This window comes from Choloepus didactylus, chromosome 12 (genome assembly GCF_015220235.1).
Source record: "Choloepus didactylus isolate mChoDid1 chromosome 12, mChoDid1.pri, whole genome shotgun sequence".
NCBI lineage: Eukaryota > Metazoa > Chordata > Mammalia > Pilosa > Megalonychidae > Choloepus > Choloepus didactylus.
Window position 1 is genome coordinate 24724843 of NC_051318.1, and position 72089 is coordinate 24796931.

The following is a 72089-nucleotide window of genomic DNA, read 5'->3' on the forward strand; positions in this document are numbered from 1 at the left end:
ACTTGCCTATCCTTGAGGTTGCATGAGCCAATTCCTATAATAAATCTCTTAATATTTACATACACACACACATATATATCCTGTCAGTTCTGCTTCTTTGGAGAATCCTGACTAATAACACTTTCTTCCCTTCTATCTCCACAAATACTGCCTTAATCTGGGCTTTTATTATCTCTTTTTGGAGTATAGTGAGCTCATTTCAACACTGACTTCCACAACATTGACAGAGTTCTCTCTACAACCCAAGTCTGCTGTAATAGTAAAGAAATTAAGACCCTTTAATGAAGAACTGGACCCAGATCCCCTTGTGAAGCTGAGGGGATATGTTTGCCTGAGTCCTGTCCCATTCCCTGGTAGAAGGGGAGAGAGAGCATGTAGAAGGAAGGGACTTTGGAGCTGCCTAGACAGGTTGTGTCTGGTGGGCAGGTGGGAGAGCACAGAGGTGAAGAGTACAGGCTCTGGAAAGCCACACTGCATGGGCTCAAACCTCAATCTTTCTCTTATCTTGGTTTCCCCGCCTGTAAAATGGAGGGAACATTATCTGCTTCATAGACTGGTGTAAGAATTAAATTAGTTCTTGTATAGAACATCTTTAAACAGCACTTAGTGCATAGAAAGCCCAATAAAACAACTAGCTCTCACTTCCTAAAATAGCTAGAGCTCTGCTCTCTAAGAATTCATACTAGAGGCCAATGAAATAAATAGATGTACACAGATTATATTAAGACACAATAGGCCTTTCACATTCTTGGAGCTATTGAGCACAATTTTGCCTATTCTTTTATAATTTGGCTAAGACATAAGTTTTAAGTTCAGTGCTCTGAAAGTGGGTGTGTGGACCTCTTTTGATGAATTTGTCAATTAGGATGATTTTGCTTGGAAGTTTCAGAAGCCCCAACTGGTTGGATTAAGCCCTCATGGATTTATCATTACATGAAGTCCAGAGACGGGCTCCAGGATGGGCTCATCCATCAGCACATGGTTGCCCTGAAGGATGCAGAGCTCCGGTGTCACAGGCAGGCACGATGACATCCAGCAGATGCAGAGAGGTGTTTCCTTCCATGCAAATCTTTTTAGAATGAAGGAAAACCTTTTCTAGAAGCCCCAAGCAGACTTCTTCTCATATTTTATTAGTAAGCAAAAGAGGTAAGGGGAAACACAGTGATTTTAGTTAAAACAATTCTAACTGCTAAAACCAATAAAAATCCTGAAATTTTGGTGACATAACACTTAATTTATTTCTTGCACATATAACTCACCAATACTGGTGTCTCTGGTCAAGAGGCTCTCCTGAAAGCAATGGTTCAGTGACTTGGGCTTCCTCTGTCTTGCAATCTCTGCCACCTTTAACCCAGGGCCCTCAAAGTCACCTTGAAGGTAAGCTGCATTTCTGCCAGCATAAATGGAAAGAGATTGGGTATGGGAAGATTCTGTGGGCCAGGTCTGGAAGTGGTTTATATCACTTCTGCTACAACTCAGACATGTGGCTGGGAAGTAAAGCCAGTTTGGCTGTGCCCAAGAAGAAAAGAGTCTTTGCCTTATTTTTCCTAGAGTATGGTGCCATAAAAATTAAAGGATTCCCTAGCTATATGCTATTCTGGAAAAGGCAAAACTATAGAGACAGTAAAACGATTAGTGGTGGCCAGGGGTTGAGGGGAGGGGAAGGGATATATGACTAGGTGGAGCACAGGGCACTTTCAGGGCAGTGAAACTCTTCTACATGATACTGCCATGATGGATCCATGACATTACGCATTTGGCAAAGCCCATAGAACTGCAGAGCACAAAGAGTGAACCCCAAAGCAAACAGTGGACTTCAGTGAAACAATAACATCAATTGTAATTAATGTACCACGCTAATGCAAGATGTTAGTAATAGAAACGGGGGTGCGAGTGGGGAGATGGAGGTATACGGGAACTCTGTACTCTACACAATTTTTCTGTAAATCTAAAATTGCCCTAAAATATTAAGTCTATTAAAAATCATGGTCAAAAAAGAAGAAATCAAAGACTATAAAAAAGATTGTGGGGGAAAAAGTTGTGTAGAGGTGTGCCAGGCAGCTAATTCATATTAGGTTCTTTTTCTTATTAGGTTCACGTTAGGCTCTTTTTCCTGAATTTTGTCATGTTTGTAGTTTTTGTCAGATTTTTTCTGTATTTTGTTATGATTACTTTTATGATTCCAAATAAATCACTTTTGTACTGCCTTCCCCCAAAAAATTAAAGGAGTAGAATTCTAGGAAAAAATAGTCATTGAAATCCAAGAAGCCCTGTAAGGACCAAAGGGTCTACTGAATTTTGTAATGTGTAAATTATTGATGGCAAGAGAATATTTTTGTAAAAATGGTGAGGCCTGAAGATTTCAGTTGGGTTAGAAGATAATGAGAAAACAGAATTTACTTTCAAGAAGTTTGACTACAGCGGAAAATAACTGGTCCAAAGATATATATATACACAAGGATGCGCAAATATAGCCCTAATTATAGTAGCGAAATTTGGAAATAAATTAAACATCCATAAGTAAGTAGAGAGTAGTAAATAAATTAGCAGTATATCCATGAATCAGTCCCTATTCTGAGAATGGTAACATCTGGGATACGTTTTAAGGGTAAACAACAATTTAGGCACAATTTGATAGTTTCATCCTTTAAATTTAACAGCTATCAACTAATTAATTTAACCCTGATTTTCAACTCACCCTGAATCCTTTCAGCCTGGACAGCACATATTGCTACGACTCCTAATGTAGCCACAGCCCTTCTCAGCAGATGTATGGTCTGAGGCCTTTCTCTGTGAGTTTCTACAGCCTTTCTGAAGTCTTCAGCCGTCTGCACTCAGCTTCTCAGAAAGGAAATGTGACGTTGCTACCTCCAGAATGTGCTGCTTCTGCCACTCTAGGCCAATTGTGTGTCTCCTTCTTGTGAGATTACAGTCACCCATCTCTATCCACATATCTGCACCGACGCAACTCCATTCTCCACCCTTCTGGGATTTTTTCCAACCAGAGGAAAAAACACCTCTACTGACCATTCTCCCTCCTCACCTCTTGGTCAATGTACCTCAGAGCTGAAGTAAAGGTAATTTGAATAAAAAAATGGACTACCCTCTCATGCCTTCTTAACAAGGACTATGCTTCCCTCCACCCCCAGAATCTACTAATTACAACACATTTAAATAAAGCAGAACATTTTAAAGAAGAAGACACATTGTAATTTCTGTTGCAATATCACACTGATGGGTGATGATAGCCCTGAACCAATGGTTTAACTCTGACATCCTCTACTTAACTGCCTAAAGTCCACATTCTAAGATTTCTTTCATTCGCTTTTTTGATGCTGGATATTGCCTCATTTGTACCTCCTGAGTGCATAGAAACTTTATTTAAGTGCAATACAAAGTAGTTCAGGTGTTAGAATCAGAAAGTCTGCATCTAAACCTCTGCACTGCTGTATAACTATGAGTCACTTCACCTTCCTGAACCTCTGTCTTTTCATCTATAGGACAGAAATCATAATATAGTTGCCTCACAGGCTGTCATGAGGGTTCCATCAACAGGAATAGGTGGAGGTGCTTGGCAACTACCACCACGACGTTTCCTGCTGGGTCCCATGCCACTTATATGTGTGATTTTCTTCTGCCTAGCACCCTGTGGTGGTTTGGAGCTGTATGTACCCCAGAAAGACAAGTTCTTAAACTTGGTCCATTCCTATAGGTGTGAACCCACCGTAAGCAGGAACTTTTGATGAGGTTACTTCAGTTAAGGTGTGGCTCACCTCAGTCCAGATGGGTCTTATTCCTATTCCTGGAGTCTTTTACAAGCAGAATAAAATGCAGACACACACAAAGAGAGAGCCACAGGAAACAAGAAGCTGAAATTCAACAGACCCCATATGAAAAGGGAGAGACCAGGAGATGCCACCGTATGCATTGCCATTGACAGAGGAGACAAGGACCAAGGATTGCCAGCAGCCAGTTCCAGAATGCCACAGTCTTCAGGGAGAAAGCATTGCCTTGGTGACACCTTGATTTGGGCTTTTTCCTAGCCTTAAAACCGTGAGCCGTTAAATTCCCATTGTTTAAGCCATCGCTTTGCATGGCATCTGCTCAAGCAGCCTAGGAAACTAAACCACAGCCCTTCCTTCTTTGTTTTGGTAATTGCAGCCCCTTTCCTTTAGGAGGTAACCACCACCACCACTACCCACACACACATGCAGAATTATATCATTATTGTCAGGCATAGCGCTCAGCTTCCCTGCAGATAGGGTTGGATGTATGACCCAGTTTGAGGCATTCTTCCCTGAGGTTTTTAAACTGGAGCTGCCCAAGAAGAACCTGCTGTCCTCTCTGGTCAGAAAAGGTGATGACGTAATCCCAGGACTGCCAGTGCTCACAGATCCTGCCTCACAGGACAACTGGTCTCAGAGAATAAAGGTGAATATAGAGAGGGGCAGGGTAGAGAGAGAGGCCTGGTGTTGGTCAAGGCCCTGGATTCCATCAACCCTTTCTGCAGTTTGGGTATCTGAACTTAAGCTGGTTGGATTTGAGTTTCTGTTGCTTGCAACCAAGAGTCTCAACTGAAACTCTACCCAGGTCTGTCTTCCCAAACAGAACTCCAGGAACCAAACTCCCTCTATCTGTTGCCAGATAGAGATCTCTCTTCTTTGTTTTCTAATGTTCATATTAATAGCTAAATTAATAATGAGATCATGCTAATATGAGGTAGATTATTGTGACTGCTAGTAGCAAATGAAATTTTTTCTAATTATAAAATTAATATATACTTGTGTAGAGAATTTGGATAATACAAAAAGAAATTGCCTCTGTAGCCTGACTACCCAGAGAGAACCATTGTTAATATTTTAGTGTATTTTCCTATAGTTTTTAATCTTTCTATATTAACATAATTGAGAGCATAATAAATGAAAAATTTTATATCCTGCTTTTGTAACATAACACTATAGTGTAGGTATTTTTCCTTGCCACTCATTAGTTTCAAGAGCAAGTTTTTAAATTTTTTTTGGATAACTGATATTTCATTGTCTGACTTGTCCTTGATTTAATTAGTTATTTTACTTGGTGTGTTTGCAAGGTTTTATCATTATATAAATGCTGCAATAATATTTCTTTAAGCAATAAATAATAACTGAATGCTGCCATGCACAAGCTCCTGAGGACACATGATAAAAGGCATAGTATTTGCCTTTAAGGATGCTACTGTCCAGTGTGGGAGACAGATGAATACAAGGCAACCACATGGAGTGTGATTAGTGTTCTGATACAGTATCAGCAGGTGTGATAGGAATACATAGGGTGAACAATACTGGGACTGGAGGTTTTGGAAGAGGTATATATAGGAGGGATGTATAAATGAGTACTGAAGGGTAGGTGAGAGTTAGGTAGGGGGTGAGAGAGTTAGTTAGAGGGATGAGAGTGGAAGATTTAAGGGATTCTGGACTGAGGAAATAGCACAGAAAAGGGTCAGGGGCAAATGTGAACATGTTAGGCTTGTGAGCAAGTAGTTTATCCTGGCAGGAGGAGAGCATGGAAGGGGTAAGGCTACAGGACCTGGGCCTGGAAGGATAAACAGGGGTGGAAGTCCATGCTAAGGAGTTGGACAGCTTGTTTTAAGCAGGTGGTATAATGAATAATCAGGTTGACAAAGATCACTCTAGTTCAAGGGTAGAGAATGAGGGGACTTCCACTGAGATGGTGACAGTGAGGATGGAGAGAACTGGAGATTGATATCTATCTACATCTATCTATCTATATCATTTATCTATCTATGCCTATGTTATCACCTATCTATCCTATCTATCCTATCCTACCCTATCCTATGATAGGCAGAATGTGGTAATAGACTGAATGGAGGTGCAGGAGAGGGGAAAAGGGAAAGCAGAAGCCCAGGTTGAGCCATGGAGGGAACTGTGGTGCATTGACTCAAACAGGGAAAACTGTAGGAGGAACAAATGGAGGGAATGGAAGTGTGTGATTGACGGCGTGTTCATGATGAGACATCTTGAGTTTGAGCCTGTGGGTATGGAAATGAATATTTTAGATAGGACTCAAAAAGGGATTGAGAAAGATATATAGATCCAGAAGATATTTCAAAATTGTTATATTATTGATGATATGGCAGTGGAGGGGAACAATGAGGGAGATTCGGAAAAATGAAAAAGAGAGAGAGAGAGAGAGAGAGAGAATAGGAATGCTGTCAAGACAAGGAGGAGCCTGATAAGAAGGCTGAGATGCTGGGTGAAAACCAAGAGAGTGGGGTGGCTTTGAAATGTGGCAGCGGGTAGTTCAAGAAGGAGGGTGTGCTCAGCAGTGCCCAAAGCTGCTGAAAGATACAATAAGAACTGGAAAAGTGTCTGTTGACCTGGCATGCCAAGAGCCCATGTGGCAGGATAGGTTTTGTGGAATGATGGGGACAAAATTTAGATAGCAAGTTTGATGAACAAATGAGAGGTAAAGAGAAGCTATGCGTATAGGCAGCTCTCAATAATATTAATTCTAAAAGGAGGTGAATGGGACAGTAGCCAGAAAAGATCACATCATGGTGAGGTGAGGGTGGGGAAAGGGAGTGTTCTGGGTGGGAGGGACTTGGGCATGTTTATATCTTGAGGGGAGAAGTAACAGGGAGGAATAACTCTAACCTCACAGAAGGCAGAAGGAACAATTGATAGACCAAGGTCCGTGAAAAATTAGGAGAATCAAACTCAAAGATCACTGTGTTTGAATAATGGACCCAATATTTTCATGCAAAGAAACAGACCTAATAGAAATTGAAATTTAGGAGCTGTGGTGCTTTGATGCTGTATGTACCCCAGAAAAACATGTTCTTAAATCTAATACTTTTCTGTGCGTGTGAACCCATTGTAAGTACAATCTTTCGTTGAGGCTGTTTCAGTTATGGTGTGACCTGCCTCTTTCACGGTGGGACTTAATCTTAATACTGGAGTCCTTTATAAGTGGAAGCAAGACAAAGAGGAGAAAGCCACAGAAGCAAGAAGTCATAAGGAACAAAACCCAGGAGAGAAGGGAGAGACCAGCAGACACCACCATGTGCCTTACTGTGTAGCAGAGGAGCCAAAGAATGCCGGCAGCTGGTCTTTGGAAAGAAAGCATCATCTTGATGATGCCTTGATTTGGACATTGGCACGGCCTCAGACTGTAAGCTAATAAATTCCCACTGTTTAAATCCAGCCCATTTCATGGTATCTGCCTTAGGCAGCCTAGGAAACAGAAGTCATGTAGTTACAGGTACTTATGGTCAAGAGGCTCCTTTGGCAGTTCTCAAATCACTGCCTAGTCAGACTGTAGCCAAGTTCAGCTATTTTTAAAATTTTTGAAATTTAGACCTTTGGTCATAATAAACTCAAAATGATCTTATGGGTTGCATAACCCATTAAAGGTGTTTTGTTAGAGATGGGGGTTAGGAATGAGGATGGTGGGGCCATATCGCCAGTGCTTGGTATACAGTAGCCATGAAATAAATAACAGCTCCTAGATAGTTCTTTTAAAAAGCTCACTGTGATTTGGTGTGTAGTAGGACCAAATTTACATACCACCATCAAATGTGACCCCCAAATATAACTTCCTTTATATTCTATAACGATATTTCATCTTGTTCTTGATGTCCCATTCTCCACTGAAGCAAAAGAAAAAAAAAATTAAATATGTCCATCCAAAGCTGTCTCAGTCATTCATTTGCTATTAAAAAAAAAACAGTTGTTTTAAGTTTAACTCAGTCTTTTCAGTAAATTCTTGGTCTTTCCAGGAATTAAGTTCTGCCAGATCTGGATTCTCTTCTCTCCTGTCTTGGATACAGGATAATTTGTTAGGGAAAGATAAGTATATTTTTGTGGTCAAAGGGAGATAGACACCTCTGACCTTTGGGCTGGACCTTGGACCCCTGCTGGCCTAAGTGGAGAAGTACCTTGCTGTATTAGGATTCCCTAGGGAAACAGAACCAACAGGAGACATTGGTAAATATGAGATTTTATAAAAGTATCTCATGCAACTGTGGGGATGCACAAGTCCAAATTCTGTAGGGCAGGCAGCGAGCTGGCAATACCAATGAAGGTCTTCCATGAACTCCCCAGGAGAGGCTGGCTGGCTGTAAGTTGTCTCTCTTCTCCCTTAAACGTCTTCAACTGATCAGATTAAACCCAGCTGATTGAATTCTCTTATTGTGGAAGCCATGCTCTTTGTTGATGTAATCAGCCACAGATGCAATTGATTGACTGATGATTTAATAAACCAGACTTCTGGTTTATTAACCAGCCACAAATGTCCTTGCAGTAACAGGCCAGTGCTTGCTTGACTGGACACCTGGGCGCCATCACCTGGTCAAGTTGACATATTAAGCCAACCATCACACTTGCCCTGACCAGTGACTGGACATCCCATGCTGAGGTGAACCTAGTCCCACTCACTGATGCAGTCCATGATCCCAGCTGTAGCCACTGGTCTCAAGGTCTCCGTGCTCTGAGGACTAATTGTCTCAAATCAAAGCCTTTATTTGATCATGGAGTCCTCAGTGTCGGCTGTTCTCTCTGCACCATATTGGCCTTTGTTGGACTTAGGGTCTACCTGCCTAAGCCTTCTTAGGATGTTTCTCTTCTCCCATCTTGCTCTGGTAGTATGTTTACAGGCTTGAAATTCCAGCCACATCAAGCACCTCTGCTTGTTTCTATTGTTTCTAACTGACCTGCCTCCTCCAAGGTTGGGATTCTGAGGGAAGAGCTAGGACACACAGGGTTTCTTTTCTTACCCGTTCCTTCTTTCTCCATCTAAGTTCCTCTTCCCTTCCTCTCTGACAGGAATCATGGCTTTATCATTGCCTCCTCCTTTCCCAGGAGATTTTGCTAATCCTACCCGAGAAGGGGCAGGGAAGCAGGAAATGGTGGAGGGGCTATGGGGAAATAAATCATTACGAAGAAGAGAAAATAATTCAGCAGGCATTTCTAAAGAATTATTCCTGTACCCTGGGTTCTCAGAGAGGGGAAGGAAGGATTTTCAACAGCTTCTTTTGGTCAAAGGACTCAGAAAGAATATTTATGTCTCCACAGATCTTTTATGGAAAGTTCTTGGATCCTGTGTAGTGCATGTCAACTACCCCAGCACAGAGACTTTTAGAACATTTCCAGAGCTGACCACTGGGGGATGCACGTGTGCTAGTGAGGATTCATTAGCTGCACTGTAAGGATGAGGCCCACAGCGACAAACCCCAAGATTGTGTGTGTGTGTTTTTGTATGTGTAAAACCTGTTAGTCACAGTTTGGAAAACTATAATGTTTCTCTAATCCTTTCCCTTTTTTTTTCACCACTTACTCATTTTCAAATGAATTCATCAAATTTAAAGTTTGGTTAAAGTAAAAAAATTATAAATCAAAATATACATAAAAAATGTTAACATTTAAGAGTAAAATTACTTTGAATACAAAAAGATTTTTTTTTAATGAAAACATACTTATGTTAGAATATTTCACCTTTTCATTAACCCTTTTTGGACAAAATATCTGAGCTTTGTTTTATTGTTTTTTTTGTAGAATCATACTTACAACATTTGTGATTGTTGTATTTTGTGTTGTAGAAATATAGAAGGAATTTTGATAAATCTAATGTTGAAATTATTTTCATCATCAGTGAAATTTTTGTTGGCCTGGAGAATAGATATATTTGAGAGTTTTGGAAGAGCCATAGTCATGTACTTTATACCAGTTTATCATATGACATTTCTACTATTGTGCACACATGTATTAAATGCTTAATTCAGAGGCATGTCAATAAGTGTTAATTTGCAAAAGAAGATAAAGTAACTTTGCTGATTCTAAATTTCTATTAGCACAAAAGTAGAACTCAGGACTTCTGTTTCCAGTAACAGTGAATTAGGTAATTTGGGCCAATTTTATTCCTGAAAACAACTAGAAAATCTAAGCAAATATTTTAAATAGCTGCTTAAAAACATATGGAGCTAGCAATGTAGTAAAAATTAGTTGGTTGAGAATCTGGAGAACACATAAATCTATAGAGGTAAGCCAAACACTTGGGGCCACCTTTCCTGAACTAAAAGAAGGACAAATGCAGAAAAATGACTTTGACAGTTTTATAAGGCTAAGGGGAACAAAAGTTGAAGCCAGAGATTCACCAAGAATGAGTATTCTGATTACCACCTGCCTCATTCCACACTTTGGGTGGGACAGCAAAGGGCTACATCTTAGCACTATGGGTTAACAAGATGTAAAGCAGCACTAAATGGACTTCAGCCAAGCTTTGAGTAACTGGGTGCTCCCAAAATCTCAATCTTTGAAAATGTTTTAGAGTAAAACCTTGGAGTGCCAGTGCAAACATGTATCTAGTGGAAGCAAACAAAAATCTTCTCTGTAGGAAGATAACATTATCATAGGCTTCAAATTATTTCTACAAACAATGTAGCAACTATAATTTCTGCGGCACATTTAAAAATACACAGGCACACAAGGAGACAGGACAACATGAATAAGAAGTAGTACAAAGAACATAAAATAGACAAAACCCACAGAAGCTCTAGAGCCTGGACATCTCAAACACAGAGTTTAAAATAAATAAACATCCTGTATTAAAGGTGAAAACAGACAAACTCAAATCATTGGTAAGAGAATTGGAAAGTATAAATGTCAAATTTCATATTTGAAAAGTAACCTAATATAAATTCTGGAACTGTTAAATGAAAAGAAATTAAGAATCCAGCAGATGAGCTTAAGAGCTAGTTGGACACAGCTGAAAAGAGAATTAATAAATTGGAGTATAGAACCAAAGGAAATATCCAGAATGCAGCAGACACAAAAGTTTGGGAGGAAAAATAAACAGAGTGGATAAAGGCCATGGAAGATACATTGAAAATGTATAACAAGCATTTCATTGGATTCCCAGAAGAAGAAAAGAGAGATAATGGAAGAGAAGTAATATTTGAAGAGATGAATGACTAAGAGTTTTTCAAAACTGCTGAAAGGCATCAATCCTCAAGACATACAAAGAATCCCAAGAATGATAAATAATAAGAAATCCATACCCAATCACAGGATACTAAATTGCATCACAACAGATTCAGACAAAGCATTTGACGAAATCCAACACCCTTTCATGATAAAAGCACTCAAAAAACTAGAAATAAAAGACAACTTCCTCAGCATCTATGAAAGACCCAGAGCTAACATCTTTCCCTGAAGATCAAGAACAAGGCAAGTATGTCCACTCTCATTGCTTCCATTACACATTAGACTGTAGGTTCTAACCAGATCATTTAGGCAAGAAAAAGAATATATGGGATCCAGACTGGAAAGGAAGAAGTAAAACTATGACTATTTTCAAATGACATATCTCATATACAGAAAAAACTAAGGAATCCACTAATATAATAATTCACTTGCATATTATTTGAGCCAATACACAAGTTCAGCAAGATTCTGGCAATATGCCAGAATTAATTTTATTTCTATAAACTAGCAATGAACAACCTGAAAAATGAAATTAAGAAAACAATTCTATTTACAATAGCATCAAAAAGAATAAAATACTTGGAGGAGTAAATTTTACAAAAGCGATGCAAGACTTGTACAATGAAAACTACAAAACACCAATGAAAAAAATTAAAGAAGACCTACATAAATTGAAAGACATCTTGTGCTTATGGATCAGACAAGTTAATCTTACTAAAATTGTAATAATCCCCAAATTAATCTAGAGATTTAATGCAATCTCATTCAAAATTCAAGCTGCTTTTTTCTTACAGCCATTGATAAGCTGATCCTAAACCCATGTAGAAATGCAGGGGACCCAGAATAGCTAAAACAACAATCTTGTAAAAGAAAAACAAAGTTGAAGGACTCACGCTTCTTACAACTTACCACAGAGATACAGAAATCAAGACAGTGTGGTACTGTCATAAAGATAGACATAAAGAACAATGGAATAAAATAGGAAGTCCAGAAATAAACCCATACAGCTATGGCCAAATGATTTTTGACAAGGATGCCAAGACAATTCAACAAGGAAAGAATAGTCTTTTCAACAAATGGGGCTGAGATAACTGGATAGCATGAATGAATTTGGACCCCCTACCTCACACCATATACAAACATGAACTCAAAACAGATCTAAGACCTACATGTAAGGGATAAAACTAAAAAGCACTTAGAAGAAAACATAGGGGTAAATCTTCATGACCTTGGATTAGGCAATGGAATTTTAGATACAACATCAAAAACACAAGTAACCAAAGAAACATAGAAAATTTGACTTCATCAAAATTAAAATTTTTTGTCCTTTAAAGGATACTATCAAGAAAGAAAAAGACAGACCACAGAAAAGAAGAGAATTTTGCAAATCAAATATCTGAAAGGGTCTAGTATATGGAATATATAAAGAACTTTTACAAATCAGGCATAAATAGACAAATATCCCAACTAACAATTAAGCAACAGGTTTGAATAGAAATTTCTCCTAAGAAGATATAAAAATGGCCAATTTTGGGGGGTAGATTCGTATTCTCCATGAAAGGCATGTTCAGGTCCCAAACCTTGGTCCTGTGGGTATGAGCTTATTTGTAAATAGGACCTTTGAAGATCTTCTTAGTTGAGGTGTGTCCAGATTGAATGAGAGTGGGCCATAGTCCAATATGGCTGAAGTCCTTATAAGCAAAGGAAATTAGAAACAAAAAGAGAGAAGTCATGGGGAGCAGCCAGAAGTGGGAAGTCAATGGAACCTGGAAGAGAAAGGGGAAGATGCTGCCGTGTGCATTGGCACATGACAGAAATTCCAAGGAGCTCCAAAGACTGCCAGCTTGTCAAAAGATATCCACCCTGGAAGGAAGCTAGCTGTGCTGGCTTGAAGCTGTTATGTACCCCAGAAAAGACCATGTTCTTTTTATCCATTCCTATGTTGCAGACCTATTGTAGGTGGGACCTTTTGATTAGGTTGTTTCAATTGAGATGTGACCCACCCAATTCAAGGTAGGTCTTAATCCTTTACTGGAATCCTTTATGAGAGGATAAAGGACAGAAAAAAAGCCATAAAGCTGAGGAGGAGGAACACCCAGAGAGCTTGGAGAGAAAAGCCCCAGGAGAAGCAAGCAAGGACCCACAGAAACTGAAAGAACCAGAACCTGACAGCAATGAAATCCAGAAAAGGCTCAGAAGTAGCCATCCATGTGCCTTCCCATGTGACAGAGGAAAACTGGATGCCATCAGCCTGTCTTCAGAGAAGGTATTGTACTGTTGTTGCCTTAATTGGGACATTTTCATGGGCTTAGAACTATAAATTTGAATAATAATAAATCCCCACTGTAAAAGCCAACCCATTTCTTGTATTTTGCATTCCAGCAGCTTTAGCAAACTGTTAGACTAGCCTTCTAGCCTCTGAAACCATGAGCCAATAAATTCCTGTTGTTAAGTCAACCCATTGTATGGCATTTGTTTTAGCAGCTGGAAAACTAAAACACAAAAACATATAAAAAGATGTGCAACATCATTAATCAATAGGGACATGTAAAGCAAAACTACAATGAGATACTACTTCACACCCACAAGAATAATTGTAACTAAAGTGATGGACAATAACAAGTGTTGACAAGAATGTGGAGATATTGAAACCCTCCTACATTGCTAGCGGGAATATAAAATGGTACAGCTGCATTTGAAACCAGTTTGGCAGTTCAGTATGTTAACCATAGCATTACTATATGATACAGTAATTTCACTCCTAGGTATATACCCAAGAAAATTGAAAATATATATTCACAAAATACTTGTGCATAAATAACCGTGGCATTTGCCATAAATGAAAATGACACAAATATCTATCAACTGATTGATGGAGAAACAGAATGTGCTATAATCATACAATGGAATATATTCAGCCATAAAAAATGAATGAAGTACTAATATGTGCTATAACATGGATGAATCTGGGAAGCATTATGCTAAGTGAAAGAAGTCAGATACAAAAAGCCACCTAAGATATCATTCCATTTATATGAAATGTCCAGAATATCCTTGAAGGAGAAGAATGAAGGGAAATCCTCCTAGTGAGCAGAACTTCAAGTAGTGCACCTGGTTATTCATTTGCTTGGAAGTTGAAATGGCCAGAAGTGCATTTGTATACTGATTCTTGGGTTGTAGCCAATGGTTTGGCTGGATGGTCAGGCACTCAGAAAGAACATGATTGGAAAATTGGTGACAAAGTCTAGGGGAGTGATATGTGGATAGAACTTTTGGAATAGGCAAAACATGAAGATATTTGTGTCCTTTGTGAATGGTCACCAGAGGGTGACTTCAGCAGAGGAGGATTTTAATAATCGGGTGGATAGGGTGACCCATTCTGTGGATACCAATAAGCCTCTTTCTCCTAGCCACTCCTGTCATTGTCACTGGACTCATGAATATGGTGGCCCTGGTGGTAGGATAGAGGTCATGCATGGGCTCAGCAACATAGACTTTTACTCACCAAGGCTACAGTCACTGCCAAGTGCCTGGTCTGCCAGCAGCAAATCCAACACTCAGTCCAATATGGCACCATTCCCAGAGGTGATAAACCTGCCACCTGGTGGCAGATTGATTACATTGGACCACTTCCATCATGTAAATGGAAATTTTTGTTCTTACTGGAATAGACACTTACCATGGACACATATTTGCCTTTCCTACATGCAGTGCTTCTGCCAAAACTACAATCTGTGGACTTACAGAATTGCTTATCCACCATCATGGTATTCCACATAGCATTGCTTCTAATCAAGGAACCAACTGCAAAGCAAATGAAATGCAGGAATGGGCACATCCTCATGGAATTCACTGGTCTGACCATATTTCCCATCATCTTGAAGCAGCTGGATTAATAGAATGATGGAATGGCCTTTTGAACACTCAATTATGGCACCATCTGGTGGCAATACCTTGCAGTGCTGGGGCAATGTTCATCAGAAGACTGTAAATGTTCTAAATTAGTGTCCACCCTATGATGCTGTTTCTCTCATAGCAGGATTCACAGGTCTCGGAATCAAAGGGTGAAAAATGGAAGTGGCACAATTACCCCTAATGATCCACTAGAAAAAATTTTGCTTCCTGCCCTGAGACATTAGGTTCTGCTGGTATCCAGGTCTTAGTTCCAAAAGGAGTGCTTCCACCAGGAGATACAACAATGATTCCACTCAAATGCAAGTTAAGACTGCTGCCAGCTGCTTTGGGCTCCTCATGGCTCTGAATCAATAGGCAAAGAAGGGGTTTACTATACTGGCTGGGGTAATTGATACTGATTTTCAAGGGGGAAATAGTACTGCTACTACACAATGAAGTTAAAAAAAAAAAAAAAGAATTTGGCTGGAATACTGGATATCCCTTAGGATTTCTCAGTACTAGGACACCCTGTGTTTAATGTCAATGGAAATCTACAACAACCCAATCGAGGCAGGACTACTAATGATTCAGTACCTTCAGGAATGAAGATATGGATCATCCCACCAGGAAAAGAATTGTGACCAGGTGAGGTGATTGCTGAGGTTAAAAGGAATTTGGAATGAGTAGTTAAAGAAGGTAGTTATAAATACAAGCTACAACCACATGACCAGTTGCAGAGATGACTTTAATGGTTATGAGTATTTCTTTTTTGTTTTGTAGTGAATATGTTTGTATATATACATAATGAAAATATCTTTGTTTTCTTCCATATCATATCCCCTTACCATGTAACATAAATTGCATTAACTTACATCATAGTATTTAAATTACAGGATATTATCTAAGGATGTGCACCCTCTTCTGGGGAAAGTTTAATGCATTTTTCAGTTGTATGCAGGACAGTTGAATTCTCTTAGGTAAAATTATGACTGTTATTTTTTTTAATTTTTATTTTGAAATAATTTCAAAAATATAGGACAGTTGCAAATACAATACAAACCCCATACAGAGAACTTCAACACCCCCCCACTCCCAGATATCCGTATCTACCAATTTTATATTTTGCTGCCTTTGCAGTACCTTTCTTTCTCCTTCCTTCCTTCCTTCCTTCCTCTCTCCCTCCCTTCCTCTCTCCCTCCCTACACCCCTCTCTGTTTCTTTCAACTATATCTATTATCTTTCTATCATCTATCTACCCATTTATCATTTTCTGAACATTTGAGAGCAGGTTGCATATATCATACTCCTTGAACTCATAACACTTCCATGTACATTTCCTATGAACAAGGATATTCACTTATGTCTTTAACTTAACTGCAGTTAATTCAAGAAAATTAATATGGATATAAAGCTTAAATTCTATATTCCAATTTTTCTTTATGCCCCCTTTGAGCTTTTCTTCTCCATTCTTAGATCCACTCCAGTATCATATATTGCATTGATTGTCATTAACTCTTAATTAACTTTTTTTTAAAATTACCTATAGCAAAAAAACACTTTTTTTTAAAAGAAAGATATACAATAAAAAAACATTTCAAACAAACCATAACAAGGGAGTAAGAAAAAGACAACCAACCTAAAATAACTACTTTACTTCCAACATGTTCCTACTCTACCCCAAGAAAATAACCTAATATAGCAACATTTCTGTGAACTGCTCCTACCATACCCATTAGAAATTAACAAACCATAGTCATTCCTGAGCATTCCCAGAACATTAAATTTACCCATGATAGCTTATCTGTTCTTAATTGGGTTATCGTTCCCCCTTCATTAATTGCTCTCTATTGCTAGTTCCCCTACATTCTACAATATAAACCATTTATTTTAGGAGTGTATTGTTTAACCTCCAGGTGTTTGTGAATTTTCTAAGTCTCTGATGGTTATTGACTTCTAATTATATTCCATTGTGGTCAGAGAATGTCCTTTGAATAATTTCAATTTTTAAAAAACTATTGAGGCTTATTTTATGTCTCAGCATATGGTCTATTCTGGAGAAAGTTCTGTGAGCACTAGAGAAGAATGTGTACCCTGGTGATTTGGGATGTGATGTTCTATATATGTCTGTTAAATCCAATTCATTTATCAGATTGTTTAGGTTTTCAATTTCCTTATTGGTCTTCTGTCTGGTTGGTCTATCTATAGGAGAGAGTGATGTGTTGAAATCTCCCACAATTATTGTGGAAACATCCATCTCTTCCTTTAGTTTTGCCAGTGTTTGCCTCATGTATTTTGTGACCCCATGATTGGGTGCATAAACATTTCTGGCTGTTATTTCTTCTTGTTGAATTGCCCCTTTTATTAGTATGTAGTGGCCTTCTTTGTCTCTCCTAACATCCTTGCATTTAAAGTCTATTTCATCTGAGATTAATATTGCTACTCCTGCTTTCTTTTGGCTGTAGCTTGCATGAAATATTTTTTCCATCCTTCACTTTCAGTTTCTTTGTGTCCCTGTGTCTAAGATGAGTCTCTTGTATGCAACATATTGATGATTCATATTTTTTTGATCCATTCTGCCAATCTATATCTTTTAATTGGGGAGTTTAATCCATTTACATTCAATGTTATTACCATGAAGGCATTTCTTGAATCAGCCATCCTATCCTTTGGCTTATGTTTGTCAGATATATTTTTTCCCTCTCTCTCTTAATGTCCTTTAATGAACCAACATGGAATCTCTTTAGTACTGAACAGTTCTCCATCTCTCTCTCTCCTTTCTTTGTTTCTCTGTCGGTAGGGCTCCCTTTAGCATCTGAAGTAGGGCAGGACTTTTATTAGCAAAATCTCTCAGCATTTGTTTGTCTGTGAAAAATTTAAGCTCTCCCTCAAATTTGAAGGGGAGTTTTGCTGGATAAAGTATTCTTGGTTGGAAATTTTTCTCTCTCAGAATTTTAAATATGTCATGCCACTGCCTTCTCACCTCCATAGTGGCCACTGAGTAGTCACTACTTAGTCTTAAGTTGTTTCCTTTGTATGTGGTGAAGTGCTTTTCTTTTGCTGCTTTCAGAACTTGCTCCTCCTCTTCAGTATTTGACAGTCTGATCAGAATATGTCTTGGAGTGGGTTTATTTGGATTTAATCTATTTGGAGTTTGCTGGGCATTTATCCTTTGTGTATTTATATTGTGTAGAAGGTTTGGGAAGTTTTCCCCAACAATTTCTTTGAATATACTTCTAGACCTTTACTCTTCTCTTCCCCTTCTGGGACACCAATGAGTCTTATATTTGGACATTTTATTTTATCTGTTATATCCCTGAGGTCCATTTCAATTTTTTCAATTTTTTCCCCCATTCTTTCTTTTGTTGTTTCATTTTTCCATTCTGTGGTCCTTGAGGTTGCTGATTTGTTGTTCAGCTTCCACTAGTCTTGTGCTATGAGTATCCAGAATCTTTTTAAATTGGTCAACCATTTCTTTTATTTACTAAGAACATCTATTTTTAAATTTACTCTTGCAATTTCTTATTTTTGCTCTTCTAGGGTCTTCTTCATGTCCTTTATATCCTATGCCATGCTCTCATTGTTTGTCTTTAGTTCTTTGATTAATTGCTCCAAGTACTGTGTCTTCTCTGATCTTTTGATTTGGGTGTTTGGGTTTGGGTTATCCATATTATCTGGTTTTATAATATGCTTTAAAATTTTCTGTTGTTTTTGGCCTCTTGGCATTTGCTTAACTTGATAGGGTTCTTTTAGGATATGTAGGATTATTCAAAGACGAATCTCTAATTTGTCAGATCTACAGCTTGGTGGCATATACTTTCTCTAATTAACCAGCAGATGGTGTGCGTGAGTCACCTATTCCCCTCAAGTCAGTTCCCCCCAACTTTGTCTTTGTGGTGTGTGGGGGTCTGATTCTTGTGGGGTCCAATTGGTGCATGAAGTTTGGGTGTGTTGTTGGTGCTGTCCTCCCTGAATGTGGGGCTTGTGTCTGAGTGGTTAGGGAGGCAGGGCAGCTTTGATAATCAAACCTCCCAGGTGTTTCTGTATATTTAAGGCTGTTGTAAGAGTCTAAACCTTCATTTCAGTCTCACCACAGATTGTCTCTGCCACTGATCCACAAGTCTTTGGTATTGGCATATGGTCCCTGGGATTTCCAAGTGGGTCCCTCTTCCAAGCTATGCCCTCCTAGGGCCACTGCTGAGGGAAGACTGTGCTATGTCATAGGTGAGCATTGTCCCCCAAGGGAAGTTCTGGGCCACTGGGCCGTGTAGGGGGCATTCCCAGCCTTCTGAAAGGATGGCTGAATGGGGCGTGTTGATCTCCCCCTTTTTGCACAGCTCTGCCTTCCCAGCTCCTGGACAATTAGCTGCAGGTGCACGAAAGGCTATCGTCCATGCCCGATATTGTGGCATGTGCATGTGTTGCTGGAAACACTTCCTGTCACACTGGGTTTTTTGGTGCAGCTCTGGGCTGTGGCTCCAGCGCCAGGCAGGAGTGTTCCCACCCTGCCAGGAAGATGGCTGCAAGGGGTGTGTTTTTTTCCCCTTTTAGCTAACCTCTGCCTTCCTCGCTCTGAGACAATTAGCAGTGAGTATGTGAAAGGCTATCTTCCATGCCAGATATTGAGGCGTTCACACAGCCCGTTCCTGCCGCACTTCACTGTGCGGTTCTCGCTGCCGTATCTGCAGCCGCTTTTGGGTTTTTTTAAAAAAGAACATTCCAAATGCCAACACTTGGTTTCCCCACACTGCAGCATGGCTGCTGGATATTCAGCAGCTTACTCGTTTCCGAATGCAGACTCCCGGTTTCACCAAGTGCATGGTCCCTGTGGATTTAGCAGACCTTGTCCAGCTGGTGTATTGCTGGAACTGGTGTTCTGGGTCACTTTCTGGCTTTTATCTAGTATTTTTCATGGAGGTGTTTTTTGCCCTGTCTCTCCTAGCCGCCATCTTAGGTTCTCCTCCTTTTATTATTTTATTTAGAGATTAAGTGTGTTTAAGATGTGTATGGTTGCCAAATTGACAAGGGGTGGACTATGATGGTTAAATTCATCTGCCAATTCGGTTAGGTTATGGTTTCTAGTTACTTTTCAAGCAAGCATTGGCCTGATTGTTGCTGTGAGGGTATTTCATGAATTTAAATCGTTAGTCAGTTGATTTCATCTATGGCTGATTACATCTACAATTGACAATGATAAAAATACATATAGGTTGAGTATCTTGGAATTAATTCTCCTAAAGCTCTCCAGGTCTGTGAACCCTTTGGAAAACATTATGTACAGAAGTACTTCAGGTGCCCAGTTAAAAGACACATGGATCTGCAGATAAGGGAGTGGTCAGTAACTCCGAGCCAATGTTTAGAGGGTTTTCTTCAACACTGTATGAGATTGACCTGTTAATAAGGGATTTAGTCCACACATTTGACCTCCTGAGTGCTATGTAAGCAGTCTCAAAGAAAAGAGTCTGACAGCTCTGCTCAATCTTCAAGGCACATACCAATCACTTAGGTATTTTGTTAAAATGCAGATTTCTGATTCAGAGGGTCTGGGGCAGTCTGATAGTACATTCTAATAAGCCCCCAAGTGATACCATATTGCTGCTCCTTGTACCACAATTCAAGTAGTAAGACAGAACACTGGCTCTCAAAATTGGCTGCATGTTGGAAACACCTGGAAGCTTTAAAAACCGCTTATGCTTGGCTTCCATGCCCAGAGATTCTGATTCAATTGGTATGGGGTACCATCTGAACATCAGGAATTTTAAAGGCTTTCCAGGTGATCTTAATGTGCAGCCAAGTTAAGAACCACTTAACTCCAAAAGCCACAGTTGTAATTTGAAGAAGAGTATGGAACTGCGATTCTATTTGTTTTTTGGAATTACTTTGTCATGTGTAACTTTCCAGCAAATGTTGACTCTTGGTGAAGGGAGATAATGTGTCAACAATTTCTATGCAACCACATTGCTCCGTGAAACTGCTTCCTTCCACCAGTATGAGGCTGTAGTTGGAAATGAAATTCTAAATGGAGAACATGAATTGTAATAAAGGAACATGTTTGGGCTCATTTTGACACATTTTGCAGCATATTGCTATTAGGATACATTTAATGCCTCATTTGCCATAGCTAACACTTTTTTTAATGATGATTACAAATATTAAGTTACCGCCTTTTGCTCAACACTGAGTAAATTAAACAACATCTCTATAAGGAGGAATGGCAGGTGTTCAATGAAAACTTTGACATTGTTTGTGGAAATGATTCTTAGCTGATCTGACCTTTTTCAAGGTACTGTCTACCCAGGCAGCTTTTGCGCCTGAATAACCAAGGTTGACACACACACACACACACACACACACACCAACAGCAGTTGTTACCTGACCTGATGCCACAACACCTCTCTGCCAGAGAGCCCAAAATCATGAGAATGATTATTGAAATGGCACCACTGTTATCTTGAATTACCTTGTCCTTAAAAGAAAATGTCTTAATAATCTTTTCATCTACCACGGAGGAACTGTAATTTGGAATAAGTAAATTTATCTGCCCTTTTCTCCAAATCACTATTTCACTTTCTTCATTGTGAGGCTAACAACATAATTGGGCTCTCATGGTCCATCTTAGGTTATTGATATTTCTGGCAAAATGTTTAAAACTTATTATGCAATAGAAGGTAACCTTGAGGCATATTTACCATATGGTATGTGGACCTGAAAAGGGATGTTGCTGGAGCTATTTTATCTGTACTTAAGCCTGAGATGAAAATATGTGTTTAAATAAATGTTCTTAACTTTTGTGCATCATTTCTGCTCTTTGCTCCTTCATCAAAAGCAATACAAGAACCTTACTCCAAAGCATAGTAAGAGTGTATATTCATTAAATAAGAGCACTTTTGCATTTATTACACATAATTTTGGCCATATGATCTACTTTATGCTAGAATGAGTCTCCAGACATTGTGCAGCATTATTTTAAATTTATATAGCATTACCAGGTGGAATGTCTTTGAAATGCTTTTGTAGTCTAAGCCAACAAAATGCCCTGTGGTAGATATGTAGCCTAACTTGCTTGTTTCAGAAGATTATTTGATATTGAGCTGGGCATCCAGAGGGTGGTGAATTTTTTTTTCTTGCATGGGGATATTTGGAGAATATCCATTTTAAGTGCTCTTCCCCTGTCTACCCCAGCATATTGACAATAACTGATACAAGAGAGCATTTATCTGATTTCACTTCAGTGGAAATCCACTCTCTGAAACTTCTCCCAAATAGTTCTGGGAGATCCAGAAGGTGTCTTGTGTATGCTCCGAGAGCTTGTTCTCTTGCAGACTGCACAGACCCTTCCAATCTCTGTCCTAAGTTTTGGTAAACTCTGCAGTTCCTGCTGACATGAGTCACTTCTAGGCCCTGGTGCCTCAACTGCTGCTGCCGTGGTCAGTGTCTGCTCCAAGGTTTCTAAAGTCCACCACTGAGGACTTTCATCATCACCAACCCTGCTGTCGCCATTGCCAAAGCATTGCCACCAAGAACCCTGCAAACCTGTTCAAGCCAGCAGGTGCTCTGCTGATTCATGCACTCTCGTGCCCACAGAGATTGAAAAGGAAAAATGCTCTCATTTCTTTCTTTTTCTCACCTTTGATTATCAGCACTTGGTTGTCCCGGGCCTCTGATATGTGTCCATAGAGACTGGGCCCAATGACCGCCAGAGGGAAAATCACCGTGTTGAATTCAGTCACCCTTTCCACTCAACCCTGGCCTACTGACTTGGAACCATGCCTCCAGGCTCTCTCTGCTGGTCAGCATGCCGTCCCAAAGGGGTCCCTGAACCCTCCTAGCAACAGACCAACCACATGGGTTAAGGTCAAGCTGAACCTCAGCCACACCGTATTGCCCTGTATTCCAGGAAAGCGTGTCTTAACGCAGTTCATCTCTGGCTAGACTTTCGGCAGAACAGGTAGTTAGCTGCTTACAGGGGTTATGGCTTGTGCCTGAAAAGTGGAAGGCTGGCAGATATGAACTATAGCTTCTCCAAGAAGCTGGGGCCTAGGACCTATAAACTTCACTTGATACGTGAAAACAACAAGCATGGGAAATGAGTCCTGACCTTGGAGTCATAAGGCTAGGGTTCAAATCCCAACTCTGTTTCTAGCCAGTATTTAATCTCTTTGAGTTTTTCTGTAAAATGGAGATAATACATATTTCACTTCATATAGCTGTGAGGCTTAAGTGGGAGTGGCAGGACAGTATTCTTAAGTATTAATTGATGTATTTTCCCCCTCCCACATCCTTTTATTCTGTGACTTTCCTCCCCATATTTACACCACAATAAAAGAGGCCTCCGTTGTCACCAGGAGGGAGTTGTCACAACTAAACAAGAGACAAAAATATCAAAATATTGGCTTTTGAGTTCCCAAGCAAAACAAAAGAACTATTTTATGTATAAGATAAGAATAATTTGAAGAATTTATCTGTAGGCAGAACTAGAGCCTCCAAGTTCCTGCCTCCAACCAACCACCAGATTGAGATACCATGAGCTGGAGAAAGAAAGAGTCAGGAAGCAATAGAGAATCACATGGGAAGATCTCAGCCTTAGTCCCATCAGGGAGAAAGAACTTCCTGAAAGGTTTGGGAACAGGGGCAAAAAGTACTTGTGCCTGACTTCCTGTCTGGAGCCTGGGAGATGACAAGTCTCTTAATTTGCTGTGCCATCTTGGTACCACAGTGTAAAGATGGCCACCAACCAGTCTTCCCACTTCCTGTCCTGGTCTAGTAAGGTGATTCTTACTGGCTATAACCCAGCTGAAGTACCAGTTTCTCATGTTTCCTTTGTAGGGCTCTTCCTGCAACTCCAGGCTTTTTCAAGTTTTACGTGTAACCCATGAAACCACATAAAACCTGATGACTCATGGTCTAGTTTTACATAGAGCTATTTCATAACGACCATAGTCCAGCAGCCAAAAAGTAGTATCTTTATGGCAGTCTCACAAAAGAATGCCAGAATGGATTTCTTTCTTAATCAGAACAAACTTAAAATTCCATTTTCCCTATTTTCCCTGCATTTCAAGATATTCCTTCTGAAAGAAAACCTCTTTTTCTGTTCCGCATAACTAGTCCCCAAACCCAGCATCTTCACCAGCATCTGCCCTCATCTTTTCTCCTCCTATTTTGTCTTCCCCAGAGACTCTCCTGCCCATTTTAATGTGAATATCACTTATCTTTCAACTTCTCCAGTCTCAGCCCTGCCCTCTGCCCTCCTCCCCTCAATGTCCTATCTGTGGAGCTGCTGGTGATGGAGCAGGGAAGGGGAAAAAATCCTACAACAAAAAACCTGATTTTCCTGAGTTGGCAGGGAATAGGAGGAGGCTGTGACTACCCGGGCATTATTTTTTTGTCCCTTAGTCACTCAAGCAATGAGGACGTATTCTGGTTAGTTTAATAAAGAGGATGAAGACATCCTTAGTGGGAGAACAGCCTGGCCTCAGGGAGGCCGAAATCTGCTCACTTTTCAGCATTACTCATGGCTGCTTCCTCTTCTCATACTCTTTTCTTAGGATGACTCAGCCATGCTCTGTCTTTCTTCCTGCTTGCTTGTCTGGATCCAAAACTGCTCAAGAGAGGGCCTGAGGGGTGCTCTGGTCTCCACCCAGTCTTCCCTGTTGAGCAAGGGCCCTGACACCAGATTCTCTATCAGTTCCTGGTTAGCCTTGAGAGAAGCTGATCTGGGCTCAAGTGGCCATTTTGGTCCAATTGCCATGGCCAAGGGAAGACAGAGTAACTGGGAGGAACTTTTACAGTCTGGCTAGGACCTGAGGTCATGGGGTAAATAAGGATGATCCAGTGTGCCAGTTTGAATGTATTATGTCCCCCAGAAAAAGCCATATTCTTTGATGCAGTCTTGTGGGGCAGATGTTTTGGTGCTGATTAGATTGGAAACCTTTGAGTGTTTCCATGGAAATGTGACCCACCCAACTGTAGGTGATAACTCTGATGAGATAATTTCCATGGAGGTGTGGCCCTGCCCATTCAGTGTGGGCCTTGATTACTGGAGCACTATATAAGCTCAGACAGAAGGAGCGAGCTTGCTACAGCCAAGAGGGACACTTTGAAGAACACCCAGGAGCTGAGAGAGGAGCTGCAGATGAGAGACAGTTTGAAGATGGCCGTTGAAAGCAGACTCTTGCTCCGGAGAAGCTGAGAGAGGACAAATATCCCAAGTGCAACTAAGAGTGACATTTTTGAGGAACTGCAGCCTAGAGAGGAACATCCTGGGAGAAAGCCATTTTGAAACCAGAACTTTGGAGCAGACACACCAGCCACGTGCCTTCCCAGCTAACAGAGGTTTTCTGGACACCATTGGCTATCCTCCAGTGAAGGTACCCGATTGCTGATGTGCTACCTTGGACACTTTATGGCCTTAAGACGGTAACTGTGTAACCAAATAAATCCCTTTTTACAAAATGCCGGTGTTTTGCATTCCGGCAGCATTAGCAAACTAGAACACCCAGGTAGAACTCTGCTGATTAGACAGAAGAGAATGGTTGCTGGGGAGCTGGACCATTACCTCCAGCTGGGGAGGGAGACTTACGACCCAGGCAAGAGTGGATCAAAGTCAGGGTGTGTGGTGAGTTGAGTGCCACTGGATTGGGGGATGAGGAGGCCCCATCAGGGGAGCTGTAGATGGTACAGGGTAGGAAGGCAGACAAAGCAGTCCCCACTGGAAATGATGAAAGCAGGGACACTATTCATATGTATGTAGCAAACACAATTCAGAAGTTGCCTAAACTTTAATTCAGCTCAACTAGTAACTGGGTGCTGTATTCAGTGAAAGACACTGTGCTAGGGAACTGGAGGGCTGGGGTGGATAAAGATGAACAAGAAACACTTTCTATCCTCAGTTATAGCATCAGGGTTTGGTGACTTCTCACTGGATAGTTTGACCACAGTTTAAGTATTTTAAATGTTTTATATTTATCTGTATCCTTTATGCTTCCTCAGTCCCTTGCTCCTATCAGGAAATGCTGAATAACTATTCCTAGATGGATTGATTTTGCCTACAGTGAGATGAATTCTCCTTAAGCAATTTGTGCCTGTCAGTAGATCAACTATGGTCTGTGAAAACTTGATTTGCTTAACCTTTCTTTGAAAGAAATAAAACTGTCTGGCATTGTAGGATTTGACAAATTACTAAGCCGCCGTCGTGCACTGCTACGCGATCACAGAGGAGAGTGAAACATTTATAAGCTTAACGGCCTCCATTCTCCACTAATCCCAGTCAAAATGAGAGTCTGAGGAGCAGGACAAAAATAAGATGACATTTTCTAGGCAGCAGAGCCAAACCGCAAATCCTGAAGGCTCAGAAGGTCCACGGAGTGTTGTTGAAGGTAGAGGACAGAGTCATCACCCAGGAAAAGCAGAAATGAAAAGGTGGGCGAAAGCTGCTCCAAGTGGGTCAAATGCCAATATCAAGTGAGAATGGGGGTTGGGTGATGTAGTAAAAGGAGCTACACAGGGAACACCTTACTGCAGCTCCCCGACCTGGAATGGGTGAAAAAAGGCCCAGTGGGGGGTCAGGCTTCAATGCACTGAACTTCCCAGTCTGTTCTCATTTTCCCTCTTGGGCATTTCCCTTTTTGCCCATCCCAACCCAGACCAGGAAATGCTTTCAGACCCTCTGCTCTCCTATCACTTCCATTTATTTGTGAGCAATGTCATAAAATTTGGAAAATAGAAGACTACGAAGAAGAAATAAGAAGAGAAAACCCCTCTCTCGGTGTTGTCTCTATGATCTCATGAGAACATTCCAGAATAATGCACTCATCCTGAAACAACCTAATTTTGTCTTTGGATCTAGGCAATTCATCCAAACTATGATCTAAATATTCTGAAGATTATAGCTGGATCTCCTGGCATGTGTGTTTAAACACACTAGTAAAAGTTTCTATGATTCTGCCATTGCCACTGACACACTACACACTGGCTTAGAAACTGGGCCTCAAGAGCAGGTAAGGCAGAATAATGTCAACAGGGGATTCCTTGAGGAGTTCTGGGGGGAGCTCTTTGGAGTCTAACCGACCTTGTGATAAGTATGTGAAGAAAGAGTTTGATCTAATATCTCTGCCACTTACTAGCTGGGTGGCCTTGGGTAAATCATTTAATGCCTCAGAGCCTCAGTTTCCTCATCTGGGAAATGGAGATATCAGTGGTCATTATTTATTGGGTGTTATTATGTGCAGGCAGTGTTCTAAGGCATTACATGTATTGGCTTAATCTTTATGAGTAAAGTTAGAAGTAATTTTCATTATTAGAGTTAATATTAGAATTTCATCGATAGGGAAGACCTTCAATAACTTGCCCAAGGTCACGCAGTTTGTAAGTGGTGGAACCGGGTTTTGAATCCAGGTGGTCTGAGTTCCTAATCACTGAACTGCTACTATTGTGTGCTCTGGGAAAGGCAAGAGCATCAGAATATAACAAATGATGTGGCATGGGCATCAGACAATCAGAATGAGGCAACTACCTATCAGAAGAGAGGCTGGCTGCAAACACCTGAATGGCAAAGAAGCCCACATCCCAGATTTGTTGTGGTACTTAAATAACAGCGTAGTTCAAGGACCCAGCTCAGGGTCTGGAGTAGACTCAGTTTCTCAATTCCCTTCCCTTGCTCTGATGGTTAATTTCATGTGGCAACTTGTCTAGGTTATGGTGCCCATTTGTTTGTCAAGCAAGAACTGGCCTGATTGTTACTATGAGGGTATTTCAGATGGATTAAAGTCACCAGTCAGTTGATTGCATCTGTGGCTGATTACATATACAGGCAACAAAGGAGATTGCCTTCAGCAGTGAGAGGAGCCTCTGCTTCCAATCAGTTGGAGGCCTAAAAGCAAGAAATGAGGATTTCAGCAGTCAGAAAGAAGAATTTCTATCTCTACCTCAGCCAGCTCGCTTCTCCTGGGGAATTCAATGTCACCTTCACTGGAGTTTTCAACTTGTGGCCTGTACTATGGAATTCAGATTTGCCAATCCCCACAGTCACTGAGTGAATTCCTATAATAAATCTCTTAGTATTCGTATATATATATATATATATACATATATGTATATATATATATGTCCTGTTTGTTCTGTTTCTATGGAGAACCCTGACTAATATACTTTCTTTCAGTTTTGCTTTCTTGCCAGAAGTGTTTGTTTCCTATAGACCCTTCAGGTTAAGTGGGGAACAATGTAGACTTGTAAAGCAGGGGGGGTGGGGTGGGGTGGGAGGTAATTGTCTTAGTTTTCCAGAGCTGCTATTACTAGTAACATACACCAGTTGGCTTAACAACAGGAATTTATTGGCTCATGATTTAGAAGGCTAGAAACCCAGAATCAAGTCATCTGCCAGGCCATGCTTTCTCTCCTAAATCTGTAGCATTCTGGGCCTGCCACATTCCTTGGGGTTCCTTGGCTGACATTTCTGCCTCCTGTCACCTGGGGATCTCCCTCTTCTTGGGGCTGTTCTTGCTGTTTTTGCTGATTTCTGGCTTCCTCCTGTGGTTTTCTCAGATTTACTGTATCTGAATTTCCTCCCTTTATACATCTTCCAGTCATTGAGACTAAGACCCACCCTGATTCAATCTGGCCACACAGCAACTAATAATACCAAAGGTTCTATTTACAATGGGTTCACACCATAGGAAAGTGGATTAAGACTTGAATTTGCCTTTTATGGGCATGATTCAATCCACAACAGTAACTCTCCCTCTAACTCATGATAAATATATACAGAAAGACTTTGAGCATTCATTCATTCATCCATGCAGCCACTTATACCTTAAGTACTTTGGAGGACCAACTCTCATTCAAGCACAGTGTGCAGGTATTCTAGAGGACACAGAGATGGATTCGACGGCTAAGCCCCCAAGCAGCCACCGTTTGTTAGGGGGCCAACAAGACAAACATTCATGGTAACAAGCAGGATAAGGTGAGGGGAAGGCATCCCCTTTAGCTGGGGGATCAGGCACACGTGTAAAGAGTGGAGAGCACTGATGGTCAGTGGGACTCTTCCCCAACAGGGCTGTAATGTCCCCACAACTTCACAGACCTGTGGACAAACGGTCGATCATCGGGAGACACACAACACTAGACACAGCATCCCCATCTCTCAGCAGGAGACACATGACACTGGACACTGCTCCTGTCCAGTCCAGCCTCTGAGAAAGCCCAGAGAAGGTTCCTTTGCATTTGAGCAGCAGACTAGCCCTGTGAGTCAGAGGGAGCAGTTTTTGACCAGAGGAAAGGGGAAGTGGTGGCAGTGTTGCCCCAGGGATAAACCTCTGCTAAGGGCTAAACCATGTTCTCAAATAGCTGGTGGTTTCCAGGGAGAGAACAGCAATAAGAAATGACATTGTGGTAAGCTGTTGCCGACTGAAGCTCGTCATCCTCAGACAGAGCTGGGTTTTCTACTGGTTTTAATTTTTAATGATGTGTTGAGTGAGACTCAGGTTTGCTCATTGAATTGGTTTGAAATATAAATGGAGTTAGTGGAGCCTCCGAGGGAAACGAATAAGCGCGAGGAACCGAATGGAGAGTGAGGGAAGGAGGGCAGCTTTTGGGGGCTGCTGCCTTCCACGTATGCGTCGTCGTGAGGAGCGCAGCCTGGATTCTTCTGCAGTCTGTCGGCTCTCTTTCCGCACCTCTTGAGACGGCGGCAGCAGCAGCAAGATGACATCACCTTCCCCCACCCCTTCCCTTATCCCCTCTGCCCAAAAGGGCCTAGCCTGTGCCCCACCCCCTCCTGTCCGCCCGCTACGCCGCCGCCATGTCGGCGCAGGCCCAGATGCGCGCAATGCTGGACCAGTTGATGGGCACTTCCCGGGACGGTGATACTACTCGTCAACGAATCAAATTCAGTGATGACAGAGTATGCAAGAGTCACCTTCTCAACTGTTGCCCCCATGATGTCCTCTCTGGAACGAGAATGGATCTTGGAGAATGTCTGAAAGTCCATGACCTGGCTTTAAGAGCGGATTATGAAATTGCGTCCAAAGAACAAGATTTTTTCTTTGAGCTTGATGCCATGGATCATCTGCAGTCATTTATTGCAGATTGTGATCGAAGAACAGAAGTGGCTAAGAAAAGATTAGCAGAAACTCAAGAAGAGATCAGTGCAGAAGTGGCAGCAAAGGCAGAACGTGTTCATGAGCTAAATGAAGAAATTGGTAAATTATTAGCCAAAGTGGAGCAACTAGGAGCTGAAGGGAATGTGGAAGAATCCCAGAAAGTAATGGATGAAGTAGAGAAAGCAAGGGCAAAGAAAAGAGAAGCAGAGGAAGTCTATCGGAATTCTATGCCAGCTTCCAGTTTCCAACAGCAGAAACTTCGAGTCTGTGAAGTGTGCTCTGCCTATTTAGGTCTTCATGATAATGATAGGCGACTGGCTTATCATTTTGGGGGTAAACTGCACCTGGGATTTATTGAAATAAGAGAGAAACTTGAAGAACTAAAGAGAGTTGTAGCTGAGAAGCAGGAGAAAAGAAACCAGGAACGTCTGAAACGAAGAGAAGAAAGGGAGAGAGAAGAAAGGGAGAAGTTGAGAAGATCCAGGTCCAGAGAGCACCGTAGACATCGGTCTCGCTCCATGTCACGGGAACGGAAGAGAAGAACTCGATCCAAATCTCGTGAGAAACGTCATCGTCACAGATCCCGCTCTAGCAGTCGCAGCCGTAGCCGCAGCCACCAGAGAAGTCGGCATAGTTCTAGAGATAGGAGCAGAGAACGATCCAAGAGGAGGTATTGATGTATCGATTGAAAGGATGTGAAACTACTTTTATAATATATTTTAGAGTTGGAATATTACTGGTTTGAAACTTGCGTCTAGTAATAATGTACACATTTGTGCGTGTGATGTTTGTTCCCCTGATTGTATGGGTACCTCAGAAATAAGATACCCATGAGTCAGAGTAAGATGATGGAATCTTTATGTGTAAAGGTTATTGCTGCTTTTCTCTGCTTGGTGTTTCTTGGGAAAAAGTGCTCTATGGGCAAATAATTCTAAATAACAGTACTCTTATAGGTTTTTCAGTATAAGCAAATGAAGGGTTCTGAGAAGTCCTTTCATTAACTGTTTATCTTTGTTTGACTTATTTTTCTCCAAACTTATTTGAACTGGTGCACTTTTTCAGAGCAGACACATTCTAGTTCTAGCATATTCTTGTATGCATTGTTACATACCATTAGCTTGGTGTAGGGCAGATTCAGAATATTAAGGAAGCTACATGCTTCCTTGACATGATGAGAGAGAGGACTTAAAGGTGCAAACAGGACAGACACAGGGGGAGATATTTTTAGGGACCTGAATATGTACTCAGAATAGACAAAGGATTTGAATATGGTGGCATGTTACACTCAATGTGTAGAGACCACGCTCCCAAAACTTCTCAGGTCACATGATAGCCCTGAAGCCAGATACTTTCTATGGAATGTAAACCATGGATAAATTGTTTTTTTCTTGACAACTCTTCTCAAGCATATCTCAAGAATATAAATGGTAAACTTTTTTTTTTTTTGAGTACCTACTATCTGTTATTCTTACATTTTTTATATATTACACCATATAAAGTCCACAGTAGAATACACAGAAAACTGTTAAAAACCTTTTTTCTTTTTTGACCCTGAAATAGCCATTCCCTGAAATTATTCACAATTTAGTTGGTTCATAGGCACTTAGTCAATATTTTACTTATTTCTTATATTCTTACCTTGTTCAAAATAGTCTTTAAGGTGACTTAAATCAGTAAGAATTTTCTATTGTATTAGGACTCATAAAAAATAAAGAAGTGTAACATGTTTGAGCGAACTTACTCAAGTTGCTCCAAGGAGTTTACTGTATGAGTTAGAACACAAGACTAACATACACCTCGGACAATAATTAGATTGGTGTAATACCACATATTATAATGCTGAACTGTATTTTATAAATGATAGAGCTGTTTGCTTAGATGAGGGAAACACCAGAGTAATAAAAAATGGTTTCAGTAGTAGACAAAATTTGAATAAAATGGGTATAATTTGCATAGGTAAAAACAGGTAGGAAAAAGATATCCCAGATAGAGTGAGTATCTTCAGCAAAACCAGAGAACGAGGAGAGAAATTGTAAGGGACAGAGTTCCTTGAAGTGGTTTATAGGCCACTTGCTACACACTCTTAAAACTGCAAATTTCGGAGGTCACCTTCAATAGATTACATAGAAAAATGCATTTTTAAGAAGTTCTTCCTGCGTGTTACATGCACAATAAATTTGAGAATCATCATGCTATGGTGATGGAAGGTCTGGACAGTTTCTCTTGCCTGCCCAACTGTCATTGTTTCTGCTATCCGTGAACTCTTACATGTCTTTACTGCTGGTGGGGATGAAGGGATGGGGGGGGTCAAGTCCCCTCATCTTCTGAGATTCTGTTATCTTAGTCTTAGTCTCTGATGCCTCGTTCTGCATTTATAAAGTCGCATAGGAAATTTTTCCACCATAAATGTGACAACCATAACATCTGATTTTTTAGCATGTTCTTAATGGGGATTGTTTTTGTAAAACTATTAAAAGTTTCATTTTACTCGAAAAAAAAAAAAAGAAATATAAATGTATTTGTGAGATTAGTAATAAGCTATCAATCCTGATCCTTCTCCCTCTCAACCTGAAAAATTCCCTTTGGGAAGGTATCAGAATGAACTCCAAAGGTTAAGTCCTCTTTGGCATCTTCCTATGATGGAGGGTGAGCTTTGCAGTAACCTTTTATGTTATGACAGAAAAGAAGGGAGCCCAAGTGTGACGTGACTTCATCTTTATCTAAACATGTCTGAACTGATCTGACATGGGTCTTCAACTCTGTGCTGGGGATCAAAATGCACAAGGTGGTTAGGGTATAATGCAGTTTATAATCTAGGGGACTAGAAATGTCCCATCAGCGTACAAGGAAATATCTTGTAATCCAAGGCTACCCAGTCATTTTTGTGGGAAGGGGCTATTTCTTGTCTTCCCTGAGGCTGGAAATCAGTGAGTCAGGAGGAACCTACGAAATCCTTCCACAGAGGAGGAGTGGTTGTGTTGAAGAGAGAGTGCTAGACATGCAGACATGGGCACCTGGACATTGTTGGTTAGAGTGTAGAAGGGTGCAGCTGCTGGGGAAACAGTTTGGTGGTCCCTCAGAAAGTTAAAAATAGAATTACCATATGATCTGGGAATTCCACTTCTAGGTGCAGGCATACCTCATTCTATTGTGCTTTGCTTTATTGTGCTTCACAGATATTGTGTTTCCTACAGCTTGAAGTTTGGTGGCAACCCTGTGTCAAGCAAACCTTACGGGCTTTATTTTTCCAACAGGTGCTCACTTCAGTCTCATGTGTAACATTTTAATTATGTATTTTTTTAAACATAACGCTATTGCACACAAGGCTATAGTAGAGTGTAAACAAAACTTTTACATGCACTGTGAAACAAAAAAAAATCTGTATGACTCACTTTATTGCAATATTCACTTTATTGTGGTGTTTTGGAGCCAAACCCACAATATCTCCAAGGTATGCCTGTCTGTACCTCCAAAGAACCAAAAACAGAGCCTTGAACAATTTGTACATCAATGTGCACTCAAACATTTGTACACTGAAGCTCATAGCAGCATTATTCGTGATAGCCAAAAGGTGGAAGCAACCCAAGTGTCCATCAACAGGTGAATGGATAAACAAAATGTGGTGTATCCATACAATGGAATATTATCAGGCCACAAAAAGGAATGGAGCTCCAGAAAGTGCTGCAACATGGATGAGCCCAGAAGACATCATATTAAGTGAGATAAGTCAGACACAAAGGACAAATGTATGATTTCACTTACATGAAATATCTAGAATAAGCAAATTCATAGAGACGGAAAGTAGATTAAAGTTTACCAGGGGCTGAGGGGTAGAATGGGGAGTTAGTGCTTAAAGGGTACAGAATTTTTGTTTGGGTGATGAAAATGGTAATGGATGGGGATTATGGTGGCACAATAGTATGAATGTAATTGATATCACTGAATTGTTCACATATAAGTGGTTAAAATGGGAAACTTTGTGTGCTGTATATATTTTACCACAATACAAATTTAAAGAGAGAGAGAAAAAGGGAAAGAGAGAGAGCATCCTAGAGCAGGAGGTAGGACACTTGGCTCCTGGAGAGACAGGCCATGGACAGCTTGAGGCTTGCTTTGACAGTTGTTGTTAAACATCCTCTTACTAGCAGAGGACTGTTCTAAAGGGAGAGAAGCAGCAGCATGGAGAAGAAAGCTGGGATCTGTATACCCCATGTGTCTATGGCTGAGATGGTCTCATGTCAATAAGGAACTCGCAGATTCTCAAACTTCTGTAGGTACATTTATTTGGAGGAGAGGGGCTGATAAACTTGTACACATTAAGCCAGCAGTAACTCACTGAGTAACCCCTCCCCTTGGTGTTTGCATTTTCTAAGAATATAATCTCAGATGGTGAACATTTGAACATTCTGGTTCTGTGGCACGTGGACATATGGGGTACCACGAAGTGAGGAATGTCCCAGGCCATCACATCGTATGTCAGCAGCTGCTCACTCTGTTCCTAAAGCTGGCCCTGTTTCTGCTTGAGCTCACGAGTCCACTAAAGACTTGGTGAGGGTTATTAATGCACTGAGCAGAAGAGTTTGGGAGCCAGCTGGAAATATGTTATTGAATCAAAACATCTTCTCTACCACATTGCATTCCAGCTACATGCCCTGGTCATCAGGGATTACAAACAATTTATCCCAGATGTGCCTTTGTTTAATTCACATTTGTTCTCAGTAGTACTTATAGTACTATCTGGATAAGAGAAGGAGAATGAAAGGAAGTGTTTATGTAAATAAACTTTATTTTTTAAATATTTTTTGGCAAGTTTATGGATTTCATGTATTTTAATTTTTGGACCTTCTCTAGAAGGGAAGGCAGAGTTTAAGGTGCAAGTGAAGGAAAGACATATCAGCCTATTCTTAGGTTGATTTCCTCCCTCTCTATATCCTCAAACCAGTCTTAGGGTTTGGGTGTTGTCCCTCATTGAATGGATTACTTGATAAACCCCACATTGTCAAATTCACCATCACTAAATTGAACCCTCATTTTCTACTGGGGAATATAATATGAGAATGCAGTCAGTTAATTCATGTCATTAGCTTATTGCTCCTACAAGTAGACAATTTATAAAAGCCATGATTTCTCCTGATGAAAGTTAAGCCTGCCTGCCCCCATCTGACCCCAAAACACTGAACTTCCACTTAGCTGGGGTCTGACAAATAATAGGAATGAGTAACTGGAGATGACTCCAGCTGCTACAAAGTCTCAGTTAGGAAAACTAATTGCTTGAAAAACAGAAATGCCTTTTCAGTTCTGGGTGGCAGTTATAATTCTGAGTGTGACTGATATCAGGCTGAGTATGGTCAGAGGAGAACCAACAAGAAGAACGAGGGACAGAACAAGAGCTCCCACCCTCAGGTGGACTTGGCTATGGTCACAGGGCTGAGAGATGAGGGTCCCTGGATGTCCTCTCACCTCACGCCATGTTGCAAAAGAGCATGGGCTTCAAAAGTGAATGGGTCGCCCACTGTGACCCTAGGTTAGGTGCCTCAATATCACAGCATCTCAGCCTCCTAGTCTTGACATGGAAAAAATAATATTTATCCAGTGAGTTTTGTGGGTTTTTTTTTGGGGGGTGGGGTGGGGCGTGGATTAAATTTTTCAACAAATATTAGTCTCCATTCACACTGTCCTAAACCATCAGTGCTGGTTTGGATGTATTATGTTCCCCCATATGCCATGTTCTTTGATATAATCTTGTGGGGGCAGACGTATTAGTGTTGATTAGGTTGGAATCTTTTGATTGGGTGTTTCTGTGGAGATGTGACTCAATCAGCTGTGAGTGAAATGTTTGATTGGATAACGTCTATGGAGATATAGACCCTGCCCATTCAGGGTGGCTCTTAATTAAATCACTGGAGTCCTATCTAAGAAGCTCAGACACAAGGAGCTCGCTGTTGCAGCCTAAGGGGAATGTCCTGGGAGAAAGCCATTTTGAAACCAGAACTCCAAAGCAGATGCCAGCCATGTGCCTTCCCAGCTAACAGAGGTTTTCCACCTCCAGTGAAGGTACCTGATTGTTGATGCCTTACCTTGGACACTTTATGGCCTTAAGACTGTAACTATGTAACCAAATAAATCCCCTTTATAAAAGCCAATTCATTTCTGGTGTTTTGCATAACAGCAGCATTAGCAACATCAAACACAGTTTAACCCAGTGGTGGTGACAAAGGGAGGGCTTAGCAGGAGGACACTTTAGCACCCCTATCTCCACTAGCCCTCCCTCATACTTAGATCTAAACAATGAAACAACAAGCATTAACAAGCAACAAGTTTGCTTACTTAAAGGGCGAGTCACACAAAGCCCTAAACAAGTCCCCAGGGATCCCTCCTAACTTCCAACACGGCCATCCTCCTTATGATGTATAAAGGTACATTGCTCAAGAGGATTTGGGGATTAAATGAGAAAACAGACCCTAGAGGCTGTTGGGATTTGAGGGAACTCAATAAATAGCGTTACTTTCCTCTGGTCATGTTCTGAACCCATTAAGTTATAAGGCAAAAAATAAAGGCAGATGAGAGATCAAAGTATTCCTATTTGTTCTGATAAAAGTTGATGTGGGAGAGTGTGGTTTATTTGAGTGGGCAAGTGGGCTTCCCAGTCCCAGAATTGCCGAACACACCCACCCACTCTCAGGCAACACTGGAAGACAGCATCCCCCCTGCAGGGGCAAGGCCTTCCCTGCAGCACAGAGCAGAGAAGACGTGGCCTGTGCAGCAGGCTGACCCGCAGGAGTAAGGAGGCAGAGTGACAGCTACACACCCACACTCAGCCCTTTTCCCACCTCATAGATCAGGTAACTTGCTCCATCTCTCCAGGGGAGGAGCAAGTGAGCTGGCAGGAAGAGACCAGGAGTGTTGCTCAAATAGGGCTTGCCTGACATGGAAGGAAACTTTAGGAGTGGGGAAGAAGTGCATCCTGTAAAAAGAAATGAGAGTGTGAATCAGAGCTCATGGTGCTGGGAGGAAATGGGACAGACAAACCTCTCCCAAGCAAAACAACCCAAACCAAGTCCAAACTGGGGTGTGTCTGACTCATCACAGGTCCTGGCTGCACATTAGGGATCCAGTTGGAGGAAGAAGTCAGGGCCATCCCTGTGAGGGGGGTACAAATGCTCTCAGAGCAGATTCTGGGGAAATGAGGTAGGCCCCAGACAGAGACCTAGATTTCCACCATGTGCACCTCGATACCCCAGAGTCCAAAAATGATGGTGAGAAAAAAAAAAACTCTTGAAACTTTGCAAGACTTGAGAAGATGGCAGTAGCTTTGTGTATGCTGAGGGAATGCTCATAGGATGCTGCCTGCTCAGCAGGGCTTTGGAAGTACCCAGGACAAAGGACATAGTTAACCACTCTATGCGGGCCCTGGATAGAGGCTTGCCCTCTCATTAAATGCATCAGCTCATTCAACAAATCTTTGCTGACAGCTGACTGTGACAGCTATTATTCTGTGCATGAAGTAGACTTGGAGCCAGGGTAAAGATGGACACTCTCACTTGTCACAATTTCTGAGACTCCTCAAGTAGAGCTTAATTTCCTTTGAGTCCCCAAACCTTTGATGAAAACAAATATAACCATAAAGGGGGGAGGGGAAGACTTCTTCATTTTCACATACTAATGGGAGCTAGTTTATAGGGTTGTTCTCCTTTGCTACGACTGAGCTATTGGGTTGGCTCCAGAGGATGGCCAAGCCTGGGCAGCTTTGATCTCTCCCGTGTACTTGGCAAGAAGAGGTGGCAGCAAGTGCTTAGACCTCAGTCAGTTCCCTTCAGGAGCATCCATGGGGAGTTTTGGAGTTCTGACCAATAGAACTCTTGCCAAAGGGGGAACGAGTGCCTATTTTATTAATATTAATTCCCCAGAAGCAAGCTTTCTAGTAAACCATCTTGGCTTAGGCGTGTAGCTGGATGGGGCTGCCTGTATCCCACTCTCCACCCAGATATTGGCAACTTCTTACTGGGCACCCTGAGGCAAAGGGAGTTAGGCCAAGTCTGCAGAGCAGACTCTGAGGCCATTTTCCAAAACTGCATGGATGGGAACTTCAAACCACCTCTGGAAGGCAGGCTCAGAGCCATGCCCAGATATGGATGTTTCCCCTTGGGGGCAGGAAGAGTCCCCATTGATCATGAGAAAAAACAAGAGGAAGCATCAATTTTTATATGCTATTTTAGAGGCATGGTAACTGCTTGTACTGGTAATATCAGGCTCCGACCAATCCAAATAGCTCCTTTTCCTCGTAGAGGAGCATTTAATGGTGTAGAAAAATATATTGAAAATGTCCCTGCTACCATTTCACCTCTGGCCTTTGTAGAGAGAGGGCACTTGAGAAGTTCCATAAAAACATGCAGTGATGGGATGGAGCAGGGAATATTTTCCCTTGCCCAACATTACTTACACTACTTTCTTAAGTAGAATCGCTTCCTCTTTGGAAGAACATTATTTTAAAGGAACTTACTGTCCCTTTTCCCCCATCTCCTTTATTTTCCCACCCTGAAGCCTTTTGCTTGCAACAGAAGGTTGAAGAGCCCTTTTTATTATGCACAGAGGGGATCATTTATACTTTGTACAGGACACATTTTTACTAGTTATTCTATTTGTATGGGGTGGTTGGAACACAAATCAGCTGCAGAAAGACAGTAGGACCTGGAGGGAAGGTCCAAACAAGGGGAGGGGTGGGCTGGAGGAAGCAAGTGCACAAAAGGGAATTGGGAGGGACCAAAGACTCTTGGCTTACGTTCCAATTTTTCCTTGGGATGACTCTGATGAGGAGTGCGTGGCAGAGGTGCCTGCCAAACCAGCGTCCTCTTCCTGGACATGCAGCTAAGTTCATTTCCCGGTCTCCCCGCAGTTTGATGGGGGCATATGATTGAGTCTTGGCTAATGGGATGAAGGCAAAAGTGATGAATATACTTCCAGGATTGGCCCTATAGATCTCTCAGGATCCTTTTCACTCTCTTCATTATAAGTCAGCTGGGACACAGTAGATTGAAGAGACCTGTGTCTCTGAATCACGTTATGGATGGTTAGTTGCTAAAAATCTGACTGGGCTGTGATGTAAGACAGAAATATATCTATATGTTTGCTCTAATACAGAGTGTATATTTCTAAGATGCTGCTGCCTGAATAGAAGGTGTAGACTTTACCAGAAGACACCACCAATAAGATTCCATAGAAACCTTGGAATAAGTTTATTTTCATGGCCTGTCACCTCTGCTGATATTGGGGTTAAGTGCCAGTTGCTTTTTTCTGTCCTGAAGCTTGGACCTATGTAAATGGTTTCATGTGAACACATCTAATACTCAGAAAGGCAATGCCCTAGGGAAGCTGCTGGGGCTTAAATAACAATATGTGGTAGATGGATTGTATTAACAGTCACAATTGCTTCTCTGTATCCCATTCTTTGTCCTATAACTTTGCAATCCCTGTCTCTGGACTTAGTCATGTAACTTGCTTTGGCTAGTGAGATGTTAGCACACTGATAAAAAGAGACTTGAAAAATGGCCATTTCTGCTTGCCCACTTGCAAATTCAGCTTGCTTACACTTGAACCTCTACCATGCAGTAAGAGCAAGCCCAGGCTGCCCTGCTGGACAATGAGAGAAGACATGGAGCAGAGCCAAGGTATCCCAGTCAAGGACATCCAAAAAACACCAGCCACCAGCAGTCTGCTGGTCACGTCTCATAAGCAAGCCAAGTTGAGATCAGTTGAGGCTGGTCAAGATCAGCAGAACTGCTCAACCAACCCCCCAAAAAGGGGGTTGTTATTTTAGGCACTGCATTTGGAGGTGTTTCATTACACAGCACTAGCTAACTGATACACCAAAAAAGTATTCTGGCAATCATTCCCTAGTCTGCAAGATATTTTTAAATCAAGACAAGTTATATATTTTCTAGGTAAGACTCACTGAAGTGAGAATTTTCTTCTTGTTGGAATTATATCAACTCAGTTTGTCATACAGTCCATCTTGTGCTGATCAGCTGTTTATCTTTTATGTCTTTTATTAATTAAAAAATGAAATAGCCAATTTATTATTTAATAAATGTGGTTTATTAGATAAGGTTTTACAAAAAATAGGGCCCATGGGTACATGATAGGTGTGCCGATTTGGATCTATTATGTCCCCCAGAAAAGCCATGTTCTTTAATGCAATCTTGTGGGAGCAGACTTATTAGTCTTTTTATTAGAGTGTGACTTTTTGATTAGGTTGTTTCAATGGAGATGTGACTCACCCAACCATGGGTGAGACCTTTTGATTAGACTATTTCCTTGGAGGTGTGGCCCCATTCAAAGTGGGTCTTAATTAGATCACTGGATTCCTTTAAGAGGTTCAGGAAGAAAGATAGAAGCCGGAGCTGACAGAGTTGCTTAGGGATGCTTGGAGATGGGACAGAAGGATGTTTGGAGATGCTAAGCTAAGAGATGAAGCCCAGAGTTTGCTTTGGAGAAGCTAAGAGAAGACCCCCAGATGCTTAGAGAGAAACACCCTGAGACAAAGAAGAAGAATGCACAGGAGCTGAGAGAGAGAAGCCAAGAGAGACAGAAGCCCAGAGACATTTTGGAGAAAGCCAGTTTGAACCACAAGCTGGGAGCAAAGGACCAGCAGATGCCAGCCACATGCCTTCCCAGCTGACAGAGGTGTTCTGGATACAATCGGCCATTCTACAGTGAAGGTATCCTCTTGTTGATGCCTTAGTTTGGACACTTTTATGGCCTTAGAACTCTAAATTTGTAACCTAATAAATCTCCTTTATAAAAGGCAATCCATTTCTGGTGTTTGGTATGACAGCAGCATTAGCAAACCGGGATGACAGGATATAGGTTGGAAATCTGTTTTGGTGATCCAAGGAAAGGATGTTTAGTGGATGCCCAAGGCTTCTGATCCCTGTTACTGACCTGCTTTGTGAACCTGAATTAGACATTCAGGTTGTTTTGAGTTTTCTGCTCTAAAGGAATAAAAAGTACAATAGCATGACAATTATTCATCAGATGTTTAAAAACTTTGTCAGAAACCTGCTCATAATCAAACCCTATATAAATTTCTAAAAATTTGAATGAAAAGTATGTGGTGAACTCAGCAGGTAAACTCACTGCCCTCCTCCCTGCTTGGGACATGACTCCCAGGGTGTAAATCTCCTTGACAATGTGGGACAAGACTCCTAAGGATGAGCTTGCACATGGCATCATGGAATTGAGAAGATCTTCTTGACCAAAAGAGGGAAGAGAAATGAAACAAAATAAAGTTTCAGTGACTGAGAGATTTCAAATAGAGCTGAGAGGTCATTCTGGAGGTTATTCTTATATGTTATATAGATATCCCTTTTTAGTTTTTAGTGTATTGGAGTAGCTAGAAGGAAATACCTTAAACTGTTGAACTGCAACCCAGTAGCCTTGATTCTTGATGATGATTGTGTAATCATATAGCTTACACAGTGTGATCATGTGATTGTGAAAACCTTGTGGTTCACACTCCCTTTATTCAGTGTATGGACAGATGAATAGAAAAATGGGAACAAAAATTCAATGACTAATGGGGGTGGGGTGGGATGTTTTGGGTGTTCTTTACTTGTATTTTTATTCTAATTTTTAAAAAAAATTTTTTTTGAGTAATGAAAATGTTCAAAATTGATTTTGGTGGTGAATGCACAACTATATGATGGTACTGTGAACAATTGATTGTACACTGTGGATGACTGTAGGGTATGTGAACATATCTTAGTAAAACTGAATTGGAAAAAAATGAAATGACAGGAAAATAATGGTCTGGTCCCCCAAAATAAAAGAGCCATTAATTGAGGAGAGCAATTATTCATTAACACTTAAAAGTATTTTCCCTATTATTAGGAATAATATAATACCATCTCATTCTTATTTTGTATTACAATTTTATATATATATACATATATGAATACATATATAAAATATGGCTACTGAATGGTGGTCAGACAATTTTGGAATAAATCCATAATTTAAGTCACAGAATGCTTAAATTATGTATATCTTAACTGCTCCTTTATACCTGAACAAATTTTCATTAAACATGCTAATAATTTCCAAATGACATAATAAATAATCTGGTTGTAGTTAAAAAAAACAAAAGAAAAAGCATGTTGTGAGGTGAGGTCTGGATGTGACCGATGGAGGCCAATTGGTTGGGCACCAGGATCTACAGTGCCAGAATCTGGAATAGACATTGCCAGGATTCCCTCTGAATCCCCTTTTCCTATGCTTCCTTTGCGGACCAACCCATCTGGTGAATGAGACCGTATTCCGCAGCTCCGTTAAATTTCAGTTCTGTTGTTAAAACAAAAACCAAACAAACTAAGCTTCCAGAATATATTCACCCCCCAGTGACAATACTCCATTAGTATTAGATTCAACTCTTTGGGGTTTGATGTTTAATATTTCAAATCATAATAAATCATCATCAATTATAAAAACAACGTTTGATATCTATTAATGAGTTGTTTCTCATAATTTCCAACAGACAAGCTTCACCTTCATCCATAAGTTTTGACTGAAAGGAAAAGACACAAGCTCAGGCTAGCTGAAACTAGAAAAGGAAACAATGGCATTTATTATAAGGGCTGTCTCATGAACACAAAAGCTGGAATGCAGCTATGCTTCAGGAAGGGCTCAAACTAGAAACCGCGAAGACAACAGAACTCTATTTCTCCATCTTTAGTCTGCACCACCCTCTGCATATTTGCTTGGTTCTCCCTCTCTCTGTATGCACTGGCTTTCCAGTATAATATGGCTATCCTACAGCTCCAGAGTTTGCATGACATAGTTCCAACCAAATGCAAAAACTAATTTAGGTCAGAATGTGAAACCCTATTCCAAATTCCCAGAGGCATCTGCACTGATCCAACCAACTAGGAATGGGAAGTGGGGCTGTATTAGTCAAGGTTCTCCAGAGAAACAGAACTGGTAGACTGCATACAAAATTATTTCTAAGTGATTTACTATAAGAATTGGCTCACATGTCTGTGGAGATTGGCAAATCCAAATTCCGTAGGGAGGGCCGTGAGCCAGAAACTCCACTGAAAGTTTCGATGAATTCCCCTGGAGAAGCTGGCTGGCCAAAGTAGGGATAGAAATTCTTCTTTCTGACTGCTGAAATCATCAGTTCTACCTTTAAGGTCTTAAGTTGATCGGATGAGACTTCTCTCATTGCTTGAAGGCAAACTCCTTCGTTGATTGTAGATGTAATCAGCCGTAGATGTAATCAACTGACTAATGATTTACTTTATCTAAAATACCCTCAAGGTAACAATCAGGCCAGTGCTTGCTTGACAAACAAATGGTCACCATGACCAAGCTAAGTTGACACAGGAACTTAACCATCACAGGGTCCTTACAGGGCAAATAAGGCTGCTAGGAGTAGTGCTTCCCAGAGATGGGGGAACGATGAGCTCAGAAGCCCTTCCTTGCAGTGTCTACCTCACTTTAGAGAAGCTTAGTTCCTCAGTGTCCTCTGCCTCCCTAGAAGTCCTTTTGCTTTAAAATCTCTTTGCAAATCTTTGTTCCCTATTCATTATGGATTTATTTCATAATGAAACAAACTCCCAGACATGATAATCTTATTTCCAAGTGTTTTCTTAGATGGAGAGGATGGATAGGCGAGAAGTAGAGCAACCCAATGCACATGTTACAATTACCTGTAGATGTAACAACAAATAACTGTGTTCACAAAGCTCATTTACAACTCATTTAGCTAGACATTATTTTTTCTACAGAAACAATCATATGAGCAGTGGTTGGGTACCCAGGCCAGTCCCCCAAAATCCAACGTATTTGATGACACAACAAGGACATTGTTTGAAAGACAAACCTTAAGTATTTTTCATCATTTAGGTAATGAAAGCTATTTCCAGGAGGTATTATAGGAATAAATGGTATAAATAAAGTTATGCTGTATATTGTAATCTTGTTGAAATATTAAGTTTAAGATGCATAGTAACTTTCTACTAAACCTGAAAAAGAAAAAATGGAAAACTATTAAGAATAAATACGTGTTATCAGTAAATACTGCTATACAGGTTGCAACTAAACACAACAAATTTACTAGTAAATAAAGTAATTCCCTTATAAAAACAAATAGGTGGATTGTATTTCAGGAGATACTAGTAAATAAGAAGCAATCCACAATATAAAATAAATTAGAAAAAATTTATAATTCATATAGGCAAAACAAATGTATTACTAAAAATTGGTACAAAATGTGAAACAAGATGAAATAAACTCGGATGATTCTTTACAAAGGTCTCCACAGTACATGTAAACAAAAACATAGTTTAATAAAAAATTAATGCAAAATATAGAACAAAATAATACATTTGAAATAATTAGTGTTGGATATCCAATAAAAGCAAAAATTTCACTAAATATTTAATAACTATTAAGCAATAGGGAAAAGCAAATTCTACTTGAAAAGTAAATATTAGCTTGAACCTAATAGCAATACCATGATTGGTTTGGAGTCAGGCATCCAGTAGATATTTACTTCAAATCTGAAATTTTTGTGGACTATTTCAAACTCAGCCTCAGGTTAGCTGTGTGGATGTAAACTGTTGGCTTTGTTCCGCCAGTAGCGGGTAGCAGAGCTAACTGCAGTGCCTTCCTCTCCAACAGGCAATTCCCACCGAATTCACCAAAGAAGAGAATCGCAGCCCAAGTAATTTTAGGGTCTATTTATGAGAAACTATATGGCACTTAAAACACAATATCAAGCTTCAGTTAATCTGGGAATGATGGTTAGGGGAAGTCACCGATAACTCCAAATCCTAATTAAAATAAAACCACAGCCAGTTCTCAGTTGCTTGAGGGTGAGGGGTGGTTTCCGGGCCTCCCACGTGCTTTCAACCAGGCAATTCGGCAAAACCGGTTCATCTCCTCCCACCCAGTGGGAACTGACATTAGTAATCAGGGCTAAGCTGTACCAAGACCAATCCATTCACAGGCAATCTATATGATGCGTCATAAAATCAGAAACATGCCCCGTTATTTTATATTTGGCTAAGAGACAAAAAAAAATTTTGCCAATTAAACTTGAAATCATGGTTTTCTCAACACTTAGAATCTTCGTTTTATCCTTCTCAAAAGAGTGATTTTTTACTCATTTAGATGTTAAGTTTTATCAAATATCACTCTTTTGCATGCCTAAGTAGGAAAATAATGCAAAATAAATTAGTCGAGGTCTCGTAATGCTTTTTCAGGTTGAGAGTCTCTGTCTTCCTAGGCTTTTCACACAGTATCATCTTTTATGCCATCGAGAACATTAGGGAGGCAGTGTCTGGAAGAGTGGTCCACAACTGTCCCACAGAGGCTGCTGTTCTGCAAGTTTCAATGCACCAGGTCAAGACCCACAGTGATTAGTAGCCTAAAGTCAGAGATATTAAAATGTGAAAAATTGGGTATAATTGCTAAAATACGGTCCATAGCATGCACATGTGTGTGTGTGTGTGTTTATAGTGTGTGTGTATTCAATAGGTCTTTTATATATAATAGAATATATACAAAATAAGATAAAAGACATATTAAAATGTTAGCAGCAGTTATCTCTGATGGTGGGAATTAAGGTAATTTAGTTATTTTTCTATTTTCCCTTCTGTTTTTCTATGTTTTTTAGTTTGCTATATGGCACATGAATTCCTTTTTGAGTAAAACAGAAATTGCTTTAAGACAACAGAAATAAAAATTTAAATAATTCTTGCAGATTCAATACAGTTTCATTTAAAATCATGAGGTTTTTTTTTTTTTTTTTTTTTTTTTGCCTTATGGAAATTGAAAGACAGATTCTAAAATTTATATGGAAAAAGTGAAGGACCAAGCATAGCCGAGACCCACTTGAAGAACCAATTTGCCTACCAAAAATGAAGATAACTCATAAAACTAGGTAATTCAAACTTAGTTTTTGATTTCAACAAACATAGGATTTGGCTCGAGGATACACATTTAGAGAGTGGAATAAAAAAATATCCCAATCATACTTGGAAAGCTGGTTAATGATAGAGCAGGTATATTCTATTTCATAAGTAGTTCTGAAGCAATATATTAAACATAGAGAAAAAAAATTAATCCCTATTTCATCCTATATACCAAAAAAATCAATTCCACATGGATGAAAGACAAACATGAAAGAAAAAACTATAAAACTCTTAGAAGATAATATGGAAGACTATCTATAACATCAGAGGAGGGATAGATCTTAAAAGACATACACATGTAACCATGAAAAAATTTGAAAAACTGAACTATATTAAAATTAAGAATTTCTATTCATCAAAAGACACCATCAAGAGATTCAGTGTTGCAGCTTGAGGAGTTAGAAAGGGCTCTAACAGTCTGCTTGTGTGGTTGGCTGAAGCATGGGCCAAAAGGTGGCCTACATTAACTGAAGTTGAAATGCTGGAACTGCCCAGGTATAATTAGATGAGGGAATCCAAAGGCTTAGAGAGACTGGACTGTTTGAGTGTGTTTATCATGCAAGACCTGCTCACTCACCCCAGGAATGTCCAGAGGACACAGTTTTCACCACAACTGAGAGAAATGAATTTGTGAGAGCAGCTCCATCATCCCCGAAGAGCTCTGTGGTTGCTTTTGTCTGTAGGTCAGATATTACTGTGGGAACTGCTGCCACAGAACTTGGATCCTCAAACACAATGGGGATGATTGGATCTCAAGTTGACAGGAGTCAAGTGGCAGCACTTCATCTCCAAAGACAAGGTAGGTTTGGCTGCCATAATGGACAGCGGAGTCAAAGCAGGAGGCAGACACGTCTGACTTGCAGAGACCTATGGTGTTGGCTATTTGGCCACGGGGTACCTAGAAGTGAAGTAGAGGGGTCTACTAAATTCTTACTTGATCTATATAAGCAAAAGTGTTCTAGGTCAAGTGAACAAAATTCTAACTTGAATCACAAAAGCAGAGTCATAGCCCTTCAATAAATTCCCACATTTGAGACAGTTAATAGACCCAGAATCCCTTGAATGAAGGAAAGCCATGTGTCCTTAGGGAAGGATTCTAATACACTGCCAAAAATTTGTGTTGTTAATCCTCTTCCCAGTCTTCCCCAAAGAGACCTATGGCCTCTTACCAGGGTAACTGTGCACTGGGAAAAAGGAAATGATCAGACATTTGGGGGAGTATTAGATACTGACTAATACTGAACTGACATTAATTCCATGTCACTGTGGTCTACCAGTTAGAATAGGAGCTTAAGGAGGTCAGGTGATCGATGGAGTTTTAGCTCAGGTCTCTCTCACAGTGGGTCCAGGGAGACCCCGAAACCATTCTGTAGTCATTTCCCCAGCTCCAGAAGGCATAGTTTGGAATAGGAATAGTCAACAACTGGCAGGATCCCCACTTTCATTCCCTGACTTGTGGAGTGAGGGCTATAATGGTAGGAAAGGCGAAGTGGAAGTCACTAGAACTGTCTCTACTTAGCAAAATAGTAAATCAAAAGCGCAACTGCATTCCTGGTGGGATTGCAAAGATTAGTGCTACCATCCAGGACTTGAAGGATGTGATTCCTTACCGCATCCACATTCAACTCTCCATTTGGCCTCTGCCGAAAACAGATGGATCTTGGTGGATGACAGTGGATTATAGTAAACTTAGCCAGGTAGCAACTCGAATTGCAGTTGCTGTTTCAGATGTGGTATCGTTGCTTAAAGTAAATCAGCACATCATCTCCTGGTACCTGGTATGCAGTTCTTGAGCTACGTAGTGCTTTTAAAAAATATTTGTTAGTAAATACCATCAAAAAGAGTTTGCCTTTGGCTGGCAAGGCCAGCAATACATCCTCATTTTCCTACCTCAGGGTTATATCATTTCTCCAACCTGGTGTCCTAATCTAGTCCACAGGGAATTTGATCACTTTTGCCTTCCACAAGACATCATACTTGTCCATTATATTGATGACATTTTGCTGATTAGGCCTAGTAAGCAAGAAGTAGCAACTACTCTAGGCTTATTGGTAGGGCATTTGTGTGTCAGAGAGTGGGGGATAAATCCAACAAATTTCAGGGATCCTCAGCCTCAGGGAAATTTGTAGGCATTCAGTGGTGTCAGGCATGTCAAGCTATCCATTCTGTGGGGAAGAATAAGCTGTTGCATCTGGCCCCTGCTATAACCAAAAAAAAAAAAAAAAAAAAGGCTCAACACCTAGTTGCCCTCTTTTGATTTTTGGAGCCAAAATACTCCTCGTTTGGGTGTGCTACTCCTGTCCATTAACTAAACGACCAAAAAAGCTTCTAATTATGAGTGCGGACCAGAACAAAAGGACATTCTGCAACAGGTCCAGGCTGCCATGCAAGCTGCTCTGCCATCTGGGCCATAAGTTCTAGCAGATCCAAGGGTGCTAGAAGTTTCAGTGGCAAATAGAGATGGTGTTTGGAGTCTTTTGCATGCCCTTATAAGAGAATCAGAGCACAGACCCTTAGGAATTTGGAGCAAAGCCTTGCCATCCTCTGCAGATAACTTCTCTCCTTTTGAGAAACAGTGTTTTGTCTACTATTAGTAGAGACAAATGCTTAAACATGGGCCACCAAGTTACCTTCTATGGTACTGCTTCTCCCAAAGCTAGGATTCATGGGTCCAGGGGTGCAAATGGAAATGGCACCACTCACTATTACCCCTAGTGATGCACTAGAAGAATTTTTGCTTCCCGTCTCTGGGACCTTCAGCTCTGCTGGTCTACAGGTCTTAGTCCCAAAACGAGGAGTGCTCCCACCAGGAGACACAACATTGATTCTATTGAACAGAGCATTAAGACTGGCCACTTTGGGCTTCTCATGCCTCTGAATTAACAGGCAAAGAAGGGAATTACTGCAAAAGCTGGCATGATTGATCGTGATTATAATGGGGAAATAAGATTGCTACTACACAATGGAGGTAAAGAAAAGTTTGCCTGGAATACAGCAGATTCCTTAGGGTGCCTCTTAGTACTAGGACATCCTGTGTTTAAAGTCGATGGAAATCTGCAAAACCAAATCCAGGCAGGACTACTAATGGCTCAGAACCTTCTGGAATGAAGATTTGGATCACCCCACTAGGCAAAGAACTATGACCAGGTGAGGTGCCTGCAGAGGGCAAAGGTAATATGAAATGGGTAATGGAAGAAGGTGTTATAAGCAGAAGCTACAACCACATGACCAGATGCAGGAATGACTATAATGATTATGAGTATTTCTTCTTGGTTTTGTTATAAATATGTTTGTACATATGCAAATATATATTTTTTCCATATCTTACCCCGTTATCATATAACAGAAGTTGTATTAACTTTAGTGGGATATCAAATTTGAGTGAATATTACCCAAGGATTTGTACCCTATTCTGAGAAAAGGTTAGTGCATTTCCAGTTATGCAGATCAGTTGAATTCTGTTAGGAAAAGTATGACAATGATTGTCTTTATTTAGAGATTAAGTATAGTTTGAGGAGAAGTGTATGGGTGCCAAATTGACAAGGGGTGAACTGTCATAGTTAATTACATGTGCCAACCTGGCTAGGTTACAGTGACCATTTCTTTGGTCAAGCAAGCACTGGCCTGATTGTTATTGTGAGGATATTTGGGATGGATTTAAATCATTAGCTATTTGATTGCATTATGGCTGATTACATCCACAGTCAACAAAGGAGTTTGCCTTCAGCAAGGGAAGAAGTCTCATCCAGTCAGTTGAAACCTTAAAGAGAGAACTGATGATTTCTGCAGTCAGAAAGAAGAATTTCTGTCTAATTAGCCAGCCAGCTTCTCCTGGGGATTTTATCAGAAACTTCACTGGAGTTTCCAACTTGCAGCTTGCCCTATGGAATTTCGACTTGCCAATCTACACAATTGTGTGAGCCATTCTTCTAATAAATCCTATAATATTTACACAATAGTCAAGAAAATTCTGACTATTCCATACTCTCAGGCAGTTCACAGAAAAGGAAACCACCAATGGCCATAAACATGTATGAAAGACTGAACTTCGTTAACAAGCAGAGAAATTTAAAATTAAATAAGTTATATTTCATATTTAAAAGTCAGATAATACCAAACATTGGTAGGGTTGTGGAACTCTCATCCAATTCTGGTTAGAGTGGAAACTGTCATAATCACTTTGGAAAAGAATTGGGCATTGTCTAGTAGAAGTGAATGTGTGCACCCTATTGTTTAGGACTTCCATTCTTTGTTACATACCTAGAGAAACGTGGACCCTTATTTATCAGAAACTTTTATAAGACTGCGCATACCAGCCTTGCTTGTAATAGTAAAAAAATTGAAGCAACACAAACATCTATCAGTAGTAGAATAAATTGTGGTGAATTACATAATAGAAAACTATACAGTAATGAAAATAAACCAAAATGAAGCTATGTAACTCAACATGGTGCATCTTGAGCAAAAGAAACAAGCCATAGAAGAATATATAAAGTACAATTCCATTTAGATAAGGTTGCAAAACAACAAAAGCCAAACAGTGTTTGTATCTAGATGGTAAAATTATAAAGAAAAGGAATGATTATTACACAACATGGGACAATACTTTCCTCTGGGAGGGGACAGGAGGGTGCCATCAGGTGGGGTCCACCATGAGAGTACTGGATATAGATGTTTATTTTTAGTATTTTTCTTTGAACTATATTTGTAAATTTTATATACTTTTTTCTGTTTCTTTTCCCATTTTTTTATTATAGAATATAATATGTATACAAAACAGTGACAACTTTCCAAGTGCAATTTAACAAGTAGTTAGAGAGCAAATTTCAAAGACTATTATAGGTTACAATTCCACAGTTTTGGTTATTTCCTTATTATGAAATATAACATTTATACAAAAAGGTAATATCTTTCAAAGTATGAGTTAAAAAGTAGATATATAGGATATTTCCAAAGTTATTATGAGTTATAGTACTATAGTTTCAATTATTTCCTTATTGTGAAGCACAACGTACATACAAAAAGTTATAGCTTTCAAATTACCGTGTAACAAGTAGCTATAGAATAAATTTCAAAGTATGCTGTGGATTACAGTTATACCATTTCAATTATTTCTTTCTAACTATTCTAATGCCCTAGCAACTAAGAAAAAGAAAATTGTATAAATATCAAGTATTCATAATCCTTTGTTAAAGTCCATCTTGTCTGTTGCTGCCCCTTCAATCACTTTCCCGATCTTCAGGGATGTCTAGGCATCCTAACCTGTTCATGTTGAAAAAGGGTGACAACTTTATGAGCAAAACTAGATGACAGATCTAGGTGATGTTCTTGAAGAGGTTATTGCCTCTGGGTTTTGGGACTTAGCTGGCATAGGAGCACTCTGAAGGATCTAAGTTTCTGACAAATAAACTGAGTGAGTGAAACCTTTATAGAGTCTTAGATAGGGATCCAGGCACTCCTTAAGGTTTTCAGGTCTCCTGTTGACTTGGACCTATCATACTGTGGTCATTTGGCATATCTAAGTGAGGCTTGCATAGGAGTAACCTCCAGGACAACCTCCTGACTCTATTTGAATTCTCTTAGCCACTAAATTTTGTTTCCTTTCTTTTCCCCCTTTTGGTCAAAAAGCATTCTCAATTCCTTGGTGTCAGGGTCAGGCTCATTCCTGGAATCCATGTCCCACATTTCCAGGAAGACTCATTCATCTTGGGGATCCTGTCCCAGGTCAGGGGGAGGGTGATGAATTTATTTGCAGAGTTAGGCTTAGAGAGAGAAAGTCCACATTTGAGCAACAGAAGAGGTTCTCTGGAGGTGACTCCTAGGCATAATTACAGGTGAGCTTAGCCTCCTGTCTACAGCCATTAGTTTCACCCAAGCAAGCCTCAATTTTGAGGTCTTGACTTAAAAAATAGGGGGTTCCTAAGTTCACATAGCATATGTTATATCCACAATAATCCATCCATATCTCACATTATCATCACATAGTTGTACAATCCTCATCACTCTCCATTTTAAACAATTCTCATGACCAGAAACATCTCATAGCTCTTGTCAGCCCTTAATTATTTGTCCCTACTATTTGTGTAATACTAGTATGGTATTCCTATTGATTATAGTCCCTAGTATGCAATATGTATAGTTTCCCCATATACCCTTCTGTTTTCAACTCTCTGTGCTAGTGTCATATCTTAGAAATATATCATGCAATCTCCTATCTATATTTGTGGTGCTGATCTGTGATAAACATGCCTTTAAACAACCCCTTTCATTCTTATTTGCTTTCAATATGGCTCTGATACTTATAGTCCCATCAACAAACAATCATCACCCCATCCATTCCCATACCTTTGAATTCACCATCATTAACATATCTGAACATATTAGATTATCTTTCCCCCTCACTAGCTACTGTCCATAACTAGGTCCCCGATTTTCTTATAAGACATTGATTTTACACTGTTCAGGGAGTTCATAGAAGTGGTAACATACAATATCTCTCCTTTTGTGTCTGAGTTATTGCACTCAGAATTATTTCTTCAAGGTTCATCCATGTTACCATATGATTCAGGACCTTGTTGCTTTGTAGTGCTGCATAGCATTCCATCATATGTAAATACCACATTTTGTTTATCCACTCATCTGTTGAAGGACGCTTCGATTGTTTCCATCTCTTGGCAATTGTAAACAATGCTGCTATGAACATCGGTGTACAAATGTCTGTTCATGTCACTGCTTTCCAATGTTCTGAGTATATACTCAGAAGTGGAATTGCCAGATCATAGGGTAATTTTATATACTTTCTATATGCATAATATATTCACAACATAAGAGGAAAGACAATAAATTTCAGCAAGATATACATATTCTTTTCCTTTAATGTTATCCTGAGGAAGAATTTGATTTTCAAGAAGAGTATGAAGAGGTAGATGAAGGTTGTTATAGATATTTTTAAGGAGATTAACTGGTATCTTCAAGGACTTTTGGGTTTGATGTTGCTGGTTCTTATTTATAAAAATATCTTCTCTAAGCCTTAAGGTCTTGATTTGCCTTGATATACCTGTTGTGAATGTGGCCTTTGGGGCATACAAACGTGTGGAAGTTAGCAGGAATCAGCCAGAGACATCCCACAGAGAAAGCTGCAGGCCACTTTTCAGGGACTCACATGGACACATAATGTGTAGTGGTGCCTCCTAATGGCAGCAATGGAAGCATCCATTCTCACAGCTGGACCACAACTATTAAAATCATCCAACTTCATCCCCACCTCTACTCACCTCAAATTCTACACTTTACAGGCAACCCTCTGATTGTCATTTGACTCCACATTTAGATTTGCCTTTAAGGAGAAAATATGCTATCCCCAAACACACATATCTTAACCCCTTGATTATAGTTCTTGCTATAAATTAATACATTTACCTCAGATTTTTGTAAGCTCATTTAATATCAGTTCTTTGGCACCCAATCAACTATTCTATCCTAACTATTGAATTTCCAAGCCTAGAAGATTGAGGCCAGACCCTGAAATGTGATGACCTTATTGAAGTCATGCCACATGGTGGGGACTTGTGTAGCCAGGTAACAACTTATCCCAGGTGACAACTGACCTTTCTCTCAACTTCCCAGTTGATTATTATTCCCATTTTGAAGTTCAGAGGATTGAGGTGGCAGAGGGATCAGGTAAATTATTCAGGTCATGGACCTGTAAGTGGCAAGCCCAACTGTCTGGTTTCAAGGGCCACTTCAAAGTAAACAGGAACCACGATAGGCCCCCTACCATGTGTCTATTTGGGCTGTCCATAAGTCAAAGATCTGTAACTTGGGGAGTGGGCCTACTACCTATTTTTGGTGTAACTTGATTGTGGAAATATTCCAAGTGCCAATCAATTTTCTTGTTTCTGTATCATTCTCTCTTTTGCCTTGAGAACCCAATTTCAAGTGCTGGGTTAAATGAATTGAAAGACATCTAGCTTGCCCAAAGGATCCATGAAACTTTGTTTTCTGGAATGTTATTTTGCCATTTCCTAGAGCAAATATTTTTTCTGAAGTAAATCAAAACTGACACATTTATACTTTTGTGGGCACAAGGGAAAGGATACATGACACAGAAATAATGCTCTTTCCTCTCTTTTTATTGACAAGGGCACATAAGGGTCACAAAACAGTGAAATTTACCAGTCCTTCTTTCCTTTACACATTTTTCTGAAAAGTCCACTTAATTGTAATGTATCTTAAAGACTTCCCAACAAGAATCAATAGAAAGTCCCTTACAGGAAGTGGGATATTGAGTGGTGCTAAAATATGTCTACTTGTGAAAGAATTACCTTCATTACCATGCAAAGGCTTTCCCTTCCCAGATTCATCAAGGCTTTCCTCTGCACTGGAGCAGGGATGAATTGTTATGTGCTGTGGAGTCACATAGCTCTACAAGAAGAACCTCATCTGGTGATTAAGGAAAAGATCAAGATGAGGAGAGGTTTGAGGCTGGAAAAAAGGAGAGAGAGAAATTAAGAAAACTTAGAGGTAAAATGATCAGAGAAATAGGAGCATCTGACAGGAAAGAAAAATTTGAAGTGTGAACAGCAACAGGGTAAATTTCACACATAGAAATCCCTCCAGATACAAAGTCCTTTTCCAAATTACACTCTCTGTGGGTCTCATCTGTAAGCTTTAACTTGTCCTCATTTAGAAGGAGTCAAAAAAAGTAAATTACAGATTTTGAGCATAGAAACACATTGAATATTTGGAAGGAAAATAAGACATAGGCAATAAAAGCCATCTCTTGCTGTGTATATTATGTCCACAGAACTCAGTGTATATGGGTATAATGGTATACACCATTTATATGAATGTTATTGAAACTGCAAGAACAGCAGAGGTTGATATATAAAATGCAATTGCTGCCATTTTACCTAGTGTGCTCCCAATGGGATTTAAGCTTCATGAGGATAGAGATTGTTCTATTTTTGTTCACTGCTATATTTCCATTGCTTAGCACATATTACATGTTCAGTAAAATACACATTCAGTAAAAACAAATATTTTTGAAAAATAATGGTGTGGTCCTTGTTTCATTTTAGTGCTTATATATGTGTTGTGTACTCATTCAAGAATTTGGCCCCTGTGAAGACAGACTCTTGGGTTGGCTCCATGATCAACAGCTCCTAGCATTCATGCCTTACGTAATCCCTGCCACTTGAGAGTGTGTGGGAACCAGAGAGAACTACTGGATCTACAGACCACAATGACTGAAATGAAAAATTTCCAGGCAGTTGTCAACAGCAAATTGGAGTTGGCAGAAGAAAGAATCAATGAACTTGAAACAAGGCAACTGAAATGAGTCAGGCTGAGAAGCAGAAGGAGAAAAGAATTATAAAAAGGGAAAATAGCTGTTGTAGTTTGCTGATGCTGCCAGAATGCAGAACAGCAGAAATGGATTGGCTTTTATAAAAGGGGGTTTATTTGGTTACAGTTACAGTCTTAAGGCCATAAAGTGTTCAAGGTAATGCATCAACAATCGTGTACCTTCACTGGAGGATGGCCAATGGTGTCCAGAAAACCTCTGTTAGCTGGGAAGGCACGTGGCTGGTGACTGCTCCCGAGTTCTGGTTTCAAAATTGCTTTCTCCCAGAACGTTCCTCTCTAGGCTGCAGCTCCTCTCCAAAATGTCACTCTTAGTTGCTCTTGGGGCGTTTGTCCTCTCTTAGCTTTTCCGGAGCAAAAGTCTGCTTTCAAGGGCCGTCTCCAAAATGTCTCTGTAAGCTGCAGTTCCTCTCTCAGCAACTGTGCATTCTTCAGTGTCCCTCTTGGCTGTAGCAAGGTCGCTCCTTCTGTCTGAGCTTATATAGTGCTCCAGTGAACTAATTCAGACCCACCCTGAATGGGTGGGGTCACACCTCCATAGAAACTATCCAATCAGAGTCATCACCCACAGTTGGGTGGGACGCATCTCCATGGAAACACTCAAAGAATTACAATCTAATCAACACCAATACATCTGCCCAGACAAGATTGCATCAAAGATAATGGTGTTTTGGGGTACATAATACATTCAAATGGGCACACTAGCCTAAGAGACCTCTGGGACACCATCAAGCATAACAACAGACACATTATGGGAGTCTCAGAAGGAGAAGAAAGAGAGGCGGGGGCAGAAGGAATAGTCAAAGAAATAAAGAGGACTCCCCAAACTTAGCAAATGGGAATATATACATCGAAGAAGCCCAGAGAACACCAAATGTGATAAACTTGAAGAAATATACACTGAGACACATAGTAGTCAAACTGTCAAATGCAAAGGACAAAGAAGAGTTCCAAAAGCTGCAAGAGAAAAGTAAAATGCTAAGTACAAGGAGTCCTGATAAGATTCAGTGCCCACTTCCATCGGAAACCTTGGAGGCAAGAAGGCAGTGGGTTGAAATACTTAAAGTGCTGAAAGAAAACAACTACCAACCAAGAATTCTATATCTGGCAATAGTTTCTATCAAAAATGAGGGAGATATTAAGACATTCCCAGAAAAACAAAAGCTGAAGGAGTTTACCACCACTAGACCTGCCCTACAAGCAATGCCAAAGGGAATTCTTGAGACTGAAAGGAAAGGACACTAGGCAGTGTTTCAAAGTGGCATGAAGAAATAAAGACCTGTGGTAAAGGTAGGCATTTGGGAATTATAAATGCTAGTATATTAGTAGTGTATTGTTTGGTGTGTGACTCCACTTCTTCCTGCAGGTGCTAAAATGGAAATACATAAAAAGTAATAGTAAACCAATGTTTTTGGACATGCAATGTACAAATATACAAACAATAACAAGTACCAAAAAATGGTGGGGGTGTAGGGGTATAGGAAAAGTATATGTGTGTGCTATTGAAGCTAAGTTAGTAACAAACAAAACATGATTGTTATATGTTAAGGATGTTAAATTTTAACCACATGGTAACCACAAAAGAAAGCAGATGAAAAATATATTCAGATAGAAATGAGAAGGCACCTAATATGGTACAACATCAAAAATCAAATAAATGTAAAACTAGGGATTAATAAACCTTGAGGGACAAGCAATGTTTAAGACTTACAAAGACTAAATAGCAAAATGTCAGAAGACTGTCCTGTATTATCAGTAGTGACTTTAAATGTAAATGGATTAAATGCTAGCCAAAAGACAGAGATTGGCAGAATAGATAAAAAAAAAGCATGACCCAACTGTATGCTATCTGCAAGAGCTGCATCTTTTTTTTTTTTTTTTTTTTTTTTTTTTTTTAAAAATCAGTGCCTTTATTTAAAAGAAGAGTGCAAAACAAAAACAAGGATCAGAGCATTGGGTAGTTTTGAATACAAGCAGAAATTCTTAAAATTGGTTCAAGTCAGATTCTGTGGGAAGCACAGAAAACCTCCTGTATTATGTTTTTGCTTTAGGATCTCACCTGCACCTGCCATTGTTATCTGAGATACACATTTAGCAAAATGCAAATGACTTGTGCTGATTTGGATCTATGAACTCCAGAAAAGCCTATGTTCTTTTTTTTTTTTTTTTTTTTTTTTTTTTTAAATCATCATTTTATTGAGATATATTCACATACCACGCAGTCATACAAAACAAATTGTACTTTCGATTGTTTACAGTACCATTACATAGTTGTACATTCATCACCTAAATCAATCCCTGACACCTTCATTAGCACACACACAAAAATAACAAGAATAATAATTAGAGTGAAAAAGAGCAATTGAAGTAAAAAAGAACACTGGGTACCTTTGTCTGTTTGTTTCCTTCCCCTACTTTTCTACACATCCATCCATAAACTAGACAAAGTGGTGTTTGGTCCTTATGGCTTTCCCAATCCCATTGTCACCCCTCATAAGCTACATTTTTATACAACTGTCTTCGAGATTCATGGGTTCTGGGTTGTAGTTTGATAGTTTCAGGTATCCACCACCAGCTACCCCAATTCTTTAGAACCTAAAAAGGGTTGTCTAAAGTGTGCATAAGAGTGCCCACCAGAGTGACCTCTCGGCTCCTTTTGGAATCTCTCTGCCACTGAGGCTTATTTCATTTCCTTTCACATCCCCCTTTTGGTCAAGAAGATGTTCTCCGTCCCACGGTGCCAGGTCTACATTCCTCCCTGGGAGTCATATTCCACGTTGCCAGGGAGATTCACTTCCCTGGGTGTCTGATCCCACGTAGGGGGGAGGGCAGTGAAGAGCTGCATCTTAAACTAAAACACAAGTAGGTTGAAAGTAAAAGAAGGGAAAAAATATGTACCATGCAAGCAGTAACCAAAAGAGAGCTGGAGTAGGTACACTAATATCAGATAAAATATACTTGAAGTCAAAAACACTTAGGAAGGACAAAGATAGTCATTGTATACTGATAAAGAAGATGTAATGATTATAAATATATATGCACTTAATAGCTGAGCCACAAAATATACGTAGCAAATTCTGACAGATTTGAAAGGAGAAATTGGCAGTTCTTCATTATCAGTAGGAGATGTCAATATACCACTTTCAATAATAGATATAAGTCTAAACAGAAGATCAATAAGAAAATAGAAGATTTGAATGATTCTCTAAACGAACTAGACCTAATAGACATATATAGACCACTACACAACAAAAACAGAATACACATTCTTTTTGAGTTTACATGAATCATTTGCCAGGATAGGCCATATCTTAGGTCTCAATAAATTAAAAAATACACTCATACAATGCATCTTCTCCAACCACAATGGAATGAAGCTAGAAATCAATATGGAAATGGAAAATTCACAAATGTGTGGAAATTAAACAACCAATGAGTTAAAGAGGAAATCACAAGCCAATATTAGAGTAATAACTTGAGGTGAATAAAAATAAAAATTTAATATCCCCAAACTTAAGGGATACAGTAAAGGCAGTGCTGAGAGGGAAATTTACAGCTCTAAATGCTTACAATAAAAAGGAAGAAATATTTCAACTCAGAGATGTAACCTCACAACTGGAAGAACCAGAAAAAGAGCAAACTAAACCCAAAGCAAGCAGAAAGAAGGAAACAACAAAGAATAGAGCAGAGATGAATGAAATAGAGAAAAAAAAATAGAATCAACCAAACCAAAAGTTGATTCTTTGCAAAGATCAATAAAATTGACAAACCCTTAGCTAGATTGACAAAGAAAAAAAAGAGAGGACACAAATAACTAAAATCAGAAGTGAAAAGTGGGGCATTACTACCAACCCTACTGAAATAAAAAGGAATAGAAGAAGATACCATAAGCAACTGTACACCAATAAATTATATAACCTAGATGAAATGAAAAAATTCTTAGACACATATAAACTACCTATACTGACTCAAGCAGAAGTAGAAGATCTTAACAAATCAATTACTAGTAAAGAGTTTAAATCGGTAATCAAAAACCTCCCAAAAAAGAAAACTCCAGGACCAGAAGGCTTCACAGGGAAACTTTACCAAAAATTCCAATAAGACTTAACACCAATCTTGCACAAGTGCTTTCAAAAGAATTGAAGAGGAGGGAACATTCCCTATTCATTCATGAGGAAAAAAGCCTTTTACCACATACCAAAGCCAGATAAAGATACTGCAAGAACAGAAGATTACAGACCAATACCTCTTATGAATATATTTGCAAACATCCTCAACAAAACACTATCAAACAAAATTCAACAGCACATTAACAGAATAAACACCACGATCAAGCGGGATTCATCCCTGGTATGCAAGGGTAGTTCAGCATAAGAAAATCAATTAATGCAATATGCTGCATTAACAGAATGAAGGAAAAAACATATGATCATCTCAATTGCTGCAGAAGAGCATTTGACAAAATCCAGCACCCCTTCATGATGAAAACATTTAGAACACCAGGAATAGAAGGAAACTTCTTCAACCTGATGGACGGCATATATGAAAACTGCACAGCTAACATCCTATTGAATGATGAAAGACTGAAAGCTTTCCCTCTAAGATCAGGAACAAGACAAAGATACCCACTGTCACCACTGTTATTCAACATTATATTATAATTTTTTGCCAGAGAAATTAGGCAAGAAAAAGAAATAAAAGGCATCCAAATTGGAAAGGAAGGAGTAAATCTTTCCCTATTTGCAAATGACATGATCCTATATGTAGAAAATCCTGGAAAATCCGCAACAAAACTCCTAGAGCTAATAAATGAATTCAGCAAAGTGGCAGGGTACCAGATCAACACCCCCAAATCATTAGTGTTTCTATACACAAGCAATGAACACTCAGAGGAAGTAATCAATTAAAAATACTATTTACAGAAGATGGCAGACTGGTGAGCTGTATGTTTTAGTTACTCCTCCAGGAAAGTAGGTAGAAAGCCAGGAACTGCGTGGACTGGACACCACAGAGCAATCTGACTTTGGGCATACTTCATACAACACTCATGAAAACGTGGAACTGCTGAGATCGGCGAAATCTGTAAGTTTTTGCGGCCAGGGGACCCGCGTCCCTCCCTGCCAGGCTCAGTCCCGTGGGAGGAGGGGCTGTCAGCTCCGGGAAGGAGAAGGGAGAACTGCAGTGGCAGCCCTTATCGGAAACTCATTCTACTGATTCAAACTCCAACCATAGATAGACTGAGATGAGACACCAGAGAATCTGAGAGCAGCCAGCGCAGCAGAGAGGAGACAGGGATAGAAAAAAAACAACACGAAAAACTCCAAAATAAAAGCGGAGGATTTTTGGAGTTCTGGTGAACATAGAAAGGGGAAGGGCCCTGAGGCGCATATGCAAATCCCGAAGAAAAGCTGATCTCTCTGCCCTGTGGACCTTTCCTTAATGGCCCTGGTTGCTTTGTCTCTTAGCATTTCAATAACCCATTAGATCTCTGAGGAGGGCCCGTTTTTTTTTTTTTGTTTGTTTGTTTTTTTTTTAATCCTTTTTTCTTTTTCTAAAACAATTACTCTAAGAAGCCCAATACAGAAAGCTTCAAAGACTTGCAATTTGGGCAGGTCAAGTCAAGAGCAGAACTAGGAGAGCTCTGAGACAAAACGCAATAATCCAGTGGCTGAGAAAATTCACTAAACACCACAACTTCCCAAGAAAAGGGGGGTGTCCGCTCACAGCCATCATCCTGGTGGACAGGAAACACTCCTGCCCATTGCCAGCCCCATAGCCCAGAGCTGCCCCAGACAACCCAGTGTGACGGAAGTGCTTCAAATAACAGGCACACACCACAAAACTGGGCGTGGACATTAGCCTTCCCTGCAACCTCAGCCGATTGTCCCAGAGTTGGGAAGGTAGAGCAGTGTGAATTAACAAAGCCCCATTCAGCCATCATTTCAGCAGACTGGGAGCCTCCCTACACAGCCCAGCAGCCCAGAACTGCCCTGGGGGGACGGCACTCACCTGTGACATAGCACAGTCATCCCTCAACAGAGGACCCGGGGTGCACGGCCTGGAAGAGGGGCCCACTTGCAAGTCTCAGGAGCCATACGCCAATACCAAGGACTTGTGGGTCAGTGGCAGAGACAAACTGTGGCAGGACTGAACTGAAGGATTAGACTATTGCAGCAGCTTTAAAACTCTAGGATCACCAGGGAGATTTGATTGTTAGAGCCACCCCCCCTCCCTGACTGCCCAGAAACACGCCCCATATACAGGGCAGGCAACACCAACTACACACGCAAGCTTGGTACACCAATTGGACCCCACAAGACTCACTCCCCCACTCACCAAAAAGGCTAAGCAGGGGAGAACTGGCTTGTGGAGAACAGGTGGCTCGTGGACGCCACCTGCTGGTTAGTTAGAGAAAGTGTACTCCACGAAGCTGTAGATCTGATAAATTAGAGATAAGGACTTCAATTGGTCTACAAATCCTAAAAGAACCCTATCAAGTTCAGCAAATGCCACGAGGCCAAAAACAACAGAAAATTATAAAGCATATGAAAAAACCAGACGATATGGATAACCCAAGCCCAAGCACCCAAATCAAAAGACCAGAAGAGACACAGCACCTAGAGCAGCTACTCAAAGAACTAAAGATGAACAATGAGACCATAGTAAGGGAGACAAAGGAAATCAAGAAGACCCTAGAAGAGCATAAAGAAGACATTGCAAGACTAAATAAAAAAATGGATGATCTTATGGAAATTAAAGAAACTGTTGACCAAATTAAAAAGATTCTGGACACTCACAGTACAAGACTAGAGGAAGTTGAACAACGAATCAGTGACCTCGAAGATGACAGAATGGAAAATGAAAGCATAAAAGAAAGAATGGGGAAAAAATTGAAAAAATCGAAATGGACCTCAGGGATATGATAGATAATATGAAACGTCCAAATATAAGACTCATTGGTGTCCCAGAAGGGGAAGAAAAGGGTAAAGGTCTAGGAAGAGTATTCAAAGAAATTGTTGGGGAAAACTTCCCAAATCTTCTAAACAACATAAATACACAAATCATAAATGCTCAGCGAACTCCAAAGAGAATAAATCCAAATAAACCCACTCCAAGACATATACTGATCACACTGTCAAACACAGAAGAGAAGGAGCAAGTTCTGAAAGCATCAAGAGAAAAGCAATTCACCACATACAAAGGAAACAGCATAAGACTAAGTAGTGACTACTCAGCAGCCACCATGGAGGCAAGAAGGCAGTGGCACGATATATTTAAAATTCTGAGTGAGAAAAATTTCCAGCCAAGAATACTTTATCCAGCAAAGCTCTCCTTCAAATTTGAGGGAGAGCTTAAATTTTTCACAGACAAACAAATGCTGAGAGAATTTGCTAACAAGAGACCTGCCCTACTGGAGATACTCAAGGGAGCCCTACAGACAGAGAACCAAAGAAAGGACAGTGAGACTTGGAGAAAGGTTCAGTACTAAAGAGATTCGGTATGGGTACAATAAAGGATATTAATAGACAGAGGGGAAAAATATGACAAACATAAACCAAAGGATAAGATGGCTGATTCAAGAAATGCCTTCACGGTTATAACGTTGAATGTAAATGGATTAAACTCCCCAATTAAAAGATATAGATTCGCAGAATGGATCAAAAAAAATGAACCATCAATATGTTGCATACAAGAGACTCATCTTAGACACAGGGACACAAAGAAACTGAAAGTGAAAGGATGGAAAAAAATATTTCATGCAAGCTACAGCCAAAAGAAAGCAGGTGTAGCAATATTAATCTCAGATAAAATAGACTTCAAATGCAGGGATGTTTTGAGAGACAAAGAAGGCCACTACATACTAATAAAAGGGGCAATTCAGCAAGAAGAAATAACAATCGTAAATGTCTATGCACCCAATCAAGGTGCCACAAAATACATGAGAGAAACACTGGCAAAACTAAAGGAAGCAATTGATGTTTCCACAATAATTGTGGGAGACTTCAACACATCACTCTCTCCTATAGATAGATCAACCAGACAGAAGACCAATAAGGAAATTGAAAACCTAAACAATCTGATAAATGAATTAGATTTAACAGACATCTACAGGACATTACATCCCAAATCACCAGGATACACATACTTTTCTAGTGCTCATGGAACTTTCTCCAGAATAGATCATATGCTGGGACATAAAACAAGCCTCAGTAAATTTAAAAAGATTGAAATTATTCAAAGCACATTCTCTAACCACAATGGAATACAATTAGAAGTCAATAACCATCAGAGACTTAGAAAATTCACAAATACCTGGAGGTTAACCAACACACTCCTAAACAATCAGTGGGTTAAAGAAGAAATAGCAAGAGAAATTGCTAAATATATAGAGACGAATGAAAATGAGAACACAACATACCAAAACCTATGGGATGCAGCAAAAGCAGTGCTAAGGGGGAAATTTATAGCACTAAACGCATATATTAAAAAGGAAGAAAGAGCCAAAATCAAAGAACTAATGGATCAACTGAAGAAGATAGAAAATGAACAGCAAACCAATCCTAAACCAAGTACAAGAAAAGAAATAACAAGGATTAAAGCTGAAATAAATGACAGAGAGAACAAAAAAACAATGGAGAGGATAAATATCACCAAAAGTTGGTTCTTTGAGAAGATTAACAAGATTGACAAGCCCCTAGCTAGACTGACAAAATCAAAAAGAGAGAAGACCCATATAAACAAAATAATGAATGAAAAAGGTGACATAACTGCAGATCCTGAAGAAATTAAAAAAATTATAAGAGGATACTATGAACAACTGTACGGCAACAAACTGGATAATGTAGAGGAAATGGACAATTTCCTGGAAACATATGAACAACCTAGACTGACCAGAGAAGAAATAGAAGACCTCAACCAACCCATCACAAGCAAAGAGATCCAATCAGTCATCAAAAATCTTCCCACAAATAAATGCCCAGGGCCAGATGGCTTCACAGGGGAATTCTACCAAACTTTCCAGAAAGAACTGACACCAATCTTACTCAAACTCTTTCAAAACATTGAAGAAAATGGAACACTACCTAACTCATTTTATGAAGCTAACATCAATCTAATACCAAAACCAGGCAAAGATGTTACAAAAAAGGAAAACTACCGGCCAATCTCCCTAATGAATATAGATGCAAAAATCCTCGACAAAATACTTGCAAATTGAATCCAAAGACACATTAAAAAAATCATACACCATGACCAAGTGGGGTTTATTCCAGGCATGCAAGGATGGTTCAACATAAGAAAATCAATCAATGTATTACAACACATTAACAAGTCAAAAGGAAAAAATCAATTGATCATCTCAATAGATGCTGAAAAAGCATTTGACAAAATCCAACATCCCTTTTTGATAAAAACATTTCAAAAGGTAGGAATTGAAGGAAACTTCCTCAACATGATAAAGAGCATATATGAAAAACCCACAGCCAGCATAGTACTCAATGGTGAGAGACTGAAAGCCTTCCCTCTAAGATCAGGAACAAGACAAGGATGCCCGCTATCACCACTGTTATTCAACATTGTGCTGGAAGTGCTAGCCAGGGCAATCCGGCAAGACAAAGAAATAAAAGGCATCCAAATTGGAAAAGAAGAAGTAAAACTGTCATTGTTTGCAGATGATATGATCTTATATCTAGAAAACCCTGAGAAATCGACGATACAGCTACTAGAGCTAATAAACAAATTTAGCAAAGTAGCGGGATACAAGGTTAATGCACATAAGTCAGTAATGTTTCTATATGCTAGAAATGAACAAACTGAAGAGACACTCAAGAAAAAGATACCATTTTCAATAGCAACTAAAAAAATCAAGTACCTAGGAATAAACTTAACCAAAGATGTAAAAGACCTATACAAAGAAAACTACATAACTCTACTAAAAGAAATAGAAGGGGACCTTAAAAGATGGAAAAATATTCCATGTTCATGGATAGGAAGACTAAATGTCATTAAGATGTCAATTCTACCCAAACTCATCTACAGAGTCAATGCAATCCCAATCAAAACTCCAACAACCTACTTTGCAGACTTGGAAAAGCTAGTTATCAAATTTATTTGGAAAGGGAAGATGCCTCGAATTGCTAAAGACACTCTAAAAAAGAAAAACGAAGTGGGAGGACTTACACTCCCTGACTTTGAAGCTTATTATAAAGCCACAGTTGCCAAAACAGCATGGTACTGGCACAAAGATAGACATATAGATCAATGGAATCGAATTGAGAATTCGGAGATAGACCCTCAGATCTATGGCCGACTGATCTTTGATAAGGCCCCCAAAGTCACTGAACTGAGTCATAATGGTCTTTTCAACAAATGGGGCTGGGAGAGTTGGATATCCATATCCAAAAGAATGAAAGAGGACCCCTACCTCACCCCCTACACAAAAATTAACTCAAAATGGACCAAAGATCTCAATATAAAAGAAAGTACCATAAAACTCCTAGAAGATAATGTAGGAAAACATCTTCAAGACCTTGTATTAGTAGGCCACTTCCTAGACTTTACACCCAAAGCACAAGCAACAAAAGAGAAAATAGATAAATGGGAACTCCTCAAGCTTAGAAGTTTCTGCACCTCAAAGGAATTTCTCAAAAAGGTAAAGAGGCAGCCAACTCAATGGGAAAAAATTTTTGGAAACCATGTATCTGACAAAAGACTGATATCTTGCATATATAAAGAAATCCTACAACTCAATGACAATAGTACAGTCGGCCCAATTATAAAATGGGCAAAAGATATGAAAAGACAGTTCTCTGAAGAGGAAATACAAATGGCCAAGAAACACATGAAAAAATGTTCAGCTTCACTAGCTATTAGAGAGATGCAAATTAAGACCACAATGAGATACCATCTAACACCGGTTAGAATGGCTGCCATTAAACAAACAGGAAACTACAAATGATGGAGGGGATGTGGAGAAATTGGAACTCTTATTCACTGTTGGTGGGACTGTATAATGGTTCAGCCACTCTGGAAGTCAGTCTGGCAGTTCCTTAGAAAACTAGATATAGAGTTACCATTCGACCCAGTGATTGCACTTCTCGGTATATACCCGGAAGATCGGAAAGCAGTGACACGAACAGATATCTGCACGCCAATGTTCATAGCAGCATTATTCACAATTGCCAAAAGATGGAAACAACCCAAATGTCCTTCAACAGATGAGTGGATAAATAAAATGTGGTATATACACACGATGGAATACTACGCGGCAGTAAGAAGGAACGATCTTGTGAAACATATGACAACATGGATGAACCTTGAAGACATAATGCTAAGCGAAATAAGCCAGGCACAAAAAGAGAAATATATGCTACCACTAATGTGAACTTTGAAAAATATAAAACAAATGGCTTATAATGTAGAATGTAGGGGAACTAGCAATAGAGAGCAATTAAGGAAGGGGGAACAATAATCCAAGAAGAACAGATAAGCTATTTAACGTTCTGGGGATGCCCAGGAATGACTATGGTCTGTTAATTTCTGATGGATATAGTAGGAGCAAGTTCACAGAAATGTTGCTAGATCAGGTAACTTTCTTGGGGTAAAGTAGGAACATGTTGGAAGTTAAGCAGTTATCTTAGGTTAGTTGTCTTTTTCTTACTCCCTTGTTATGGTCTCTTTGAAATGTTCTTTTATTGTATGTTTGTTTTCTTTTTAACTTTTTTTTCGTACAGTTGATTTAAAAAAGAAGGGAAAGTTAAAAAAATAAAAAAAAACAAGGAAAAGAAAAAGATGCAGTGCCCCCTTGAGGAGCCTGTGGAGAATGCAGGGGTATTCACCTACCCCACCACCATGGTTGCTAACATGACCACAGACATAGGGGACTGGTGGTTTGATGCGTTGAGCCCTCTACCACAGGTTTTACCCTTGGGAAGACGGTTGCTGCAAAGGAGAGGCTAGGCCTCCCTATGGTTCTGCCTAAGAGCCTCCTCCCGAATGCCTCTTTATTGCTCAGATGTGGCCCTGTCTCTCTAGCTAAGCCAACTTGAAAGGTGAAATCACTGCCCTCCCCCCTACGTGGGATCAGACACCCAGGGGAGTGAATCTCCCTGGCAACGTGGAATATGACTCCCGGGGAGGAATGTAGACCTGGCATCGTGGGACGGAGAACATCTTCTTGACCAAAAGGGGGATGTGAAAGGAAATGAAATAAGCTTCAGTGGCAGAGAGATTCCAAAAGGAGCCGAGAGGTCACTCTGGTGGGCACTCTCATGCACACTTTAGACAACCCTTTTTAGGTTCTAAAAAATTGGGGTAGCTGGTGGTGGATACCTGAAACTATCAAACTACAACCCAGAACCCATGAATCTCGAAGACAGTTGTATAAAAATGTAGCTTATGAGGGGTGACAAGGGGATTGGGAAAGCCATAAGGACCGCACTCCACTTTGTCTAGTTTATGGATGGATGAGTAGAAAAATAGGGGAAGGAAACAAACAGACAAAGGTACCCAGTGTTCTTTTTTACTTCAATTGCTCTTTTTCACTCTAATTATTATTCTTGTTATTCTTGTGTGTGTGCTAATGAAGTGTCAGGGATTGATTTGGGTGATGAATGTACAACTATGTAATGGTACTGTAAACAATTGAAAGTACAATTTGTTTTGTATGACTGCATGGTATATGAATATATCTCAATAAAATGAAGATTAAAAAAAAAAAAAAAAAAAAGACATAATGCTGAGCAAAATAAGCCAGGCACAAAAAGAGAGATATTGTATGTTACCAGTAATGTGAATTCTGTGAAAAATGTACAATGTTTTATACTGTAGAATGTAGGGGACCTAGAGATACCAATTAGTGGAGGGGGAATGATAATCTAATAAGAACAGATAAACTATGGAGGGTAATCTCAATGTTATGGGAATGCTCAGGAATGATTATGGTTTGTAAACTTTCTTGGATATAGTAAGATCATGTTGGAAGCAATAGAGTTATTTTAGGTTTTTTTTTTTTTCTCTTATTCCTTTGTTTTCTTAGGGGTTGTTAATTTTCTTGGGGTATGGTAGGAACATGTTGGAAGCAATGTAGTTATTTTAGATTATTTGTTTTTCTTACTCCTCTGTTTGGACATGGTTTATTAATTTTCTTGGGGTATGGTAGGAACATATTGGAAGCAAAGTAGTTATTTTAGGTTATTTGTTTTCCTTAATCCATTGCTTTGTTTGAAATGTTGTGGGGTTTTTTTGGTTGTTGTTTGCCTGTTTGTTTTTAATTTTTTGATAAACAAAGTTAAAAAATTGAAAAAAAATCAGTAGAAAAATGGGAGTAAAAACTAAATGACAAATAGGGTGGGATGGGGGGATGGTTTGGGTATTCTCTTTTCACTTTTATTTTTTAATCTGATTCTGATTCTTTCTGATGTAAGGAAAATGTTCAGAAATAGATTGTGGTGATGAACGCATAACTATATGATCATACTGTGAACAGTTGATTGTATACCATGGATGACTGTATGGTTTGTGAATATATTTCAATAAAACTGAATTAAAAAAAATAAATAAATAAAATAAAAGATTAAAAAATACTATTTACAATAACAAACTAAAAGAATCAAATAGCTAGGAATAAATCTGAACAAGGTATAAATGACTTGTGTGTAGAAAACTACAAAACATTGCTAAAAGAAATCAAAGAAGACTCAATTTGGAAGGACATTCCATATTCATGAATCGGAAGACTAAATAGTGTTAAGATGTCAATACTACCCAAACTGATTTACAGATTTAACACCATCCTAATCCAAATTCCAACAGCCTTCTTCACAGAAATGGAAAACTAATCATGAAATTTATATGCAAGGGTAAAGGGCTCAAATAGCCAAAGTCATTTTGAAATAGAAGGATGACATTGGAGACTCACACTTCCTGATCATAAAACTTATTACCAAGTAATCAAAACATCATGGTACTGGCACAAGGGCAGACAAAGAGACCAATGGAATCAAACTGAGAGCTCAGAAATCAACCCTCACATTTATGGCCAAATGAATTTTGACAAGTGGGCAAAGACCACTCAATTTCTAGTCTCTCCATCAAATGGTGCTGGGAAAGCTGGATCTCCATTTGCAAAAGACTGAAGGAGGACTCCTATGTCACACCTTATGCAAAAGTCAACTCAATGGATTTTAGACCTAAGTATGGAGGCAGAACTATCAAACTCCTAGAAGAAAATGTAGGGAAGCATCTTTAGGACCATTGGTAGGCAATGGTTTTTTAGACTCTACACCCAAAACACAAGCAACAAATGAAAACATAAATAAATAAATGGGACCTCACCAAAATTAAAAAAACAAAAAACTTTCACATCTCAAAGGACTTTATCATGAAAGTAAAATGAAAACCTACACAACGAGAGAAAATATTTGGAAATCATGTATCCAATAAAGGATTAATATCCAGAGTATATAAAGAAATCTGTCATCTTATGGGCAAAAGACTTGGATAGGCATCTCTCCAAAGAAGATATAGAATGACCAAAACACATATGAAAAGTTGCTCAACATCCTTAGCTATCAGGGAAATGTAAATCAAAACCACAATTAGATGCCATTTCACACCCACTAGAATGGCTACTACTAAAAAAACAGAAAATTACAAGTGTTGGAGAGGATAAGGAGATATATGAACACTCATTAATTGCTGGTGGCAATGTAAAATGGTGTAGCCACTGTGGAAGACAGTTTGGCAGTTCCTCAGAAAGTTAAATATAGAATTACCATACGACCTGGCAATCCCACTTCTAGGTATATACTAAAAGAATTGAAAGCAGGGACTCAACAGACAGTTTGACATTTATGTTCATAACAGCATTACTCACAATTGCCAAAAAAGGGAAGCAACCCAAGTGTCCATTAATCAATGAATGGATAAACAAAATGTGGTATGTAGATACAATGGAATATTATTCAGCCATAAAAAGGAATGAAGTTCTGATACATGTGACAATATGAATAAGCCTTGAAGACATCATGTTGAGTGAAATAAACTAGACACAAAAGGACAAATATTGTATGACCTCACTGATAGGAAATAATTGGAATAAGCAAACACAAAGAGTCAGAACTAGAATATAGGATAACAGGGGCTGGGGTGAGGATAGGGAATAGGAGATTAAGGCTTGCAATGTACAGGGTTCCTATATGGAACAATGGAAATGTTTTGGTAATGGATGGTGATGATGGTAGCACAACATTGTGAATGTAATTAACAGTACTGAAATATATATCTGAATGTGGTAAAAAGGGGAAATGTTAGGTTGTGTATATGGTCATAGAGTAAAAATAAAAACATAAAAAAAAAACAAAATGAAACTGCTCTACACAGTGAACCCTGAGTTAAACTGTGGGCTGTAGTTAATAGTACAATTATAAAAATGTGCTTTTGTCAGTTGTAACACATGTAGCACACCAATGCAAGAGGTTAATAATAGGGTGGTATATTAGTTAGGGTTCTCTAGGGAAACAGAATCAATGAGAGGTGTCTATAACTATAAAATTTATAAAAGTGATTCATGCAACTGTGGGTATGCATGAGTCCAAATTCTGTAGAGCAGTCAGCAAACTGTCAACTCCAAGGAATATGTCTGATGAAATCCTCAGGAAACGAACCAGCAACTTCAATGAACTCCTCAGGAAACGCTTTGCTGGGCAGCGGAAGAAGAAGTGAAGGTCATCTATGTGTCTTGCTTATAAGTCTTCGACTGATTAATTGGATTAAATGCAGCCAATTGCATTCTCTCATTGTGGAAGACATGCCCTTTGATGAGTCATCAGTCACAGCTGCAGCAAATTGACTGATGATTTAATAAACCAGCCTGTTGGTTTATTGACCAGCCACAAATGTTCTTGCAGCAATTGTTAGGCCAGTGTTTGCTTGACCAGACAGCTGGGTACTATCACCTGGCCAAGTTGACACATGAACCTAACCATCACAGTCCACCCCTTGGCAACGTGGCAGTTATACACATCACCTAAAACCATACTTTATCTCTAAGTAGATAACAATAACAGACATATATTTTGCCTACCAATACTCTGCTGTGCAGCATACAACTGGAAATGCACTAAATCTCTCCAGAATAGGGTGCAAGTCCTTGGGTGACATTAGTTCTTAAAATTGATTTCCTTTAGCTTAAATACAGCAAAATGAACAGTACAGGTTATGCCATATGATAAGGGGATAAGACAGAGAAGAAAACAAAGATATTTGCTTTACAAACAAACATAATCATAACAAAAAAAGGAGGAAATATTCATGCCATCATAGTCCTCGTTTCTGTAACTGGTCATGTGACGGTAGTTCATATTTATCACTACCTTCTTCCACTACCCATTCCATGTTCCTTTTACCCTCAGCAAGCATTTCAGCTGGCCATGGTTCTTTGCCTGGTGGGGTGACCCAAACCTTCATTTCTGAAGTTTCTTGGCCATTGGTAGTCCTGCCTGGATTGGGTTGTTGCAGTTTTCCATTGACTTTAATCACAGGGCATGGTAGAACTAAGTGACGCCCTAGGGGATCTCCTGTATTCCAGGAAAACTCTTCTTTACTTCCATTGTGTAGTTGCAGTGCTATTTCCCCTTGATAGTCAGGATCAATCACCCCAGCCAGTACAGTAATCCCCTTCCTTGCCTGTTGATTCAGAGGCAAAAGAAGACCAAAGTGGCCAGGTGGCAGTCTCAACTTCCAGTTCAATGGGATTATTGTTGTGTTTCCTGGTGGAAGCACTCCTCCTT

The 72089-nt window shown here is 39.8% G+C and overlaps 1 protein-coding gene and 1 pseudogene across 1 annotated transcript; one reads left to right on the top strand and one right to left on the bottom strand.

The window, feature by feature from the left end:
* Window positions 1–29588: 29588 nt before the first annotated feature.
* LOC119507120 (putative RNA-binding protein Luc7-like 2) lies at window positions 29589–30763 on the top strand. The gene has a single exon (XM_037800220.1). It carries the CDS (start codon window positions 29665–29667, stop codon window positions 30640–30642), a length of 978 nt encoding a protein of 325 aa, XP_037656148.1. The 5' UTR covers window positions 29589–29664; the 3' UTR covers window positions 30643–30763.
* Window positions 30764–71616: 40853 nt separating this feature from the next.
* The window catches only part of LOC119507009, a 3461-nt pseudogene continuing 2988 nt past the window's right edge, over window positions 71617–72089 (bottom strand).

Coding starts and splice junctions, on each gene's coding strand:
- LOC119507120 (XM_037800220.1), top strand. CDS start 29,665: ATGTCGGCGCAGGCCCAGATGCGCGCAATGCTGGACCAGTTGATGGGC.